The sequence below is a fragment of the Dendrobates tinctorius genome, unplaced genomic scaffold (assembly GCF_039654945.1).
Source record: "Dendrobates tinctorius isolate UK_male_01 unplaced genomic scaffold, ASM3965494v1 ptg000107l, whole genome shotgun sequence".
NCBI classification, from domain to species: Eukaryota; Metazoa; Chordata; class Amphibia; order Anura; family Dendrobatidae; genus Dendrobates; species Dendrobates tinctorius.
Window position 1 is genome coordinate 20790072 of NW_027361775.1, and position 72089 is coordinate 20862160.

At 44.0% G+C, this 72089-nt stretch overlaps 1 protein-coding gene across 1 annotated transcript; it reads left to right on the top strand.

Annotated features, from left to right (window-relative positions):
* The first annotated feature begins 1377 nt into the window (after positions 1-1377).
* CHRD (chordin) lies at positions 1378-48568 on the top strand. The gene is made up of 23 exons (XM_073589222.1): positions 1378-1884; positions 3345-3448; positions 4037-4172; positions 4348-4488; positions 7063-7180; positions 7591-7687; positions 8522-8663; positions 8802-8939; positions 9261-9337; positions 13016-13163; positions 13841-13947; positions 14079-14195; positions 17522-17678; positions 19614-19855; positions 20743-20856; positions 21502-21708; positions 33968-34061; positions 35455-35505; positions 45389-45486; positions 45567-45669; positions 45909-46063; positions 46204-46297; positions 47442-48568. Exons 1-23 carry the CDS (start codon positions 1755-1757, stop codon positions 47504-47506), a joined length of 2835 nt encoding a protein of 944 aa, XP_073445323.1. The 5' UTR covers positions 1378-1754; the 3' UTR covers positions 47507-48568.
* Positions 48569-72089: the final 23521 nt, after the last annotated feature.

Here is a 72089-nt window from a genome sequence, read left to right on the forward strand (position 1 = left end):
GCATGCTCATTCTTTGTGCGGAATCGCAAAGAATTGCCGCGATTCCGCACCCATAGGAATGCTTGAGAATCGCTTACTTCCCGCATGTGGCTATGCCCACCATGCGGGAAGTTAAGCGTCTCATGTGCGGTTGGTACCCACGGTGTGGAGGAGAGGAGACTGTCCTCCAGGCCCTGGGTACCATACCCCTGTAAAAAAAGAATAAAAAATAAAAAATCGGTGTATATTTACCTTCCGGCGTCCCGCGCTGCATTCCCGGCCTAAGCGTTCCCAGTAATGCCTTGCGGCAAGGTCCTGTGATGACGTGGTCTCGCGAGATCGCTATAGTAATGCGAGACTACCTCATCACAGGTCTCGCAAGGCATTACTGGGAAAGCTGAGGCCCGGGAATGCAGCTCGGGACGCCGGAAGGTAAATATACACCGATTTTTTTATTTTTTTTTTAGCATTTTAACATTCTATCTTTTACTATTGATGCTGCATAGGCGGCCTCAATAGTAAAAACCTGGTCACACTTGTCAAACACTTTGTTTGACGAGTGTGACCAACCTGTCAATCACTTTGCAAGTGATGCTTCAAATCGCTTGGAAACTGCTTGAATATCGCACGCGAAAATCGCTGCAAAATCGCGATCATAATCGCGGTAAAATCGCAGTGAAATCGCGCGAAAAAAACCGCGCGATTTCTGGGAAGGAGTCCGGTTTTTAGTGAGCGTTTTAAAACGCTACGTGGGCACATAGCCTTGCACTACTATAATTTAGGATTACTTAGTAATGTATTGATGGAGACTGATGTATAGTGCTACAGAAAGTGTACTATACTATATTAATAAAAAGAATGGATCGGTAACCATGAGTCTGCTGTGGAGATGTCCTGTGTATAATGTATCACGGGTCCATCATTTCAGAGCCTCTTGTCCTTCTCCCTGGCAGGTGTATAATGGGTCCATATATTACGATGACCACACTCCATATGTCTCCCCATACTTGTGGCAGGGTTGCCAACTTGACTTTTTATTTTTTCTGAACAGCTCACCAAAAAAATCACAGGCAGACGATATTTTTTACGGACACATTGGAAAACCATAATAAATGGCTACGATTATAAGTGATGCATGTCTACAGCCCATAATTCTGAAGAGAAGACATTAGCTGCATTCACTTAGAACAATGAAACTACCATCAAGATAAGGTGAATAAGTTTCTTCAACTTCTAAAAAATTCACAAACACCTTAAAAAAAACTTTTCTGGCCAGGTCCTAACAGTACAGTGGAATTTGTGGCTGGTGGGCACCCTGTGTGTCTCTCCTCTGTGGGCTCATCCTCTTCCCTCACTCCTGGGTGGGTCCAGGCTGAGTCAGGATGCTCTGTCTGAGTGTGGCGGCTTGGGGGGGAGCCTGGAGTCCCCGCTGGGCTATTCAGGGTTGTTAACAGACACTTTCCTCAGGCTGAGACCCTGCTGAGCGACTCATCAACTCTCAGAGTGAGTGCAATATACTTCAGCAAGATTGCAAAGGGGGCCGGGGCGGGCAGGGGGCTTTGTTTGCTAGCTGTGTCCTCCCCTATAAATCCAGCTCTTGACCCTCTCAGCTATCAGAAGGTACCGCAGCAGCTAGACCTAACTGTGCCCTCTGGGACGGGGGTGCTGGCACAGGGCTGGGGCACAAGTGTCCTCCACATTGGTGACAACACGGAAAAGAAAGGGAGCAGGGTACCGAACTTCTTCAAGGGGCAACTCCGCTGCCTGCTGTTATCATGGAGGTATTCTGTGCCCACCTCCTGCGGCTGCTCACTCTGTGGATACTGGCTGCTGAGGCTTCACGGCGTAAAGTTATTCTGCCCATCAAGCCTGAACAGGATCCTCTTCCTTCAAAGGCACAGCTGGGTGAGTGGCGCTGCCAATCCTTATCATGCTATTATTATTATTTATTATTTTTATAGCGCCATTTATTCCATGGCACTCTACATATGAGGTACAGTATATACAGTATATAAGCTGAGAGTGGCACAGCAGGTCCACACGGGCACTGAGACATTGATTATTCACCTCCGTGTATAGTCCAGCCTACGGGCTTACACATGCAGCAGAGCTAAGTTTGTCATCTGAAGAACTGTTCCTGTTATTGCAATGTATTAGATGTGGTTTACATAGGGCTGCAGGTGAGCCTTACGGGTACCTCCTCCGATGCACAAAGCGGACACCACAAATGAGATAAAGGACAAATTCTACTCCATTCCATGTGTTAATTAGTAATTGTGGCGAATTGTGTGCTGAGGAGAGGTTGCGGCAGGGTTGTTGCTATTAGTCTGTGTTTACACGTTCAGGATTTGGTCAGTATTTTACCTCAGTATTTATAAGCCAAAATCAGGAGTGGGTGAGAAATGCAGAAGTGCTGACGTGTTTCTATTATACTTTTCCTTCGATGGTTCAGTCTTGATTTTGGCTTCCAAATACTGAGGTAAAATACTGACCCAATGTTGAACATGTGAATGTGGCCTTATCATTATTTTACCCTTCTATGGATGCACTGAGGAGACTCGGGAATGTTGTGTCACAGTAAATGTAAGGGAATAGCATTGCTTATTAGTTGCTATGAGGGAATGTTTATGTAACTCAGCCCCATTACACAGAGCTCTTCAGCTGCCAGAACTTCATTCAGTCATGTCCCAGTCGTATATTCGGGGTCCTGCACTTTGTGTCACATTTTCCCCTTAAATTCCACATGATGTTACAGTGCTATATGACTACAGGCAGCGCCTGTATGTCTTCTGTGATCTGCATGATCCAGTTCAACGCATATCCCAGACGTTGTGGAACTACAAGTCTCACCAGAACCTCCTGGACCCAGCTTATTGGGACCTGTGCAATCCATAGACTGTGTATCTACAGGTCTGATGCTTCTAAAAATGTCTACCTGGCAGATATTGGTGGCTTTTTGGGATATTCGATCTCACTAAAGCACTGTATTCGGTCATATGCTTGTAGTTTTGAGCATCCATACTATCTGCTGTTTGTGCATGTGCACAGCGACTTTCCTGTGGCTCAGCATGGCCATGCAATGGGTAGCATAAGGTGCTTGTGGGTTTGAAGTTGGAGCTGCATTTTGTTTGGTTGCGGACCCTCAGAGGCAGCGCCTGACTCTTCTAAGACACGCGCAACCCCTGCCAGGAATCAGTGGACACACAGAGCATCCAACCAAGTAGTACGTTATATTCCAGGAGTAAGAGAAGGCAGGCTACATTCGATGTATAGTATGTAAGTAACAACCATATCTCCCCTTTGTTACTTATTGATGTAAATATTTACTCACTGTGTTCACTTCTTCATGTATTTTATCCATTTAGGCTGTCGTCTTGGAGGTAAAACGTACCCCCTCGAACATACCTGGCACCCAGACCTGGGGAAACCGTTTGGGGTAGCCCACTGTGTAGTATGCCGTTGTGAAGCGGTAAGGACTGATTTGCTGGGGAGATATCTTGGAAGGTTACAATGGCAAAAACTTTGGGAGCATGGAGACAAATAATAAAAATCAAATAACTTGCAGGTTGAAAGAAGGTGGTACATGCGGCAGATGTAATAGATGAACATATGTGTGCATGTAGCTACCGGTAGTGTAAGAATGCACAGTAAATAGTCTTTCGGTAAAGTATAAAGGCTGACTATTCAGAAGGTAGTAAAGAATGGTCCGGCCATGCAGTGATTGATGATTACTAGATGCATAATTAATTAGGAGGACAATAGGAGCGCGCAGAAATGTGTTAAGAGAAAGTCTTTGTATTGTGTAGTAGAAGGCTTCCTTTGTGGTGATTAGTGAGAGGTAATAGGAAGAGTTAGTCAGTCATTATAACCCTATTATCTCCTGGTTAAAGATGGCGTGCTGGAAGGCTTTCAACAGAGACCTGCTCTAGGGCAAGAAGACAACTCTATGTCACTTCTCTTTCTGATGGTACCCTTTGGTCTCCTCTGTATCTGGGTCTGTGTCTTGAGACTACAATAGTTCCTCCTATGAATCTCTGGCTTTTTGTTTCTTTTCAAGCATCGAAACCGTTGGACAAAAGATTATGGGAAGATCAGCTGTAAGAGCATTAAGAATCAATGCCCTACACCCACCTGTGCTAATCCCATAGAAATCCCTGGGCAGTGCTGTCGGGTTTGCCCGAAAAGTAAGACATGTAAGACTTTTCAAAAATTTATTTTGTTCTCTTTACAACTACCTAATTCTGTCACAGTCTCCTACATTCCTACATGATCCATGTTTCTCTACTGAACTATGCACTAGTCTTTTTCTTGCCAACTTATGCAACCTTTTTTTTTCAGCGTTAACTTTATTTTCCTGTTTTTATGCAGCTCTTCCGCCCTCTCCCCCTCTGAAAAAATCTGAATTTATGTTTGACGAGTTTGAGTATTTCCAAGAAAAAGAAGATGAACTATATAATGATCGTTCCTACCTAAGCTCTGATGATGTCGGTGTGGAAGACAGCCGCTCAGGTAATTACAGCATAGATAAGGAGACATATAGGAACACAAGGTCATGGCATATATATATATATATATATATATATATATATATATATATATAAATAAATAAATAAATATAACAGCCATCAAAGTGCTGTTGAATACATATTTAATACAGCTTTAGCTCATTAAGAAATGGTGTGTGGCCTCGGGACCGGAGCCAAATGTGCACAATGGTTTGTGAATAAAGCTCAGATCCCCGATATTAACTCTTTCTCTGCTTTTTTGAGCAAACAATTCTTATTTCGTGTTGTAATTTTTCTATTGGTGTTATTTTCTCTTAAAGGCATTGCCGACTAGTAGGAAAACCCCTTCTCAATCTGAATGTTTTCCCCGTTAAAATAAAAACACCTATACTCACCCGCCAAGCCGGCACCATTCCAGTGGAGATGGCACTCGCTATCTTGGGGCTGACGTGAGGTTATGTCATTTCACATGAGCGAGCCCTGTACCCAATCAGCTCTGGCATCACTGTCCCTGCCTTCTGACATTTAAGTAATCAAGAGTAAGTCAGAGCTGCGGCTGGCCGCTCACTCCCTCTTGATTACTTGTAAGTTTGAAGGCGGGATCAGTGACATTGGTGCTGATTGGGCTCAGTGCTTACGTGACGTAACAACCGCTTATGAATCCCAGGAATATGAGCGCCGACATCGCTGGATTGGTGCTGGCACGCAGTGAGTATAGGTGTTTTTATTTTAACGGGTCAAACATTCAAATTGAGAAGGGGTTTTTCTAGTAGTGGACACCCCCTTTAATACTTTGCATATTTTAATATATATGGAATTAATACTATTTTGGCAGATCAGTATGCAACACCTAAATCCACTGTCTTCTTCAGATTTCCATTTACAGTGGCATGTACAAGTTTGGCCATTGAGGTCAGAATTACTGTTATTGTGAACAGTTAAGCAAGCTGAAGATGAAATTATCTCTAAAAGATCTAAAGTTAAAGATGACACATTTACTTTGTATTTTGGGCAAAAAAATACATATATATGTTTTCATTTTTAACATTTTAAAAATTATAAAAAGTAAAATGGGTGCATGCAAAAGCTTGGGCACCCTTGGAGATTTGTGTGCTTAGATAACTTTGACCAAAGTTTCAGACCTTAATTAGCTTGTTAGGGTTATGGCTTGTTCACTATCATCGTTAGGAAAGGCCAGGAGATGCAAATTTTGTAAAAACCCCAGCCTCCTATAACCATATGCCAAAAAACTGCAGCCATGGGTTCTTCTAAGCGGCTGCCTAGCACTCTGAAAATGAAAATAGTAGAGGCCCAGAAAATAGAAGTAGACAATAAGAAGATAGTAAAGCATTTTCAAGTTGTCCTTTCCTCAGTTCAAAATGTAATTAAGAAATGGCAGTTAAAAGGAACAGTGGAGGCTAAGATAAGGTCTGGAAGACCAAGCAAAATTTCAGTGAGAGCTGATAGTAGGATTGCTAGAGAGGCAAATCAGAACCACTGCTTGGCTGCAAAAGACTTTCAGAAAGATTTAGCAGACTCTGGAGTTATGGTACATTGTCCTACTGTTCAGAGACACCTAAAGAAATATAACCTTCATAGAAGAGTAATCAGAAGAAAACCTGTTCTGGATCCTAACGGTAATATTCAGCATCAGAAGTATGCAAAAGAACATCTAAACAAGGCTGATGCGTTTTGGAAACAAGTCCTTTGGACCGATGAGGTTAAAATAGAACTCTTTGCCCACAATGATCAAAGGTATGTGTGGAGAAAAAAGGGCATAGAATTACAGGAAAAGAACATCTCACCAACCATTAAGCATAGGGGTGGATGAATCATGCTTTGGGGTTGTGTTGCAGCCAATGGCAAGGGGAACATTTCATGTGTAGAGGGAAGAATGGATGCAATGAAATATCAACAAATTCTTGATGTTAACATAACACCATCTGTAAAAATGCTGAAGTAGAAAAGAGGATGGCTTCTATAAATGTATAATGATCTTAAACACACTTTAAAATCCACAATAGACTACCTCAAAAGGCGCAAGCTGAAGGTTTTACAATGGCCCTCACAGTCCTCTGATCTGAACATTATTGAAAATCTGTGGCTAGACCTCAGAAGAGCAGTGCCTGCAAGACGACCCAGGAATATCACAGAACAGGAAGAATTTTCCAAGGAAGAATGGATGAAAATCCCTCAAACAAGAATTGAAAGACTCTTGACTGACTACGAAAAGAGTTTATAAACTGTGATACTTGCAAAAGGGGGTGTTGCTAGGTACTAACCATGCAGGGTGCTCAAACTTTTGCACCGGTCCATTTTCCTTTTTGTAATTTTTAAAATGTACAAAATGACAATATATTTTATTTCCCTAAAATACAAAGTGAATGTGTCATCTTTAACTTTAGCCCTTTTAGAGATCATTTCGTCTTCTAATTGATTAACTATTCACAATAACACTAATTTTAACCAAGGTTGCCCAAACTTTTACATACCACTGTATACAATGCTAAGCTATTTTTTCAGTTGTACTTGGCTATTACGGATAGTGTCATAGTCATGCCTGTGTTTATTTTGACAGAGTATGTGGCATTTTTGACTGCTTCCAGTCGTGTGTGGCCCCCAGTTACCAGTGGTCTTGCTAAGGCTAAATTTAACGTACAGCGTTCCAATGTACTCTTTTCTATCAACTATAAAGGGTATGTCTTGGTGTAATTATCTTACATATTCTTCTATTTTTATATTATTACTTTTCATCACTTTCATGTCAGATGTCATACTATCCAATATATTCTTGATGCGTTTTCTGCTCTTATTTTTACAAAGATTGTGTCTGTAAGCAAGAAAGCCATAATACACTGTCTGCATAATGTAAAGCTGTTTGCTGGGAAGATTCTTTCTGACAGCCCCTTTGATATGACTGTGGTTTTTGGCAGCGCTAGCACCCATACTGTAACCAGAAGTGTCAAAATTGGATTGAATCTGTGCTGACAGCAGAAAGTTTTGCTTATCTCCTGTTATATCATTTTGTTACTAATTAAAAGGTAATATAATTTAGATGAAACATCCCATTATTTTATTTTATATTTTTAAATTGCTTTGCCTGTAGGCTTGATAGTCTTTCCCGTGTTCGTTTCTCTGATTCGGATGGTAATGTGCTGTTTGAGCATCCCGTGCACAGGATAGGATACCCTCCAAGCGACACAGTAAGTAAATAAGCTTATATCTAATTTAAAGGGGCTGTCCACTACTCGGACAATCCCTTCTCAATCACTGTTTCGCCCCAAGTAAAATAATAACACCTATACGCACCTCCAGTGCCAATGCTGTTCCAGCGGTTTCGGCGTATGCCTCTCCTGGGGCTCGCGTGACATCCTTCTGGCCAATCAGCAAATTTTTCACTCTCCCTGGGACGTAACTGATATACAGAGCAAGTGAGATCAGCGATTGCTATCTCACTTCCTCCAATTGTCTGATTTGTCTGAAGGAAGGAAGAGTGGAAAGTCTGCTGATTGGCCGGAGGGATGTCACATGAGCCCCAGGAGAGGCATACACCGAAATCGCTGAAACAGCATTGGCACTGGAGGTGAGTATAAGTGTTATTATTAGTGATGAGCGAGTATGCTCGTTGCTCGGGTTGTCCCGAGCATGCTCGGGTGATTTCCGGGTATTTGGAAGTGCTCGGACTCGGAGATTTAGTTTCTGTTACGGCCGCTGTATGATTTGTGGCTACTTGACAGCCTGAATACATGTGGGAATTCCCTAACAAACAGGCAATCTCCACATGTATTCAGGCTATCAAGCAGCCGCAAATCATGCAGCAGCGGCAACAGAAACTAAATCTCCAAGCACTTCCAAATACTCGATCACCCTAGCATGCTCGGGGAAACCCGACCAACAAGTATACTCGCTCATCACTAGTTATTATTTTACTTGGGGGAAACATAGTGATGGAGAAGGGGTTGTTCGAGTAGTGAACAACTCCTTTAATTCTCTGAGCTACCTGGTTTCACTTTAGTAACAAGATTTATTTTAACCAGATCTGTGGAATATGGAGGTCAATTCCCCGTACTTCTCTGCAACTTCTGCGCTTGGGACACATCCTTGTTTCCCTAATGACAACAACGCTTTCTGAACCTGAAATTTCTGGCAAGATTATTCGTCACAGGGCTCTGTTTTCAGGTGATTAGCTATTATTCATTTTCAGAAAAACAGAAAAAGTAAAATACTGATTTTAACAGCTGAAATGGATTTTCTGGAACAAAGACGTGAAAGCGGAAAATAATAACATTTAAATTAACATGACTTTTTATCTTACAGAGTCTTTTAATGCCCTTCTGATACCGGACTCCCCAGAGGAATCAGGTGAACGAGGTCTTGCTATGCTAACACTTAGTGATGTGGATGACAATCTGCACTTTATTCTAATGCTCAGAGGTCTACAAGGAGGAGAACGAGGTAAGATCCTTAGAAATCAGCACAACTTCAAAATATTCGATTTTAGTGGAGTGAAACTATTATTTATTCTACAAGAGTCAGGAAAATGCACTCGGTGTAAAGAGTCCTCCAGTCAAAGCTGAAATTCTTCTTGTTGCTTTAGCAAAAGCTCCACAAAGATAAAGCTGTGCTGTCATAAAACTGATGGAGTTAATGATGACTTATGCTAATATTTTTCATACACGTTGGAATAGTGTGATTAAACTATTAATGTTAGGTGGGGGGGACTTTGGAAATGAGAAGATGGATTGCCATTAAGAGTCATGTTTTTTTCCATTACAGAAAATATTCCAATAACTGTGCAAATTATTCATCAGAATCATGTTATACGAGAGCTCTATGCTAATATCACAGAACAGGTGAGTCATATGCAATTTTTATGACTGATGGTGTATAATTTAAGTATATATCATATATGCATAATATAAACCACGGCTTGCAGGCTTTATACTTGGCTTGTATGATTATTATATTTCTGTTTTTATTTACTGTAGGCCGAGGTCAAACGAGCGTATGAAAAATCATCCGAATTAACATAGGAAACTGAATTTTATCATGCATGATTAAATAGTTGATGCATAACGATGGATGCCACATGGATGTCACATGGACATGAAATTTGGACACACGGATGGTACATGTATGACAGTATGGATGAAAATCATCTGACTTTTCTGGATGAAATTCGGAACGAATTTCATCCAGAAAACTCAGATGATTTTAATCCATACTGTCATACATGTACCATCCGTGTGTCCAAATTTCATGTCCATGAGACATTCATATGCGACTTCCATAGTTATGCATCAACAATTTAAACATGTATGATAAAATTCAGTTTCCTATGTTAATTATGACACTGTATCCATAAAAATCAGCTGATCCAATGAGTCCCATCCACAATGTGGAAGAGAATAGTGCATGTTGTGATTTTTTTTTTCAAATTGACACTCAGGCAGTGTGAGAAATCTCATCTGGACAACCCAATTGAATTACTGTACATTGGTCAGTGCACTGGCCTTTTTTTTTATTTGATCAGCATATGTCTATATAATACCTTTATCTAAACTTAAAGGGAATGAGTAACAATTTTTTTTTATATTTATTAGTGAATAAAATTTTTATAATTTTTTAACTGAGCTGCTGGGGGCTGACATTTTTATTTGTTGTTGTGTAAGTGTAAAAGCCCAAGACTTAAGGCCCCTTTACATTTAGCGATGCACCAGCGATCCCGACAACGATACGACCTGGTCAGGATGCTGGTGCATCGCTAAATGGTCGCTAGTGAGCTGCCAAACATGCAGATCTCACTAGCGATGCAGCAGCGGTCGGCGGTCGATACTTACCTGTCACACGCAGCGAGGGTGACGTCTTCCGCCCGTGTCCATGGAGTCGCTCATCGGCGCCAGCAGGAAGCCAACGACGAGAAATGGACCATCCCATTTTCGCGCGCGATATCCTGCGGGGACTCGGGTCGGAGGTGAGTGTCACACGTAGCGAGATCGCTACCGATATCGCTATTGCGCCACAAAATCGGTGACGCTTTAGCGATATTGCTAGCGATCTCACTATGTGTGAAGGGGGCTTTACACACAGCTCCAGGCCATAGGAGACTGTTGTCGACCTCTGACCATATCTCCTATTCTGCGACCATATCAGCAGTGAACTGGGCATGCTCTGGTTCACAGCTGTAGGTGGCGGTCGGCATTACATTCTTTTGTATCCTAGCAATACGCGCTGGCTAGTGATTGATCTGAGCATAGCCGTCATGTAATTGTAGCTGTTCTACTCAGATCACAGTAATGAGACGTGATCATGAGTCCAAGCACAAGAGCGGCCACAGTGATTTCATCTAGTGACATGTACTTACCTCTAGAGAAAGTCCCTGTTGCAGCCCTTGTGTGCGGACCCATGCTCACCAATAATTATAGTGATCTGAGTAGCGCATCTGCAAAAACATAACTGCTTCACTGAAATATCTGTAATTACCAGTGAGCAAAGTCCAGGCACCAGGGCTTGGTGCCCAGAATTGTGCTCGCCAGTATTTACTGTGATCTGAGCAGAGCAGTTATATTATTGTGGCTGCTCCCACTCAGATCACAGTAGTTGACTGCGGAGCCATGCATCTAATCCTGTCATGTGTGATACAGTCCGCTGAGCTATGTATGACTTGTGAGACAGTCTGCTTAGCCATATATCTAATTCTGTTACAGTGGGGAAAAAAGTATTTAGTCAGCCACCAATTGTGCAAGTTCTCCCACTTAAAAAGATGAGAGAGGCCTGTTATTGACATCATAGGTAGACCACAACTATGAGAGAGTCAAAATGAGAAAACAAATCCAGAAAATCACCTTGTCTGATTTGGCAAGATTTATTTTGCAAATTATGGTGGAAAATAAGTATTTGGTCATTAACAAAAGTTCATCTCAATAATTTGTTATATATCCTTTGTTGGCAATGACAGAGGTCAAACGTTTTCTGTAAGTCTTCACAAAGTTGTCCCATTCCTCCATGCAGGTCTCCTCTAAAGCAGTGATGTTTTGAGCCTGTCACTGGGCATCTCTGACTTTCAAATCCCTCCAAAGGTATTCTATGGGGTTGATATCTGGAGACTGGCTAGACCACTCCAGGACCTTCATATGCTTCTTACAAAGCCATTCCTTCATTGCCCTGGCAGTGTACTCGGGATCATTATCATGCTGAAAGACCCATCCATGTTTTATCTTCAATGCCCTTGCTGATGGAACGAGGTTTGCACTCAAAATCTCACGATACATGGCCCCATTCATTCTTTCATGTACATGGATCATAAGTCCTGGTCCCTTTGCAGAGAAACAGCCGGAAAGCATGATGTTGCCACCCTCATGCTTCACAGTAGGTATGGTGTTCTTTGGATGCAACTCAGCATTCTGTCTCCTCCAAACACGACGAGTTTTGTTTCTACCAAACAGTTCTACTTTGGTTTCATCAGACCATATGACATTCTCCCAATACTATTCTGGATAATCCAAATGCTCTCTAGCAACTTCAGACGAGCATGTACTGACTTAAGCAGGGGGACATGTTTGGCACTGCAGGATCTGAGTCTCTGGCGGCGTAGTGTGTTACTGATGGTAGCCTTTGTTACAGTGATCCTAGCTCTGTGCAGGTCATTCACTAGGTCCCCCCGTGTGGTTCTGGGATTTTCACTCATTGTTCTTGTAATAATTTTGACCCCACGGGGTGAGATCTTGCGTGGAGCCCCAGATCGAGGGAGATTATCAGTGGTCTTGTATGTCTTCCATTTTCTTATTATTGCTCCCATAGTTGATTTCATCACACCAAGCTGTTTGCCTATTGCAGATTTAGTCTTCCCAGCCTGGTGCAGGGCTACAATTTTGTTTCTGGTGTCCTTCGACAACTTTGGTCTGTACCATAGTGGAGTTTGGAGTGTGACTGTTTAAGGTTGTGGACAGGTGTCTTTTATACTGATAACAAGTTCAAACAGATGCCATTACTACAGGTAATGAGTGGAGGACAGAGGAGCGTCTTAAAGAAGAAGTTGCAGGTCTGTGAGAGCCAGAAATCTTACATGTTTTTAAGTGACCAAATACTTATTTTCCACCATAATTTGCAAAATAAAACTTGCCAAATCAGATAAGGTGATTTTCTGGATTTGGATCTCATTTTGACTCTCATAGTTGTGGTCTACCTATAATGTCAATTACAGGTCTCTCTCATCTTTTTTAGTGGGAGAACTTGCACAATTGGTGGCTGACTAAATACTTTTTTCCCTACTGTATGTGTGATACTGTATGCTGAACCATGTATCTAATCCTATCATGTGTGATACGGTGTGCTGTACATGTAATCATATATTATGTGGCTGCTCCCACTCAGATCATGATCAAAATAACAAAACTTTGATACCGTAATCATTTTTCATAGCTTAGTCCATTAAATAAAATAAAATAAAACATTAATACTTAAATACAATTGTTGAAATAAAAACGTGTTGGATGGCAAATTACCTTTAATATTTGCTTTGCCCATTTTAGGAACCAGACTTTGCCGAGGTTTTGCCAGACCTCTCCAGTCGTGAAATGCAATGGCTTGCCCAGGGAGAACTGTCAATTGCATTACAGACAGAGGGAAGACATGTGCAGCGTATTTCAGGCCCTATAACTGTCAGAAAGTCATGTGACAGTAAGTATTTATCACATATTAGGCTATGTGCACAAGTGGCGTTTTTTTTTCTGCAGCAAAACCTGCAGTAAAGAAACTGCAGGGAAAAAACAGGTTTTGCTTGGCTTTTCTTGCGTTTTTTTGGCTTCGTTTTTGTCCTGCTACATTTGTCTCTTGTGCATGCTGGTAAAGTTTAGTGAAAAAAAAATCATACTTCATAAGGTTTTGTCACAAAAACCGCACCTAAATCTGATGCCTGCGTTTTTCAGCGTTTTTTCACCACTCATTATTTTCAATAAGTCAAAAATGCTGAAAAAGGCTGAAAGAAGTGAAATGCTCCATTCTACAAAAACCAAGCACAGCACAAAATGCATGAGATTTTTGAAATCTCTGCTGGTGCTGTAAAGTGAAGCTGAAATTTTGCATTAAAAAGCAGCAAAAAATGCAGCAAACACGCAACGTGTTAACATACCCATATTGAGGTTTTTTATGTTCTCCCAAATAGAAAAAATGTATAAATATTACAGTTGTGAAAGAAATATCTGAATCTTAGCTAGGACTAATGTGTTTGGAGGAAAACCACTAAACAGGTTCATAATGTAAATTAAGAGGTTTACTTTTTTATGTATTAATATTTATATTTACATTGTTTCTAAATGTTAGCTTTAAAATCTAACACATATCATCTTATAACATAGCACTGCAGAGTGTAATGGCAGGAGGGGATGCTTTAAGCCCTACAAAGACTGGATCAGTGGGCTCAGCAACCATCACACTGCATGAAAATGGAACGCTGGAATATCAGGTATGATTTCTAGTATGTCTATGGGTATTTCAAAGACTTATAATGGAATTTGTTTCTTCACATTAATGCCAATGTCTCTGGTTTCTAATTACAAGTAGCACTTGTCATAATGCATAATTGTCTGTTTGCAGCTCCAAGTTGCTGGTATTATGAGTATAGTGACATCGGTGACCTTGGAGACTAAACCTCGAAGGAAGAGTAAGAGAAACATTTTGCATGATCTGACAAACGACTACCATGGTGGAAAGGTAAGGGCTAGATGGCGCATACATCAGAAGCAAATGATAAAAAAAGAATTTAAGAAAATGTTAATTATGAATCAAGAAGAAGGATGGTTAGTGGTCACATTGCACATTAGGGCTGATAATTAAAGGGGCCGTCCACGCAGGTCAACCACTGTCCAAATGCCCTATTTTCAACCACTGTCCAAATGCCCTATTTTGGAAGTCTCCACAAGTCGTCCTATCATCAGGTAAAAAGTGATCAGTTTTTGATCTTAGTTTGTTCCCACCGTTCCCCTGAATATTCCATTTTTTTCCAATCTACCATACTCTCAAAGAGATGTGCCTTATTATTTAGTACTAATGTTTTCTGTCTTGCCAAGGGGGCGTGGCTCACATAATTCTCTGTGGGCGTGTCTTTAGGCTGCTCTGCATTATTAGGGCAGTTTCACACGTCCAGATAATTCCGGTACCGGAAAAACCGGTACCAGAGCTATCCGTGTCCGTGTGGACACGTGGTACCTCCGTGTGGCATACGTGTGCCGCATCAGGACCACACGGACAGCACCGGGAAGAAGCGCTACTGTAAGCGCTGTTCCCAGCGGCTGGTGCTGACCATGGCTGTGATTCTGCTCTCCTGCTCTGCCGGCAGGAGAGCAGAATGAATGAAAATGCTACATGGGGTTCCCCTCATTTTCATAACCAACCAGACGAAACTTACAGCTTGGGGCTGCATCCCTCAGCTGTCAACTTCAGCCAGGTTGGTTGTGAAGCATAGAGGGGTCCCCACGCTGTTTTTTTAATTATTTAAATAAATAATTTAAAAAAACGGCGTGGGGTCCACCCTATATTTGACAACCAACCTGACTAAAGCTGACTGCTGTGGGCTGATATTCTCAGGCTCGTAAGGGGCCATTGATCTTGGCCCCCCTAGCCTAAAAACAGCAGCCCCCAGCTGCCCAGAAAAGGCGCATCTATTAGATGCGCCTAATCTGGAGCTTTGCCCGATTCTTCTCACTTGCCCTGTAGCAGTGGCAAGTGGGGTAATAAAGGGGTTAATGGCACCTTTCTATTATAAGGTGACATTAAGCCCGGATTAGTAATGGAGAGGTGTCAATAAGACACCGATCCATTACTAATCCTACAGTAAAGAAAGGGTTAAATAAACACACTCACACAATAAGAATAAATTATATTAATGAAAGAATACAACACACACATTTTTATAATCTTTATTACACTGGTAATTCCTTAGCGAAGCCCTTGTTCTTCTGAAAAAAAGTTGAAAATAATAAAACAAATCTATACATTACCTGTCCGGCACTCAGTCACATCCCACGGCATAAATCCATCTCGGGGGTTAATATATTTACAGTTGGAGCGCTGCTAATACAGCCGCTCCCGACTTTAACTGACTGCTCAGTAACTAGCGGTGACGTCACCGCTCATCACTGAGTGCGCTCTGCTCCATTCATTCCCCAGTCATTTACAGTCGGGAGCGGCTGTGTTAGCAGCGGTCCAACTGTAAATATATTAACCACTGAGATGGATTTACGCCATGGGACGTGACTGAGCGCCGGACAGGTAAGTTTCATCTGGTTGGTTAAGAAAATGAGGGGGACCCCACGTCGGGTTTTCATTCATTCTTCTCTCCTGCTGGCAAAGCAGGAGAGCAGAATGTCAGCCGCGGTCAGCACCAGAGGCCGGGAACAGCGCTTACAGTAGCAGCTTCTTCCCGGCGGCCGTCCGTGAGCACGGTGGACTGTGTGAACAGTTTTCCGTGTGCACGTGTGTGGCACATGTTGCGGGCCGAGTGTCCGTGTTAAAACGGACATGTCTCCGTGTTTGGCCAGTTTCACACATCAGTGTCTCCGGTACGTGTAGTGACAGTTTTCTCACGTACCGAAGACACTGACACACATAGACACATTCTAATGAATGTGTCTATGCAGATGTCAGCGTGTTTTCACGGACCGTGTGTCCGTGTGCAAAACACGCTGACATGTCCGTTTTTGTGCAACAGCACGGATCACACGGACACATACAAGTCAATGGGTCCATGTAAACACGTACGGCACACGGATGGCGTCCATGTGCTATCCGTGTGCCGTCCGTGTGCATTTTTAGGAGTCATAGAGTTAAAATTGAAACCATCTTTTTCAATACACGGACACATGGACAACATACGGATCACACACGGATCCACATGGACACGGATAGCTCCGGTACCGTTTTTTCTGGTACCGGAATTATCTGGACGTGTGAAACCGCCCTTTTGCACACAGATACACGGCCCGTGAAAACCTGCTGACATCTGCGTAGACCCATTCATTAGAATGGGTCTACGTGTGTCAGTGTCTCCGATACGTGAGAAAACTGTCACTACACGTACCGGAGACACTGACGTGTGAAACCGGCCTTACCTGTAAGCTCCACCCCTTTGGGCCCATATCTTTGAAACCATATGAAGAATATATAAAAAACAAAAACTGATTACTCAGGGGAGCAGTGAAAATAAAATAAGAGCAAGAAATGACCACTTGGGAACTTATCACAGGTTCTTTTTAATGGGTGCTGTGCAGAAATATATACTATTAGCGGTCCCTCATATATCTTCCTGTCCCCAGTGGGGCTCACAATTTGACTTCTCTATCTCATGCACACTTTTATAGGAAAGAAAGTCATGAGATTAAGGGTATGTGCACACATTAAGTATTTACCATAGCTGCAGAAAAAGACAAGGACCCCACATCCAAAAATCATACATCGATCTAATGCCGCTAGGCAAAAATTTACAAAACTGAACATGAAGTTCTTGGTTCAGCATTCTGATTAGATTGTATGAAGCCCACTGTCACGTCACGGTGACCATCTCGGTGGGTCTCTAACCTGTAAGGTGCGACACCGTGTGCCAACCACCACCAAAGTCCCCATTATATCTCTGTCACCATTGAGGCTTACAATTTAACTTCTCTATTGCATACACACTCCATCCACTTTCATAGGAAACAAAGTTATGAGATCAAGGGTATTTGCTGCTCCAGAAACATTCTCTTTGCAGGAAAAATGCAGCATAAAATACTCACGTTTTTGCTTGCGGTTTTCAGGTGTTTTTTTTCTCAATTCAATTGAATGGGTGAAAAACTCTGCAAAAATTCTAAAAGATTTAAACTGCTTCCAATCCGCAAGGAACAAATAAGCAACATGTGCAGGAGATTTCATTTTGCTGGGGCAGTAAAACGCTGCGTTTTTTTTCTGGCAACATATTAATAGCAAAATGATTAATAATTCTACTGTATAATGATTAATAATAGAATAATGTTTGACACAAGTTTCTTCTTTCTACAAAACAGGCTTGGGGATTTTGGACAGGTGCCAACGGCAGAGATCTGCATATGCTGCTTCAGAGCGAGCTATTCCTTAATGTAGCCACAAAGGAATTCCCAGAAGGCGAAATAAGGGGGCAGATTACACCTTTGATGTATAGTGGATTGTGGGCCAGACACGAAGGTGATATGAAAATCTAGATATACAGTATATACATTCTGTACAATCTCAGTATTATTAGGTATGGCTACAGTTGTGGCCAAAAGTATTGACACCCCTGCAATTCTGTCAGATAATACTCAGTTTCTTCCTGAAAATGATTGCAAACACAAATTCTTTGGTATTATTATCTTCATTTAATTTGTCTTAAATGAAAAAACACAAAAGAGAATGAAGCAAAAAAGCAAAACATTGATCATTTCACACAAAACTCCAAAAATGGGCCAGACAAAAGTATTGGCACCCTCAGCCTAATACTTGGTTGCACAACCTTTAGCCAAAATAACTGCGACCAACCGCTTCCGGCAACCATCAATGAGTTTCTTACAATGCTCTGCTGGAATTTTAGACCATTCTTCTTTGACAAACTGCTCCTGGTCCCTGATATTTGAAGGGTGCCTTCTCCAAACTGCCATTTTTAGATCTCTCCACAGGTGTTCTATGGGATTCAGGTCTGGACTCATTGCTGGCCACCTTAGAAGTCTCCAGTGCTTTCTCTCAAACCATTTTCTAGTGCTTTTTGAAGTGTGTTTTGGGTCATTGTCCTGCTGGAAGACCCATGACCTCTGAGGGAGACCCAGCTTCCTCACACTGGGCCCTACATTATGCTTCAAAATTTGTTGGTAGTCTTCAGACTTCATAATGCCATGCACACGGTCAAGCAGTCCAGTGCCAGAGGCAGCAAAGCAACCCCAAAACATCAGGGAACCTCTGCCATGTTTGACTGTAGGGACAGTGTTCTTTTCTTTGAATGCCTCTTTTTTTCTCCTGTAAACTCTATGTTGATGCTTTTGCCCAAAAAGCTCTGCTTTTGTCTCATCTGACCAAACAACATTCTTCCAAAACGTTTTAGACTTTTTCAGGTAAGTTTTGTCAAACTCCAGCCTGGCTTTTTTATGTCTCGGGGTAAGAAGTGGGGTCTTCCTGGGTCTCTTACCATACAGTCCCTATTCATTCAGACGCCGATGGATAGTACGGGTTGACACTGTTGTACCCTCGGACTGCAGGGCAGCTTGAACTTGTTTGGATGTTAGTTGAGGTTCTTTATCCAACATCTGCACAATCTTGCGTTGAAATCTCTTGTCAATTTTTCTTTTCCGGCCACATCTAGGAAAGTTAGCCACAGTGCCATGGGCTTTAAACTTCTTGATGACACTGCGCACGGTAGACACAGGAACATTCAGGTCTTTGGAGATGGACTTGTAGCCTTGAGATTGCTCATGCTTCCTCACAATTTGGTTTCTCAAGTCCTCAGACAGTTCTTTGGTCTTCTTTCTTTTTTCCATGCTCAATGTGGTACACACAAGGACAGAGGTTGAGTCAACTTTAATCCATGTCAACTGGCTGCAAGTGTGATTTAGTTATTGCCAACACCTGTTAGGTGCCTCAGGTAAGTTACAGGTGCTGTTAATTACACAAATTAGAGAAGCATCACATGATTTTTCGAACAGTGCCAATACTTTTGTCCACCCTCTTTTTTATGTTTGGTGTGGAATTATATCCAATTTGGCTTTAGGACAATTCTTTTTGTGTTTTTTTCATTTAAGACAAATTAAATGAAGATAATAATACCAAAGAATTTGTGTTTGCAATCATTTTCAGGAAGAAACTGAGTATTATCTGACAGAATTGCAGGGGTGTCAATACTTTTGGCCACAACTGTATACTATGCAATATATACTGCAGCTTTCTTGACTTTCCGTTTTCCCGAAGAAGGGACAGCTATTACCAGCCTCTGCAATATAAATCTCATATACTGATAGGAAGGTGGGTGATCACAAGGAATCTGCCTCTTGTAGCCCTTTGTACAACTATTGATGAAAATCGTATCATCTGTGTTCATTGTGAGACATTTAATTTCTTGGAATTTATTGTTATATCTTTTTCTTGCTACTGCAGAGCTTCCAATACCTTTGGCAGGTCAGTTTGTGTCACCACCTCTGAGGACAGGATCAGCAGGCCATGCCTGGGTATCTCTGGATGAGCACTGCCACCTGCACTATCAGATTGTAGTGACTGGCCTGGGGCGTGCGGAGGATGCCGCACTAAATGCTCATTTACATGGATTTGCTGAACTGGGCGAGGTCAGTGAGAGCTCCCACGGACATAAGAGACTTTTGAAAGGCTTCTATGGTTCAGAGGTAAGATTAATAATCTAATAATAATAATAATAATCTATTTATTTATATAGCCAACATATTCCGCAGCACTTTACAGTTTTGCACACATTATCATCGCTGTCCCCGATGGGGTTCACAATCTAAATTCCTATCAGTATGGCTTTGGCATGTGGGAGGAAACCGGAGTGCCCGGAAGCAACCCACGCAAACACGGGGAGAACATACAAACTCCTTGCAGATTATGAATATTTAGTGATACAAAGATGTTGGCCATTTGTGTATTTTTTTCTTTTTAAATGCAAACATAGGCATCAGATTACAATTTTTTCATTCTTAAATTAAATCTGTCACCAGGTTTTTAACACCTAATGTGAGAGCAGCATAATGTAGAGATGGAGACCCTGATTCCAGTGTTGTGTCACTTTCTGGGTTGCTTGCTGTAGATTTGATAAAATTACTGATTTATCAGCAGAAGATTATCAGTAGACGACTAGTTAACCTACTGCCATGTAGCCCTCCATGTTCATGGGTTCTGTATGACCCCACCCCCCACCACTGATTGGCAGTTTTCTGGCTATACACAATGTACACAGAGAGCTGCCAATCAGTGGTGTGGGCGGGGTTATACAGGGCTTGGCATTAAGAGAACTGGTAGATCTGCAACAGATAAAACCAAGATTTCATAAAATTGCAGCAAGCAGCCCAGTAAGTGATACATTGCTGTAATCAGTGTCACTATCACTACATCATGCTGCTCTCAGATGGAGTAGCAAAATCCTGGTGACAAATTATATTGAAGAGTTAACGTTATTTTTGCAGTATGTAATAAAACAAAGAGGATTCTCAGCTTACATGTTTGATTCAATCAAAAAAATTACAAAACGTATTTCAACATTTACTATTCATAGGCTCAAGGTAGTGTTAAGGACCTTGACCTAGAATTGTTTAGACACCTGAACGATGGAACAGCCTTCATTCAAGTCAGCACAAAGCTATATCCACGTGGAGAGATTCGGGGTCAGGTGAGTAGCATGCACTACTGTTAGCATGTCTTTATTTCATATGATCGTTTCCTGTTTTATAAATTGGGACAATTTTGAGCTCATCTGGTAAATGTCAATGAATTATATATATCTTCATTAGGCCACGTTCGCACATTCAGTATTTGGTCGGTATTTTACCTCAGTATCTGTAAGCCAATACCAGGAGTGGGTGATAAATCCAGAAGTGGTGACGTGTTTCTACTATACTTTTCTTCTGATTGTTCCTCTTCTGGTCTTGGCTTATAAATACTGATGTAAAAAACTGACCAAATACTGAACGCGTGAAGGTGTCCTTACTGGGAAGACAATGTATAATGTAAACTTGTAAAGGTAGCAGTAGACATAACTTAAAGCAGCACTACAAACAAAGCTTTATGGAGCATCGAAACGAGACTTAGAAGCGACTTTTGGTCCACACATAAACCCCTGTGTGATCCGGTGAGTCGGAATTGAAGTCACATGAGTCACAAGAGGATTGGACCGGCACTGGAAACTGGGAAAGATGGTGATCAGTAAGCCTTTTTGGTTTTTTTGCCCCTACGCTTATTTAGAGAGCTTTAGGGCACATTTTTTGTTGAGAACGCCTCTTTAATAATGTTTTCTCCTTTACTTTTCTTCTAACAGGTGCATATTCCAAACATTTGTGAATCAGGAGGTGCAACACAATCTCCTGGGGACATTGAGCGTGAGCCAAGTGAGAAGGAAAATGTTCATCACCTTGAAGATCTCCAGAGAGATCCAAGAGCCTGCTATTTTGAAGGAAAATTTAAAGCTCATGGAACTCGATTTGCCCCTGACTATGACAAAAAGTGCTCAGTATGCAGCTGTCAGGTGAGGATTGTCTTGGATGCTATGACATATGACTATTTACTTTGTAGTAATTTTGGTATACATCTGTTTTATACCGCTCTGATTTATAGCGTAACTGCATTACAAGCCGTATTCGGTACAGCAAAAAAGAAGGTATCCTGAGGGAAACCAGTCAGATGGATGCAAAATGGGCGCATTACAGTGTACGCCTGACTGACAGGCCAAACACGGTGTTAATCACAGTAGGGATTTCAGGACAGACATCTGGCTGTGATGTCCATAAGATAATACATTTCATCCACTTACAGTAATTTAACCACTGTAATACTGGAGCAGCTTTATATACACAGATTCTTCTTTAGCTTACAGTTACCATAACAAAGTACTGCCATAAGCTAATATATGGATTAATCATGTCTTTTTTGGAAAGGTAACTTGGTGCCTCCTTTCATTGCATACCGTTATTAGTAATGAGCCGTGTGATTTGTAACAGCTTGGCTTCTCTGTACTAAATTGTAAAAGCACGATCATTCAAGATTCAAGTCAACAGAAGCATCTGGCATACATTAAACTTGCTGTAATGCAATTACTGAATATGTCTCTATATGGGACCAGCCCAAAATGGATAGAAGAATATGAGTAATATACAGTATATCTGGTTCGAAATCTATGGCCAGGGTGGTTCTTTGCATGTGCACACAACTGTTAGCTTTGCACAACTGATTAAGCTAACTTCAACTGAAGCATCATTCTGGTCACATTTTAGTTACCCATCACAGCTTTATTAACACCTTCCCATAATTGGACAAGTGATTTACTGCAAATGGGTGTCCATTACATCTCATGGATTTCATGAGCACAGGAACCAGGTGGTAGACAACCAAGCTCTTGCTGCATGTGTTGGGGTCGGACATAGCACCAGTCTCAGCACCTTAACCCCTCAGATGATGCTGTGAATATTGACAGCAGCATGTGAGCAGTTTGAAAAAGGGAGATTGCGTCCTTTGTCATCCCATTAATCACCCCTGCAGCATGATCATGAGGATGCTAATAGATTGCAATGGCAACCGGAGGCCTGAAACTGACCTCTGTCTACCATATCACTTAGCTAATCAAATCCCACCGGGTGTAAGGCCTAACTGGCTTACTGTCAGACACTGATAGGTTAGATAATGCACTGTACAGCATAAGGGTACCGTTACACCTAGCGATGCACCAGCGATCCCAACCAGCGATATGACGCAGTCAGGATCGCTGGTGCATCGCTAGGTGGTCGCTAGTGAGCTGCCACACAGGCAGATCTCACCAGCGACATCGCTGGGGACGGGGATCGCTACTTACCTGTCAGACGAGGCGATCCTGCGTCCTCCCGCCCGGCTCCACGTGTCGCTCGTCGGCACCACAGGAAGCCCAGCAGGAAGCGCCCGACGAGGAATGGTCCAGGAGCTTCTCGCGTGATCAGCGATGAGCAGCGGGGGAGCCGGTCAGAGGTAAGTATCACATGCAGCGATATCGCTAGCAATATCACTGCTACGTCACAAAATCGGTGACTTTACAGCGATATTGCTAGCGATATCGCAGTGTGTAACGGGGGCTTTAGTTGTAAAGTGTATTATTAATGCGATCAAAGGATCAGATATTCAAGTCCCCATGTGGGACTAGTAAGGATTGCCCAAAAATATATACAGTATATTAATATTGTTATAAAAACATCTAAAAATAAATAGCAAAAAATCACAGTAATAATAATAATAAAGTTTAATTTGTACTATAAAACTATATAATTTTTCATCTAGTACGGTGAATGTCGTTAAAAAAATATGAAACACTATGCCATAAATGCCATTTTTGTTAATCTTGCATCAAAAACGATAAAAAGAGATCAAAAAGTGGAAATAAATCCAAAATACTTTGAATAAAAGCTACAGCTTATTACCCTCAAAAAAGAAGCCACCAGTCATCTCTTTAAGGCTACTTTCACATTTGTGGATGGCCGAGCTGCAGAGGGCTGCGGACTTCCTCCGTGAAGCTCCGCCCACTGCCGCACCTTCTCCGGTCAGCTCCACCTATGTCCGCATGCGGCCTGCGTACCTATCTATAGCATTGGGTACACAGGCCGTGCAGATGTATGCGGATCCCTCCACATGCGTCGTTTTGACGATGCGGCGACCGCATTAAAATTCCAAGTTGTTGTGTTCGACGCAGCCCTCCGCAGCTAGGCCATCTGCAAATGTGAACCTAGCCTTATCCAAAAAATGTAAAAGTTAGGGATCTTACAAGTAATTCTTCTTGTCAAAAAGTAGTAAAACTTGAAAAAAGGTATAAGTTGGGTATCACCGCAAATGTTTTGTTATACTGCAAGGTTAATTCTGTAAAATTCTAGATTTAATGATTTTGTTCATGCACTGTACCAAATTAAAAGAATTAAACAGTGATCAAAAAGTTTCATATACCCCAAAATTTTACCACTAAAAAACTCCAGCTCCATCGATAGAAAAATAAAAAAAAGTTATGGGTGTCAGAATATGATGACCAAAAAAGTTTGCTTTTTTTAAGTTAATTTCTGGCAGAGAAGTACGAAAACATAAAAGTAAGCTTAAAATTTGGTATAGAAACCAGGGGAAGAGTCTTGAGGAGATCATTTGCATATTCCCAGTGCCTTCATCTTTCATCGTTTTTAAGAAATCTCAAGATGGAAGAGGCCAGGAGCCATTTGGTGAGCTGCATTTCTTGCTACATGTTCACAGATTTACCAGTGGAAAAGCCAAACTTCACATGCCACAAATGCAAGCTTGTGACCCTGTTGGAGGAAAAGTTGCAAAATCTCGAAGAGAGGTTAGCTACGTTGAAGATCATTAAGGAAGGTGAAGAGTTCTTGGACAGAGCAGAATTATCTCTTCATGTTACAGAAAGAGAAGAAATTCGAAGTGCACCTGAAGAAACAGAGGAATGGAGACATGTGACCCAGAGAAGCAGGAGGATCAGGAGGCAGTCAGCACCCATACTGCTCAGAAACCAGTACCAGGCTCTCACGCAGGAAAACGATGAAGAAATACATCAGGATAAGACTTTGCCAACAAACAGCAACCTTGTACGCCTTCAGAGTCCTCCTGGATGGAGAAAGAAAAATGTTGTGAAGAAGAAACGGAGAGTGGTGGTCATGGGGGATTCCCTGTTGAGAGGAACAGAGGCCGCTATCTGCAGACCGGATATAACTTCAAGAGAAATGTGCTGTCTTCCAGGTGCAAAAATTAAAGATGTGTCTGACAGGATATCAGGACTCTTCAGACCTACAGATGACTACCCATTCCTGCTACTACATGTGGGGACAAATGACACCGCAAGAAACGACCTGGAAACCATCTGCAGAGACTTTGAAGACTTAGGCAAGAAAGTGAAAGAACTGGGAGCGCAGGTGGTCTTCTCTTCCATCCTCCCAGTGGATGGCCATGGAACAAGGAGGTGGAATAAGATTCTGCAGGTGAACAACTGGCTACGTCGATGGTGCCGTCAGCAACGATTTGGATTTCTGGATCACGGAGTGAACTACTTATACGATGGACTACTTGCTAGAGATGGGGTGCACCTTACGAAGACTGGAAAGCAGGTATTTGGAAGTCGCCTTGCTACACTTGTAAGGAGAGCTTTAAACTAGAACAACATGGGAAGGGAAGCAAAAGACCAGAAAAAGCCATACACCTGACAAATGCTATTGAGAACTCTGCTATTAGAAGTGGAAAGGAAGAACAAAGACGAAAGAATCTAATTAATAAAAATATTGGAGAAAGAGAAACCAATCACAAACTAAAATGTTTCTATACTAATGCACAAAGCATGGGCAACAAACAAGGAGAATTGGAACTACTAACACAGGAAAAGAAATATGATGTCATTGGAATCACTGAAACTTGGTGGGACAATACACATGATTGGAATACAAGACTAGAAGGATTCAACTTATTTGCAAGAAACAGACTTGGTAAACGAGGAGGGGGTGTCGCATTGTATGTTAGAAACGCGTATATCTGCACAGAGATTGAAGCTTCAGAGACTGGGAGTTCTGTGGAAACTGTTTGGGTAAGAATACAAGGACAGAACAATGGAAAGGACACCATTGTAGGCATTTACTACAGGCCGCCTGTGCAAGCTGAAGATATGGATGAACTCTTTATGCATCAAATGGCCAAGTTCTCCAAAAAATATGACATAGTTGTCATGGGAGATTTCAACTATCCAGACATTTGTTGGGAATCTCTCTCAGGCAAAACTAACAGGTCAAGGAAATTCTTATCCTCTCTTGCTGACAACTTTATCTTCCAAAAGGTAAAGGAGAAAACAAGGGGAACTGCTACCTTGGATCTAATCCTTATAAACAGGGAGGAAATGGTTGAGGAGGTAAAAGTGGCTGGGACCCTAGGAGGTAGCGACCATGCTATTTTAGAATTTTGGATAACTAGAGGCGGAAGACCTGTGAAGACTCAGACGTCAAGGTTAGATTTCAGAAAGGCAGATTTTAAGGGATTCAGAAAGAGAATTGGAGGGATCCAATGGCTGGATGTCCTTAAAGACAAAAATGTCCAGGAAGGATGGGAAATCTTGAAAAATGAAATTCTCAAAGCACAATTGTTAACAATTCCGAAAAGAGGGAAGAATAGGAAGCATTTAAGGAAACCAGGATGGATGAACACAGAACTTAAGCACATGCTAAAAAGGAAGAAAAAAATGTTTATAAAATGGAAAGAGGGAGGCATATCTAAAGAAGAATATAATGCTGTCTGCAGAACCTGCAGGGCACAAATCAGATTAGCTAAAGCTGAAAATGAATTGAGGCTTGCAAGAGATGTCAAAAGCAATAATAAAGGATTTTGGGGATATGTCAAAAGTAAAAGAAAAGTCAAAGATGCTATAGGATTTTTACAGGATGAAAATGATGAAATGGTAAGACAGGATGTTGAGAAGGCTGAACTTTTAAATTCCTATTTTGCATCTGTTTTCTCTCAGAAAGGAAATGTAACATCAACTGTTATTCACTGTCCTATTAAGGGAATAGAAGAATCAAGGATATCTATAAACAGAAAGATAGTGAGGAAACACTTAGCTAACCTAAATGAATTCAAGTCTCCAGGTCCAGATGAATTACACCCCAGAGTACTGAAGGAGATAGCAGAAGAAATTTTTGAACCCCTCTCCATAATCTTTGAAAATTCTTGGAGAACAGGAGAAGTGCCAGAAGACTGGAGAAGAGCAAATGTTGTTCCTATCTTCAAAAAGGGGAAGAAGGTGGACCCAGGCAACTATAGGCCGGTGAGTCTGACTTCTATACCAGGAAAGATCTTTGAACAAATTATTAAACAACATGTATGTCAATACCTGGATAAGAATGAAGTGATTAAACAGAGTCAGCATGGGTTTGTAACTAATAAGTCATGTCAGACTAATTTAATTTCCTTCTATGACGGTATTACTGATTGGGTGGATCAAGGAAATGCTGTAGATATAGTATATCTTGACTTCAGCAAAGCATTTGACAAAGTCTCTCATACAATCCTTATTGAAAACATGACTAAGTATGGAATGGACAAGGCAACTGTTAGGTGGATTCATAACTGGCTTAGTGATCGGACCCAAAGAGTGGTCGTAAATGGCTGCACATCCAGTTGGAAGAATGTCTCAAGTGGGGTACCACAGGGCTCTGTCCTGGGCCCTGTATTGTTCAACATCTTTATCAACGATTTAGATGAAGGAATTGAGGGTAAACTGATTAAATTTGCTGATGACACAAAGCTAGGAGGGATAGCTAATACTAGAGAAGAGAGAGAGAGGATTCAAAAAGATTTAAATAAACTGGAGAAGTGGGCAGCAACTAACAGAATGGTTTTTAACAGGGAAAAATGCAAAGTACTACATCTGGGCAATAAAAATGAAAAAAGCATATATAGAATGGGAGGAATAGGGCTAAGTGACAGCACATGTGAAAAAGACTTGGGTATACTAATAGATCACAGACTGAATATGAGTCAACAGTGTGATGCAGCAGCAAAAAAGGCAAATGCAATTCTAGGATGTATTAACAGAAGCATACAGTCTAGATCACGTGAAGTAATTATTTCCCTCTACTCCTCTTTGGTCAGACCTCATCTGGAATATTGTGTCCAATTTTGGGCACCACATTTTAAAAAAGACATCAACAAACTGGAGCAAGTTCAGAAAAGAGCGACCAGAATGGTGACCGGTCTGCAAACCCTGTCTTATGAGGAAAGGTTGCAGGATTTGGGAATGTTTAGTTTGCAAAAGAGAAGACTGAGAGGAGACTTAATAGCTGTCTACAAATATCTAAAGGGCTGTCACATTGTAGAAGGATCAACTTTATTCTCATTTGCACAAGGAAAGACTAGAAGCAATGGGATGAAGCTGAATGGGAGGAGACACAGATTAAATATTAGAAAAAACTTTTTGACAGTTAGAGTGATCAATGAGTGGAACAGGCTGCCACGAGAAGTGGTGAGTTCTCCTTCAATGGAAGTCTTCAAACAGAGGCTGGACAGACATCTAACTGGGATGATTTAGCGAATCCTGCTTTGAGCAGGGAGTTGGACCAGATGGCCCAGGAGGTCCCTTCCAACTCTACGATTCTATGATTCTATGATTCTAACCCACAAAACAAAGATAACATGACAATTATACGGTGTACACAATTATTAGTCAACTAGATGGTGGCCCGATTCTAACACATCGGGTATTCTAGATTATAGCCAGCGGGAGACCGATGTTCTAAAGATGGTCCAGGGCGATCCACCATGATCGGCGATCTCACAGCGGGGGCCTGGTCACTGCTGCATGTCACACTGAGGCTAAGTACCCACGTTGCAGAAATGCTGCTGAAATTTCCGCAGCATTTCCGCAACTCCTGCCACGGGAAAAACGCATGCGAATTCGCATGTGTTTTCCCGCGGAAAACATACGTTTTTCACACGATTTTCGCGTGCGGAATTCGAGCGCATTCCAAGCGATTTGAAGCATCGCTTGGAATGTGATTGACAGGTTGGTCACACTTGTCAAGCATAGTGTTTGACAATTGTGATAAACTTTTTACTATTGATGCTGCCTATGCAGCATCATTAGTAAAAGATAGAATGTTAAAAATAATTTAAAAAAATTAAAAAAAGGTTATTCTCACCTTCCGACGGCCCCCGATCTCCTCTCCACGCTCCCAGCATCTTCCGGTCCCAGTAATGCTTAGCGCGAAGGACCGGAGTGCAACATCATCAGCAGTCTTTCGCGCAAAGCATTACTGGGACCAGAAGATGCCGGGCGCGTGGTGAGAGGAGGGAAAAAGTCCGGGGGGCGTCGGAAGGTGAGTATATCACTATTTTTTATTTTAATTCTATTTTTTACAGGTTTATGGTACCCAGGGCCTGGAGGAGAGTCTCCTCTCCTCCAGACCCTGGGTACGATCCGCACATTGAGCGCTGTGCCGGTCATCTCCCGGCTGCGTCGCCGCTGACCTCCATGCAGCAGGAGATGACCCGCGGCAACCGTCGGGAAATCAGCGTTCAAATTCCGCTCCAATTCGCAGCCAGGCGCAACCAATCAGCGACGCGGGATTTCCGTTACAAACAGACAGAATTAGACGATTATATAGTAGATTTGTATTGTATTTTTTAAGATTCATTTTATTATTGAACATCTACAGTGCTGTTGGTCAATCCAAAAGTTTAATAAACCTGAAACCTGACTATTTAAAAAAGTAAAAGTAAGATTTTATCTTTTTTTAGGAGAATATCTATGTGAGCTTAATTATTATGGAACTAAATGGAAAACGTAAATTTTCCCATCTCTATTGTTTATTGTTATCTGTTTAGTAAGAATAATAATCAAACAACTCAAAATGTTCAAAAATACAATTCTGACATTTAAAAATATATATATGCTAGCTGAAGAGCCCGGCGCTGCCCAGGCATAGTAACTAACTACGGTTAGTTTTAACAAATTATAATGGTTATATCTATATATATAAAGCTGAGTGTAGAGCCCCACCCACTCTTCATAGCCACATTCACTATAATATCCCACATCATCCCATCAGCCAGAGCCACCGGACTACTACCCCTAATATCCCACATCATCCCATCAGCCAGAGCCACCGGACTACTACCCCTAATATCCCACATCGTCCCGTCAGCCAGAGCCACCAAACAACTACCACTAATGTCCCACATCATCCCGTCACAGACGCCGGACTTCTCCCCCTAATATCCCACATCATCCCGTCAGCCAGAGCCACCGGACTACTGCCACTAATATCCCACATCATCCCGTCAGCAAGAGCCACCGGACTACTACCACTAATATCCCACATCATCCCATCAGCCAGGGCCACCGGACTACTACCCCTAATATCCCACATCATCCCGTCAGCCTGGGTTAGAACCAGAGCGCTGAGTGGAACGGTCCTAACTTCCATACCGGGGATCCCTTTAAGAGAGGCCTGGGGTCAGAACCAGAGTGCTGAGGGGATTTGTCCTGACTTCCATACCAATGATCCCCTTAATAGAAGCCTGGGGTGAGAATCAGAGCGCTGAGGGATTTACCTTAACTTCCATACCGGAGATCCCTGTAAGAGAGGCCTGGGGTCAGTACCAAAGCGCAGAGTGGATTTGCCCTAACTTCCATACCGGGGATCCCTTTAAGGCTGAGTTCACACGTGGCGTTTTTTTCGCGTTTCCGCGGCTGTTTTAACCGCGCGATTTTGCCGCGAAAACGCGAAAAATAAGCATCCCATGCATTCCTATGGGATTCCGCAATGCTGTGCCAATGCTGCGGTTTTTACCGCGGCGGAATCGCTTCGCGGTAAAAACCGCAGCATGCTCATTAATTTGCGGAATCGCGGCGATCCCGCACCCATAGGAATGCATTGTTCCGCTTACTTCCCGCATGTGGCTGTGCCCACCATGCGGAAAGTAAGCAGAACATTTGCGGATGGTACCCACGGTCCGGAGGAGAGAAGACTGTCCTCCGGGCTTTGGGTACCATACCCCTGTAAAAAATAGAATTTAAAAATAAAAAATATTGTTATTCTCACCCTCCGACGTCCAGCGCAGTCTTCCCGCTTCTCTTCACGCTCCCGTTCCCAGTAGTCCTTTGCGAAAATGCCCGCGATGGCGTCCGTTCTCGCGGGATCGCGAAGTCTCGCGGTCATTCGCGCGACGTCATCGCGAATAACCGCGAGACGTCGCGATCCCGCGAGAACTGACGTCATCGCGGGCATTTTCGCAAAGGATTACTGGGAACGGCTGCGCGGGACGTCGGAGGGTGAGAATAACACCATTTTTTATTTTTTTTTACATTTTATCTTTTACTACTGATGCTGCATAGGCGGCCTCAGTAGTAAAAAGTTGGTCACACTCGTCAAACACTATGTTTGACGAGTGTGACCAATCTGTCAATCAGTTCTCCAAGCGATGCTCCAGATCGCTTGGAGAACGCTAGCATTTTGCAAGCTAAATACGCTTGCAAAATGCTAGTTTTTCCGCGGGAAAATCGCGGGAATTTAAATTGCGATTTTCCCGCGGACTGGAATTCTGGAATTCTCGCGGTAATTTCCGCGAGAGTTCCGGTACGTGTGCACTTAGCCTAAGAGTGACTGGGATCAGAACCAGAGCTCTGAGTGGATTTGCCGTGACTTGCATACCAATGATCCCTTTAATAAAACCCTGGGATCAGAATCAGAGCTTTGAGGGATTTGCCCTAACTTCCATACAGGAGATCCCTTTAAGAGAGCCTGGGGTGAGAACCAAAGTACTGGATGGATTTGCCCTGACTTCCATACCGGAGATCCCATTAAGAAAGGCCTGGGGTCAGTACCAAAGCGCAGAGTGGATTTGCCCTAACTTCCATACCAATGATCCCTTTAAGAGACCACTTTTATATAGATATATATATATATATCAGTGACCAATATGTCCACCTTCATTTCAATAAGTCATAAATCTTCCATCCACAGAGTCTGTCAGTTTCTTATTTTGTTGACGATCAACTTTTTGAGCAGCACCAACCACAGCCTCCCAGATACTGCTCAGAGTGGTCACTGTTTTCCTTAAATTTCCCATGTAAGAAGAGTCCACAAGTTCTCAATGGAGTTTAGGTCGGGTGAGGAAGGGGAACTTGTCATTATTCTTTCATCTTATCTGGCTCGCCAAGCAGTGGAGACTTCGATGCATGAGATGGACCATTATCCTGCATACAAATCATGGTTTTCTTGAAAGACATTTTCTGTACCACTGCTTGATGAAAATGTCTTCGAAAAATTGGAAGTAGGTGTTAGGCGTCGGTATGTTCCTGCTGCGCAGGATAGATCCCAAGCATTATCTGGTCCTGTGGTCATTCCGGTCCGGCCGCTGCTGCTCAGCACAAATGTCGGTCCCAGCATCGTGCAGCCTTGCGCTCCAGAATCTAAGTCCAGAGATCACCTTACTGAGCATGTCAGTGATGTGGCGTCTTCTCATTGGTGGTCAGATGTTAGCTGCTCTGGTGATGTGGCAGCTCCAGATTGGCCCGCGGGCGATGCCTCGACCGACTGGGCGTGACTGTCTGGGGTGGAGCCTAGCATTTAAATGGCTCTCAGTGACACACGCGGGCGCGCTAGTGTCATTTATGTTTGGTGTGTGTGGGTGGATACTCAACCACTCTGTCTGCAACTTTGTGTGTCTGTCTATGCTCTAAGGCTAGTTTCACACTAGCGCTTTTGAGCGCAGCGACGGCCTGCACACGGCCGCCGCTAAGCCCCGCCCCCTGCTGCGCCTCCGCCGGTAGCTCCGCCTACCGGCGCATGACGCTGCATGCGTCCTGCGTCCCCTATCTTTATCACTGGGGGCGCAGGCCGTGCGCAGTATGCGTTTGGCGGCGCATGCGTCCTTTTGACACTGCACCGACCTGCGCCAAATGCAACATCAAAAAGGCGCATGCGCCGCCAAACGCATTCTGCGCACGGCCTGCGCCCCCAGTGATAAAGATAGGGGACGCATGCAGCGTCATGTGCCGGTAGGCGGAGCTACCGGCGGAGGCGCGGCAGGGGCGGGGCTTAGCGGCGGCCGTGCGCAGGCCGTCGCTGCGCTCAAAAGCGCTAGTGTGAAACTAGCCTAAGACTGTACACGTTGGCAGGCAGGTAGCTCATCTATGCAGTTTCGTACCCATGGCTCTACACCTGAGTCTTTAGTCTGCTACATGCTTAGGGTCCCGGTCAGGCACAAGTTCAGTAGCGTCAGGACTGGGGTAACTAGCCGCTTGGCTCAGCAACTGTTTCGTTCTTGTGTGCGGTTAGCACAGTTCAGTTTCAGAGCAAGCTCAACCCTTTTGTTTTACTTCTCTATGAAGGCAACAGGGTATTGTACTTAGCGTCATTCGAATTCTTTCTTTTGGCTCTGCATCTGCTTCATTCATGTGTGCGGTTAGCACAGTTTCGTTGCAGAGCTAGCTCAATCCACGTGCTAACATCCCTGTGACGTTAACAGGGCATTGTACTTGGCTTTCTTGTGCAGTACCTCTCTGTGAATTAACTGAGCTAGGTACTCTGCGTTCCGTTCACACCGTGTGGCATTAACTTAGTGTGCTTAAGGTAACGCTCGCGGTTTTGTTCCGTCATTACTCTCAATTTTTATTTTATTTTGTGCAATCCGCCAACCCTAACAGTAGGTTTAGGAGTTTATTTTGAGTCCATCTTCAACCTGTTTGTTTTTCTACCCCTCTATTATTAGAAATTCATCAGAAAGTCACTAATACCACAAAATGGCACTAAAAAAGCCTTCAAACAGTTCCATTGATGGAAAATTGTAAAACTTGTGGCTCTCAGAGTATGGTGACCCGAAAACAATTTAAAAAAAAAAAAATCGTAAGAAGAGTGTACAAAAGTAAAAAAATATAATTAAATTTATATAAATTTAGTTTCACTCTAGTCATACTGACCCACAAAATAAAGTTAACACTTTATGCAGGATGGCAAATATCGTATCATTTAAAATGCAAAAAAACAGTGCCAGAATTGTTGTTTTTATTTATATTCCTTTCTATAAATAGCTAATAATTGTGATAAGTCAGGTGTATCCTAAAATTATGTCACTGACAAACACAACTCATATTGAAAAAACAATCCCTTATATTATGCAGAAAAAAATAAAAATCTTAAGGATCATAGAACATGACAATAGAAAAGTGAAAAAAATGATTTATCCTAAAGCACAAAACTGTCTGTGACACCAACAGTCTCTCATCTCCTATTTTGCAGAGACGTACAGTTATTTGTGACCCCGTTCTTTGTCCACCCTCAAACTGCAGCCAGCCTATTCGAGTGCCTGGTCAGTGCTGTCCAGTGTGTGAAGGTAAGTGATCACATTAATTTAACACCACAAAAAAATAAGGATATTTTCATGATTGGTCAATTTCAGATTTTAGAAAGCACACACCTGTAATACAGCAATAATAATTGCAGAATAACAAAAAGGTGTGAAATGAAAAGAAAGTTATAAGTATGTTCACATCCCACTGTTCTTCTCACCACAATAAGGGTATGTGCACACGTTGCGGATTCTGCTGCGGATTTTTCCGCACGGATTTTGCAAAATCCGCAGGTCAAAAGACCTGCTTTTTATCTGTGGATTAGCCTGCAGTTTGACACTTGTACAATGGAGCAGGTGTGAAACCACTGCGAATTTAAATCCGCAGCAAATTTGCACGGAAAAATCTGCAGCATGTGCACTGCGGTTTTCATTTTCCATTGAAGATAAAGGTACTGTACAACGCAGCAGTAACTGCTGCGGATCCGCATGGCCAAATCCGCTGCGGATCCGCAGCAGAATCCGCAACGTGTGCACACACCCTAAGGAAGAAGAGCTGCACTCCAACTATACTGGATTAACTGGATTTTTAAACACCCATGCTGCCTTTTGGCTTGTATAATAGACCATTTATTAATTACAGGGACTTGAATTATTCTTTTGGTTGAGTAAAGAGCCAGTTAATAGGCATTGCTGTCTACTTTGGATCTTTAAGGAGAATATTTTATAAAGACTTGCACCCTTACTTCCTCTCTTAAGGAGGTTATTCTCAAGTCATAAAAATGTTTTAGTTATGACAACATGAAAATAAGCAAGTTTGCAATTTAGTAGCTTTTTCTATCTGTTGTCATTCTCCTGCAATGAGAGTTTCTACCTTTCATAGTGTACTTGTGCTTTCCACAAGTGCCTGCCCAGTCCCTGGCTGAGAGTGCGCAGTAGCTATATTCCATTAACTTCTAACATCCCAGGCACCTCTCTAGCCCATTGATTTCTATACAGCAGTTATCTGCGCAAAACCCTCCCCCTCCCTCTCAGCTCCTAACAAGCTGCTGTTATAATTCTTACAACATCACCAGCTCTCAGCATCAGCTACTCCAACAGCAGTTCTCCTACTTAGGGCTCTCACTGAGCTGTGTGCTTGTTCAAATGCCCTGTTATCTCTATGTGGAAATATAGTGATAGCAGTGTACACCCCAGGACAAACCACCGATAGTTGAATGTGTTACAGCAGAACTTGTGCTGCGCTTACTTTTTCTACAAATACCTCAGTTCTACTTTCACCTAAGGAGAGGTGTCCACCCTACCAGAAACCAGGGAGTGAAAAAGACTGGAATGCTGTGAGCTGAAAGAGACAACATGAGAATAGCCCTTTATTTTTTTTTCCTACTTTACTTTATTTAATGATACATCAACATCATTCACATGTCATTTTTTACAGAGAAAAAAGAACACAAAGATGTCAAAAAAACTGGAAGACCTCAAAATGAAGGTGGGAATATTCTATGTCCTCTTTTTTATTTTTATTTAACACTTCTGGCTCACCTATTCATTTAAAGGGAACCTGTCAGCTAATATATGCTACCCAATCCATGAGCAACATGTATCAGGTACTCAGCCATGTATGTTTGACTCTGAAATGCTGCAGTATTTCAGAGAAAAACATTTTAAATGCCGCCGGGGACCAAGACTGGATTGTAGACTACTTGGACAGGCAGTCCCCTGTGGCTTCTCCGCTCCCACTGATCTAGAGTGAGAGGTCTCTGCCTACGTGTGCGTATAGGCAGAGACCTTTCAGTCACTGGCAGTGGGTGGGGAGAAGTCACAGGGCACCGCCTTTTCAACTAGTCTACAGCTCTTAGGCCGGTTTCACATTTGCGTTTAGGGCCGCAGCGTCGGCCTGCGCACGGCCGCTGCTAAGCCCTGCCCCCTGCCGCACCTCCGCCGGTAGCTCTGCCTCCAGGCGCATGACGCTGCATGCATCATGCGTCCCCTATCTTTATCACTGAGGATGCAGGCCGTGCGCAGTATGCGTTTTGGCGGCGCCATCGTCCTTTTGACGGTGCGCCGACCAGCGCCAAACGCAACCTGTTGCAATTTGGTTGCGCTCGGCGCACCGTCAAAAGGACGCAGGCGCCGCCAAACTCATACTGCGCACGGCCTGCATCCTCAGTGATAAAGATAGGGGACGCATGACGCATGCAGCGTCATGCGCCCGGAGGCGGAGCTACCGATGGAGGCTCGACAGGGGGCGGGGCTTAGCGGCGGCCGTGCGCAGGCCGACGCTGCTGCGGCCCTAAACACAAATGTGAAACCGGCCTTAAAGGCTAAATTAAAGCTATTAAAGGGAAACTATCAGCAGGATTTTGCTATGTAATCAGAGGAAAGCATGAGTTAGTGGTTAAAACACAGATTTCAACGATGTGTCGCTTGTGAGGTTGTGTGCTGTTGTTTACTTATAATGAAAATTTTATCATCTGATGATAATCATTGTCTGCACTACAGCAGCTACAGCAGCACATGCATACTTGTCTGTCTCTCTGTGCTCTCTTGTGATAAGCAGCTTATTGTCAATAGACTATGTTCTAAGAGAGCCTGGTGTGGGCGGTGTTATCTTTCTCATTGCTAAATCTAAAAACTCTGTTTCAAAACCTCTAAAAACTCTGATTGTGTCAGAACCACTGGACCTAGTAAACTAAATGGCACATGGTTGGATTCAGGGTCACTTTGCCTACATCATGCTGCTCTCAGATAAGGTACCAAAACCTGCTGATGGATTCACTTTAACCACTTCACAACATGCAAACCACAGTATATACACTGCGTGACGATCGCGCGGTCTGATGTTGAGCGCCGCCATGATCAAATGTGGGTTTCAGATCTATATGAAAGCTGACACCCTGCAGCAATGCCCATGATCTGTGGTAGCACCAATCATAGGCGTTTAACCCCTCTGATGCCGCTGTCAGTAGCAACAGCGACATCAATGCGCTTCGCAGAGGGAGTGAGCTACCTCTCTGCTACCATAGGCACAACGCGATTGTGTTGTGCCGATGGTCTCCATGGTGACCCTGGGCTGAAAGATGGCCATGGGGTCACCCAGGGATAGTGGCCTGTAAGCTCCTGTTTAGAGCAAGAGCTGACATGCCTCCTCCCTGCCTGTGAAACGCTGAGCTAATGCCCTGCAATGCAAAAGCATTGCAGAGTGTTACATCAGCGATCAGAGCAGGGAAAGTTGATGTCCTATTCTGGACAAGTTAAAAAAGTTACTAAAATTAAAAAATGTAATACTATCACTAAATAAAGAACAAAAAAAGAAAAAATATTAATCCAGTAAATAAATAAATAAATACAATTATGTAAAAACAAAAATAAACAACAAAAAACTATACATATTTGGTATCCCTGTGTTCGGCACGCCTGACCTATAAAACTGCTCCACTAGTTAACCCCTTCAGGAAACACCATTAAAAAAGGCAAAAAAAACTATGCTTTCTCATCATACAGCCGAACAAAAAGTAGAACAAAACGCGATCAAAAACACAAATGTAAATAAAAATGGTATCTCTGAAAACATCATCTTGTCCTTCAAAAGACAAATCACCATACAGCTCAGTCGGCAGAAAAATAAGAACGTTATAGCCCTCAGAATAAAGCGATGCAACAATAATTAGTTTGTCTATAAAACTTTTTTTATTGTGTAAAAGCGCCAAAGCATAAAAAAATATAGATGTGATATTGCTGTAGTCGTACTGACCCGAAGAATAAAGCTGTCTTATCAAATTTACCACACATACAACGGCATAAAAAATCTCTCAAAAAACAATTCCTGAATTGCTGGTTTTTGATCATTCAAAAAATGTCATGTGCCCGAAAATGGTACTAATGAAAATATCAACTTTTCCCACAAAAACAAGCCCGCACATGACTCTGTTAGCAGAATTATGGAAAAATTATAGCTATCTAAATATAAAGTTGCAAGAACATGTTTTGCAATAACAAGCATCTTTTAATGTGTGACAACTGCCACACATAAAAAAAAATCTAAATCTGGTATCACTGTAATCGCACCAACCCGAAGAATAAAGTCACCTAATCACTTACAACGCATGAGGAACTGCGTAAAAAATAAATAAAACCAATTTTTTTTGCCTGCTGTTGATTTGGTCATTCTGCCTCCCAAAGTTTCTGTGTAAATCTCTGAAACAGGTGATTCAGACAAAACCCCAGAGGAATATTCCCTATAATGAAGCGGATGGAGGCACTGTGGACGCTGTCTGGCCTGTGATCTGGCAGTGTTCCTCTTTTTAGGCTTGCATAAAAGCGCAGTCCGCCAAAGTTTTGTGCACTTCTGATCAGAAGGACAATGTTGAACAGAGGCCAGAGTTCAGAGTAATTCTGCTGCCACGTTATAGTGAGTGGCTCCCTCGGGGGTTTCATCTGAATCATGTCACTTGTAAAGGCCACGTCACACATAGCGATCTCGCTAGCGAGATCGCTGCTGAGTCACAAGTTTTGTGACACAATAGCGATCTCACCAGCGAGATCGCTGTGTGTGACAGCGATCAGCGACCGGCCCCCCTGCCGGTATCGCTGATCGCTCTTGGAAACCTCTGGACGTTTCTTCCATCGCTGGTCTCCCGCTGGCCAGCACGCATCGCTGCGTGTGACAGGCGGGAGACCAGCAATCAGCTGATAACTAACGAACACATCGGGTATCCAAGGGACGCGCGTCCTTTAGAAACCCGATGTGTACGTTAGTTACCAGCGCGCTGCTGCAGGGAGCTGGTAACTAACGCACACATCAGGTATCTAAGGGATATCCGATGTGTACGTTAGTTACCAGCTCCATGTCTCAATTCAGCAAATTCTGTGCTCCTAAATCCAAATTTTGAGCCCCACAATATGCCTAAACCACATTTGGCGTCCACGTTTGGCATTTCTATAGTGATGATAGCCTGATTAATTTACATGTGTTTGTCTCCAGAAGCATGAGTGACAACAACTTACTGGGCACTACAACGCACTGGTCACTACAGTGGCAGTGTGCAATTTTCACTCAGCAACATCCACTACGGCTTGTTTCTGAAAAACACCCATAGAGTGAAAATCGTCACTACATCTGTAGACAAATTTCCAAAGGAGTATAATTTCCAAAATTGGGTCACATGAGGGGGGATTCTACTCTTCTAGCATTTAGGGGCTCTGTATATGGAGTCCACAAACTATTTTTGGAAAACCTGTGCTCCAGGAGGCAAATAGCGCTCTGCTCCTCCGGAGTCTGGCATGTGGGCTCAAGGTGATTACCGCACAACTAGATACAACTTGAGGGGTCTGATTTCCAAAATAGTTTCCAGAGTTTGGCTTGTGGGCTCAAGGTGATTACCGCACAACTATATACAACTTGAGTGTTCTAGTTTCCAAAATAGGGCCAAATGTTTAGGCACATCAGGGGCTCTCCAAATGCAACTTGACACATGCAGAACATTCCATCAAAATCTGCGTTGCAAAACATCACTCCATCCTTTCTGAGCCCTGTTTTGCTCCCAAACAGTCGTTTTCTTCCACCTTTTGAGTATTGACGTGCTCAAGAGCAATTGCACAGCAAACTTTATGATGCATTTTCTCCTGGTAGCCTTGTGAAAATGAAAAAAATTGAGGTTAAAAGAAAATTTTTGTGGTCAAAATGTGATTTTTTTTATTTTCATGGCTCAACGTTAAACTTCTGTGAACCACTTGGGGGTTCAAGGTGCTCACCACAACTCTAGATAAATTCCCTGAGGGGCCTGGTTTCCAAAGTGGGGTCAATTGTGGGGGTTTAGGTATATCAGGGGCTCTCCAAACACGACATGGCGGCCTCTAATTATTCCAGTAAATTTTGCTTTCAAAAAGTCAAATGACGCTCCTTCCCTTCCGAGCCCTGCTATGCGCTCAAACAGTAGATTTTGTCCACATATTTGGTATTGGCATACTCAGGAGAAACAGCACTACAAATTGTATGGTGCATTTTCTCCTGATACCTTTGTGAAAATAAAAAAATTGGGGTTAAAAGAACATTTTACAATGCCACTGTCACGGTCACGTGTGTGTCTGGATCAGGGCCGGACTGGGACTAAAATTCAGCCCTGGCATTTGAAGTTACACAGGCCCACTAGTCACATGGTGACTATATAATATCTTTGTACACTTGTAGTTTACAAGAAGTGAGAGGAGATTAACACAACTATATAACATGTAGTCACAGCTGTGCCCAGTATTTCAGCTCAGTCCTATTTATTGCTTTTAGGTACAGTACTCCTCCCAAATCTCTGTCCCCTTTTGTATGCATGATTACAGAATTCCTGGCAGAACTGCTCTCTATTGGGCAACCAAACCCCCTGGTCATAGCCGCCCCTATCATACCTCCCAACTTTTGAAGAAGGGAAAGATGGACAAAGACTGCAAATTTTGGCCGCGCCCAGCCACACCCATTTCACAACTAGTCACACCCATGTCCACACCTAATCGCACCCATTTAGCACTGCTGATCACACTGACTGGTACTGAGGGCACAGTGGCTGGCATTATGAGCACACTGACTGGCACTAAGGAAGAGAGAAAACAGAGAGAGAGAGAAAAAAGAAAACAGAGAGCGAGAAAGAAAGGGGAAAGAAAGAACAGTGAGAGACAAAGAAAGAACAGTGAGAGACAGAGAAAGAACAGAGAGAGAAAGAAAGAGGGGAAAGAAAGAAAGAAAGAACAGAGAGAGACAGAGAAAGAACAGAGAGAGAAAGAAAGAAGTAAAGAAAAGAAAGAACAGAGAGAAAGAGAGGAAAGAAAAAGAAAGAAAGAGGGGAAGAACAGAGAGAGAAAAAAGAAAGAACAGAGAGAGAAAGAAAGAACAGAGAGAGAAAGAAAGAACAGAGAGAGAAAGAAAGAACAGAGAGAGAAAGAAAGAACAGAGAGAGAAAGAAAATGAGGGAAAGACAGAACAGAGAATGAAAGAACAGAGAAAGAAAGAAAAAGAGAAAAAGAAATAAAGAAAGATTCTACAAAGATACTATAGCAGCCCGGCTCCCATTGTAGTGCCCACCTGAGCCTCCCGGTGCAGGACCTATCATGATCCGCTCACATGGCCGGCATCCCCGATTCCAAGGCGATCCTGCTGTCTGCGCTGTCGGAGGAGGACACGGTGATGGATCTGAAGCATTCCTGGTTGCGTCACAATCTCCTCAAGAAATTATCTCATTTCCGGTCAGCTTCCAGCACATCACTTCAGGTGGAACGTCATGTGTGTGTTTTAAAATGCTCCTCGGGGCTCCGCCGTGTACTCCTGTGTCCATGGGAAAAGCCCGCTTTGTATACACTTGGCTCCGCTCCGTACATCCCGTACACATATGGCTCCACTCCATACACACGGCTCCACTCCGTCTACCTCGTAAACGCGTGGCTCCTCTCCGTACACCTCGTACACGCGTGGCTCCGCTCCGTACACCTCGTACACACGGCTCCTCTCCGTACACCTCGTACACACGGCTCCTCTCCGTACACCTCGTACACACGGCTCCTCTCCGTACACCTCGTACACACACACGGCTCCGCTCCGTACATCTCGTACACACGGCTCCTCTCCGTACACCTCGTACACACGGCTCCTCTCCGTACACCTCGTACACACGGCTCCTCTCTGTACACCTCGTACACGCGCGGCTCCTCTCCGTACACCTCGTACACGCGTGGCTCCGCTCCGTACACCTCGTACACACGGCTCCTCTCCGTACACCTCGTACACACGGCTCCTCTCCGTACACCTCGTACACACGGCTCCTCTCCGTACACCTCGTACACACGGCTCCTCTCCGTACACCTCGTACACACACACGGCTCCGCTCCGTACATCTCGTACACACGGCTCCTCTCCGTACACCTCGTACACACGGCTCCTCTCCGTACACCTTGTACACACGGCTCCTCTCTGTACACCTCGTACACGCGCGGCTCCTCTCCGTACACCTCGTACACATGGCTCCGCTCCGTACACACGGCTCCGCTCCGTACACACGGCTCCGCTCCGTACACACACACGGCTCCGCTCCGTACACCTCATACACACGGCTCCTCTCCGTACACCTCGTACACACACACGGCTCCGCTCCGTACATCTCGTACACACGGCTCCTCTCCGTACACCTCGTACACACGGCTCCGCTCCGTACACACGGCTCCGCTCCGTACACACGGCTCCGCTCCGTACACCTCGTACACGCGCGGCTCCTCTCTGTACACCTCGTACACGCGCGGCTCCTCTCCGTACACCTCGTACACACGGCTCCTCTCTGTACACACGGCTCCGCTCCGTACACCTCGTACACACGGCTCCTCTCCGTACACCTCGTACACACGCGGCTCCTCTCTGTACACCTCGTACACGCGCGGCTCCTCTCCGTACACCTCGTACACACGGCTCCTCTCTGTACACACGGCTCCGCTCCGTACACCTCGTACACACGGCTCCTCTCCGTACTCCTCGTACACACGGCTCCGCTCCGTACACACGGCTCCGCTCCGTACACACACACGGCTCCGCTCCGTACACCTCATACACACGGCTCCTCTCCGTACACCTCGTACACACACACGGCTCCGCTCCGTACATCTCGTACACACGGCTCCTCTCCGTACACCTCGTACACACACACGGCTCCGCTCCGTACATCTCGTACACACGGCTCCTCTCCGTACACCTCGTACACACGGCTCCTCTCTTTACACCTCGTACACGCGCGGCTCCTCTCTGTACACCTCGTACACGCGCGGCTCCTCTCCGTACACCTCGTACACACGGCTCTGCTCCGTACACCTCGTACACACGGCTCCTCTCCGTACACCTCGTACACACGCGGCTCCTCTCTGTACACCTCGTACACGCGCGGCTCCTCTCCGTACACCTCGTACACACGGCTCCTCTCTGTACACACGGCTCCGCTCCGTACACCTCGTACACACGGCTCCTCTCCGTACACCTCGTACACACGCGGCTCCTCTCCGTACACCTCGTACACACGGCTCCTCTCCGTACACCTCGTACACACGCGGCTCCTCTCCGTACACCTCGTACACACGGCTCCTCTCTGTACACCTCGTACACGCGCGGCTCCTCTCCGTACACCTCGTACACACGGCTCCTCTCTGTACACCTCGTACACGCGCGGCTCCTCTCCGTACACCTCGTACACACGGCTCCTCTCTGTACACACGGCTCCGCTCCGTACACCTCGTACACACGGCTCCTCTCCGTACACCTCGTACACACGCGGCTCCTCTCCGTACACCTCATACACACGGCTCCTCTCCGTACACCTCGTACACACGGCTCCGCTCCGTACACCTCGTACACACGGCTCCGCTCCGTACACCTCGTACACTCACGGCTCCTCTCCGTGCACCTCGTACACACACACGGCTCCGCTCCGTACACCTCGTACACACGGCTCCGCTCCGTACACCTCGTACACACGCGGCTCCTCTCCGTACACCTCGTACACGCGCGGCTCCTCTCTGTACACACGGCTCCGCTCCGTACACTCACGGCTCCGCTCCGTACACCTCGTACACACACAGCTCTGCTACATCCACACTGTAAATCCTGACCCCACACATACATACCTCAACCAGCACCATGACAACAGCAAAGCAGAGTCTTGCAGACGGTAGAGGCAAGGCTGAGCGCACAGGACCTGTGATGAGGTCACAGGAGGGGTGGAGTCAGGGGTGACATGATCGGGGGTCTGGACAAAGGCTCCTGCTGATCATGTGACCCCCTGACTCCTCCCCTCCTGTGACCTCATCACAGGTCCTGCGAACAGAGCGAGCAGGCAAGCGAGTGCGACGCTGTGAGTGGCTGGGGGGGGTCTCATGCTAAGGCGAGGATGGGGTGCGGGGGGGGCGTGGCGGCTTATCTCCCTGCAGTGCGGGAGGAACTTGAAACTATCACCGCCATGCCCGCAGAGGGCCGGCGGCAGGAGCAACAGTGGCCGCAGCAGCTGGCAAGCGGCCAGATGCCCGCGGCCCACGTGACAGCGGCCCAGCGGGAAAATGTTATATTGCCAATCCAGGCCTGGTCTGGATGCAGCGAGTACCGCAAGGCGAACCCATGTGACGCACATGACCCTGGATACACCGCCTCCAGTGGGGCAAATTTAACTAATAAACACGTGCAGCTGGATACACCGCCTCCAACTGGCGAATTTAGACATTACACGTATATACAAGTCTGGAAACCCCGCCTCAAGTAAGGCGAATTTAAACAATAAGGGAAACCTGGGAAACATTAACAATGGTGGGCCCTGCGATAGGGAATAGGGAAGTGGAGACCTCCTGAGCTCCCCTGAGCCAGTGTCCTTGCACTCCTAACGTTCCCTATGCCGGTTCCCCACCGGGCGCGCAACAGGAACCTAAAAACCCTAGCTCGTCCTGACCTAAACCCTCACTAGGGAATTGGTCGGTGCGGAAACTAATCCCACCACTGCACTAAAACACACATGAGGAAAGATGACAAAACGGGAAACACCACTTAGCTTTGCTCTGTTGCGTACGCTCCTAGCAACAGAGCCCACCACCTGTGTGCATCTTCTCCTCCACCCGGATCCATCACCATAACTGGATCCTTCAGCATAGTGCAGCCTTGGAGCAGAGTCCACCACCAATTGCAGAAGTCCAGTAACAGAGTCCCAAAGATGAGTTCAGCTCCTGCCCAAAAAGTCAAGCATGCTTGAGTCCAGCTCTCAGCAACCAAGTCCCGCATGCTGAGTGCAACTCTCTCCATAGTCGTCACTCCACCAAGCCATGCAAGCACTTCCTGCAAACACCATAAACTGAGACTCCACCACGCCATGCCAGCCCTTCTTGCAGACCACCTAGCTGCCACTCGTCCCCTCTGGCTGGGCTGCGCAGGACTCATGTTCAGCTCCTTCTTTCACCCAGGCTTCCTTGTGAATGACTAACACAATATCACCAACAGTGATTGAACACCCCTGGCTCCCTTTTCTAGAGCCTAACACCTGATTTGTAATTAAGTGCACATTAAACCAAAGAAACTACAGTGCACTACCGCTCACCACCACCGGGGCAACTTAGAATGAACGACACCACGTGTAATAATTCTAATGGCCACCGGGGGCAATCAACCCACTTTGGCACCAAGCCAATGGAAAAAAAAGTTCACTTTGTCCATTTAACTTGTCAGATCCAGCCTGCATCATGACAGCCACATCATTTAAGTGTCAAACATAACTGGCTGAGACAGTACAGGAAGAGCCTGCTACATGATGCCTATGCATTGGGCAGCATCTATTAGCTAACATGTTCCCTTTAATAACTCATGTGTTCCCTTTTAGGTTGTTATTTTAATGGCTTATGGAGGCCAGCTGGCACACGTTGGCATCCTGTCGTTGAACCTTTTGGCCTAGTATTATGTGCAACTTGTTCATGCAAAGTAAGATTCATACAATGTTCTCTCTTTTTCCAACCAATCTCTGCTATATCTTCACTGACTACTTTGCTACTTTGTTATAGAGTTCCTCACAAGACTTGCACTGTGTAAGAGAAACTTGTCCACGTCTGACTTGTGCCAACCCTATACGTGCCAACCCAATGGACTGCTGCAAAAAATGCCCAGGTAAGAATAAAATAAGAATAGATGTTTTATGTAACCACGTCCCTTGGAAATAGCAGTGCCAAGTAAAAAAAATTACAGCACCAGTACCAGAAATAGAGAAAGAAGTGTATATTAATTTTCTAATATTTCAGCATTTTCACATAAGCCATTATTCTCAGAGATGTATTTCTGTGATATGTGGAGATCACCAATGCATACATAATATAAAAATCGGAATACTATACTGTTCTCTCACATAGATGAAGAGAAAAATCCCATGGAATTGGCAGACAGAATGCAATCTGATGAACCTCGACAGTGCATAGTAAGGGGTCAACGCTATCCGAACAATAAGGAGTGGAATCCTGTACTGGCAACCCATGGTGTGGTGAAATGTGTCACCTGTGTTTGTATGGTAAGTGGGCATCAGGTGGTTAGAACATTGGTGAGAAAAGATTGAAATTTAAAAAAGCATCTAAAAGAAGAGAAATAAAACTTATGATAAGAAATATCATACAGAGTGCATAAAATCTAAACTTCTATTTATCTTTGTAGAATGGGACTCCTAAATGTGCAAAACAGAAATGGAAATGCACTGATCCTGAATGTATCGGAAAGCCAGACAACATTTGCTGCAGTGACTGCCAGAGTAAGTCTTTCTACCACTGCAATTGCCAGTACTGTAACTTACATTTACTGTATTTTTCGGACTATAAGACGCATTGGACCATAAGACGCACCCCAAATTTTCCGAAAGAAAATGAGGAAAAAAAATTAATGCGTCAAATGGGGGGTCTGTCTTACAATCCTGAATTCATCTTACCCGGTAGTGCTGGTGGCAGCAGGAGTCAGGCGATTCTTCCAGTGGTCCAACGCTGCAGGGCAATGATCGCGCTCCCATCCCAGCCTGGTGCGGCAGTTTCAGCGGTGCTCAGTGCTGGGGGGGGCTCCGACGAGATGGTGGTGTAATTTCTGTGATGCTCGGTGCTTCTGGGGGCTCTGGCAACATGGTTCGGCAGTGCACAGTGCTGCGGGGGGGCTCCGAAGACGTGGTGCGGCAGTTTTGGGGGTGCACGGTGCTGCGGGGAACTCGGGCGACATTATGTGAAAGCCCGAAGCCCCCGCAGTTCTGTTGCCTTGCCTTGATGCTGTGGCCTCTGGGAAAATGGCCGCCGCATGTGCCGCCTGCGGCGGCCATTTTCCTGTAGGCCAGATTGATTTCACAAGCACAGATTGAGATCTCGGGAGACGAGATCTCAATTTGCGCATGCGCCGCCTCTAATGGCCATTTTACCCGAGGCCACAGCATCGAGGCAATAGTCATTCGGGGGGGCTTCGGGCTTTCACATAATGTCACCGGAGCCCCTCCCTCAGCACTGAGCACCACTGAAACTGCAGCACCATGTCTACGGAGCCCCCCCTCGCAGCACCGAGCACCACTGAAACTGTTGCACCAGGCTGGAATGGAAGCGAGATCATCACCCTGCAGCGTCGGACCACTGAAAGAATCGCCCGACTCCTGCTGCCACCACGCTAACTGTAAGTACATTCCGACTATAAGATTCATCCCCATTTTCCTCCAAAATTTTGAGGGGAAAAAGTGCATCTTATAGTCTGAAAAATACGCTATTTCACCAGTATAAACAATGAGGGAGATTTCCTAAAATTAGTGAAAGGAAAAATGTTGATTTTATCTATCTGAAATAGACCGTCCATTATATATTGCAACTCTTCAAACAAACTGCCTTGATCTGAAGAGATAAAATAAATAAATCACTATGTTTCTTGTACAGGTGATAATGTTTATCAAGAAAAGAAATTAAAATCTGAAGAGCCTGTGAGTACGTGGAGCTACTAGAAGTTTCGGATGAGTACTATTGGATGAGAATATTGCTACAACAAGATGTAAATCAACATAATGGCTGGGCTTTGATACTCAACCCTGGCAAAGCGATCTAAAGTAACTGCTGCGATCTGTGATGCCATATCTACTCCACTTTTAAAGAGCTTTGAAATTATAACAAATCCATTCCATGACATATGAAGGACTTAAGTCCCTTTTGCAAGCCTCATACAATTTCCAGACTTTGGCTTCTACATGTCATGTCATCCACATGGAAGATGTGAAATAACTTATTTTGGCTCATTTTGTGACTACTGCATGGCAGATGTAATATCTTCTTGGGGCAATCTTCTTCAAATATACAAAACCCTATGAAAATATGTAGCCATCATCTCAAGAAAACTGCAGCCTTTCTGGGATTCTACAAGACTCTCTGGTTCCAAAAACTTGGTGCCAAAAAAAGACTATTCCATTTTTATACATCTGCAGGACTCTAATGTTATACTAATAACCAAGGCTTCCCATGGTAAGTATGTGTTTTCATAATTGCAAAACTAGAGGACTTTTTTACCCTCAGTACTGGGTTACATTTATTCCTCTGAGGACTACAGAAGGGATAGAATATAACATTTGACATCTCTCGAGCCATCTTTTTACATATCAGCTTTTGTGTTGTATAGAAGCATATCTACGTTCGACCACGTCTACGACCTAGACGTGTCAATTCCAAAAATGAACACTTTTGCTAGATGATCTGAATAGAGACTGCTAATGTGCAATGCATAACAAGCATAGATTCAGAGACATTAACCATTTAGCAGACTTGGATGAGACAGTTGTGTGACAAACAATACAATGGGGATGTGGGATTAACTAACTGTACATATGTACATGCATGTGGGTATATACGGTGAATGGGTGAACATATACACATCAGTTATGTTTTTACCCACAAACGCTTTTAAGGAATGTTTATTATTTATAGTGCCTATGGTGGATGCATCGATTGTGCAATTTAATTATTAATGTTGAATGTATTTATTAAATTTAAATAAACTGCTGAAAATGTTCCAACTACTTACAGGCTTCTTTTTAAGTGTATCGAAACTATGAAAGGATCAGAAAATACTTAGAGAAGTTTTCCAGGATTGCCAACATTTTTATTCTATGTAGGAACATGCAATTTTGTTGGAAATTATAACTGATACACAGTGGTTAAAAAGTGACAGTCGTGTTATTTTATTTTTTCACTTAAATTAATAGTATACGTGACAGTAGAAAACTTTTTAATATATCTTATTGGACAAATCTGCTTTTATATCATTCTGGATTGATCATTCATTCTCAAAATTCTCAATTCACAGTCTGCCATTGAATACACGTTTTAGTGTTACTGAGATAGAAGATGACAGTTGGTGCTCATAAAGTTCTATGGAACTAGCAGTAGAATGTGTATGTCTGCCTCTAGCTCCTCCCTTCTTTGTCCCCCCTCCCCTCTCCGTAGAATTTTAGAAGCACCAACTGTCATCTCCTAAGTAATGTGAAGATCTGTCTTTAATGAATACAGCTTTTACCAATGAATTGACAGTGAATGAGCAGTTCAGGATAAAAAAAAGCAAATTTCTCTTATAAAATATATTACAAAGTTGCTTTTCATGTGATTTATGAAATAAAAAACAATGGTTAAACATAGCAGGATGCAAACATGGATACTGGAGGTAATGTGTCATCTAGAGATAAGCAGATCGCTTTGCACAACCCCGGTTCACAATCCAGGTCACTGAACTCTTGCCATGGACAAGAGCTGTGCAAATTTTCTGACCTTCCAGGTTCCTTGGGGCTGTGTTTAATTTGATGCCCTTGTGTGACATCATTTGAGCGCCAGGTGGTTACATGATATACAGTAACAATGTTGCATCACTGCCGGGAGAGATAGAGCCGTGATTGGAAGAATGACATTGGTCCAAAAACTGAGTATGGTTTTTTATTTATTATTTGGGGCAATAGTGAACAACACCTATTACTGAATGAGGATCATCCAACATCTTTAGATATGGCGCCAATCCACATATAACTCTGCAGATATGTTTCTGAACCTCTGTCAATTAACAGCTGCTTGAAAATAGTGAAGCTGCAGAAGAGGATAGCTGTCAGAAACAGACACATTTTCCATGAAGGAGGTTGGTGGCACTAGAGTTCAAGTCATCTTATATGAAAAGGGTATTGGCCCATGTAGAAAGTAGGTTTGGTTTATTATAACCTTTGCATTTCCGATCATTTCATGCGCAAGACCAACTGAGCCTAGGGACAAAGTAATATGTTACTATTTGTTCTAATTGCCTGATGTTAATTTATCTTATGCCTGTAAATTGTGAGAAAGTAACCTCTAATTATAAACTTTCTGAAATTCACATAAGCGACTTGTTGACCTTGCAGCTCTTGCTTCTCGTTCTGCTCTTCTATCCCCAAACTGACTGAGTAGAAAGAGTCATTTCTCTCCGCAAGGAATTCTTCTTGGTGCCATTATTAACAAGGTGTCGTAACAACAATAAAAACAGTGAATTACACTGCAATACTCAGCCAAACAGTAATTCCACTTACTCTTCAGTCCCCGTGTGATCGTCAGCTGAAAGTTAACTGCAGGAGCTGCTAGGTATTTGCAGACCCAAATCAGTTCTGCAGTAATTGTCAGTAGGATATACAGTATGTCCCCTTGTAACTGATGATAATGTATAGTCCAAGTTGCAAGGAATATCTGCAAAAAAACATAATGATCAGGGCTCCCATAGACAATGAATGGAATGATGGTGGGCATGCTGGACCTCTTAATTCACATAGAGTACCATTCTCAGGGATCCCAAGGGTAAGGCCATAGGAAAAAGTAAGCTTTTTTATAGATAGGTATGGCAAAAATGCCAAATACTGCTGTTATATTGCAGCCTAATGTAGGTTAAATGGGGATGTGGTTGTATTGAGAATTAGCCAACCACATTTAAATTCATGTGAAAAAGTAATCAGTACACAGCTCCATCATTTACAGTGATTCTGATTAACCCCATATAAAGTTTAGCTGTTCTAGTAGGATATTCCTGATATATTCTCAGTTGCTTTTTATACCAAACTAGCTGAAGAGCCCAGCGTTGCCCGATCATGGTAACTAACTGTGGTTAGTTATAACAAATTATAATTATTATATTGCACATAAATTGTCATTGTATGTCATCTCCTCCTGTATATAATATATACCTGTATGTCATCTTATCCTGTATATAGTATATACCTATATGTAATCTCCCCTGTATATAGTATATACTTGTATGTCATCTCCCCTGTACATAGTATATGCCTGTGTGTCATCTCATGTATATAGTATATACCTGTGTGTCATCTTCCCCTGTATATAGTATATACCTGTATGTTATCTCTCCTGTATATAGTATATACCTCTTTTTCATTTCCCCTGTATATAGTATATACCTGTATGTCATTTCCCCTGTATATAGTATATACCTGTATGTCATCTCCCCCTGTATATAGCAAAATACCTGTATGTCATCTCTCCTGTATATAGTATATACCTGTATGTTATCTCTCCTGTATATAGTATATACTTGTATGTCATCTCTCCTGTATATAGTGTATACCTGTATGTAATCTCCTCTTGTATATAGTGTATACCTGTGTGTCATCTCCCCTCTATATAGTATATACTTGGGTGTCATTTCCTCCTGTATATAATATATACTTGTACAGTATGTCATCTCATCCTGTATATAGTATATACATGTATGTCATTTCCCTTGTATATAATATATACCTGTATGTTATCTCCCCTGTATATAGTATATAACTGTATATCATCTCCCCCTGTATGTAGTATATACCTGTATGTCATCTCCCCTATATATAGTATATACCTGTATGTCATCTCCTCCTGTATATAGTACTGTATATGCCTGTATGTCATCTCCCCTGAAAATAGTATATACTTGTAAGTCATCTCAACCTGTATATAGTATATACCTGTATGTCATCTCCCCTGAATATAGTATATACAGTGGGGCAAAAAAGTATTTAGTCAGTCAGCAATAGTGCAAGTTCCACCACTTAAAAAGATGAGAGGCGTCTGTAATTTACATCATAGGTAGACCTCAACTTTGGGAGACAAACTGAGAAAAAAAAATCCAGAAAATCACATTGTCTGTTTTTTTTTCCTTTTATTTGCATATTATGGTGGAAAATAAGTATTTGGTCAGAAACAAGCAATCAAGATTTCTGGCTCTCACAGACCTGTAACTTCTTCTTTAAGAGTCTCCTCTTTCCTCCACTCATTACCTGTAGTAATGGCACCTGTTTAAACTTGTTATCAGTATAAAAAGACACCTGTGCACACCCTCAAACAGTCTGACTCCAAACTCCACTATGGTGAAGACCAAAGAGCTGTCAAAGGACACCAGAAACAAAATTGTAGCCCTGCACCAGGCTGGGAAGACTGAATCTGCAATAGCCAACCAGCTTGGAGTGAAGAAATCAACTGTGGGAGCAATAATTAGAAAATGGAAGACATACAAGACCACTGATAATCTCCCTCGATCTGGTGCTCCACGCAAAATCCCACCCCGTGGGGTTAGAATGATCACAAGAACGGTGAGCAAAAATCCCAGAACCACGCGGGGGGACCTAGTGAATGAACTGCAGAGAGCTGGGACCAATGTAACAAGGCCTACCATAAGTAACACACTACGCCACCATGGACTCAGATCCTGCAGTGCCAGACGTGTCCCACTGCTTAAGCCTGTACATGTCCGGGCCCGTCTGAAGTTTGCTAGAGAGCATTTGGATGATCCAGAGGAGTTTTGGGAGAATGTCCTATGGTCTGATGAAACCAAACTGGAACTGTTTGGTAGAAACACAACTTGTCGTGTTTGGAGGAAAAAGAATACTGAGTTGCATCCATCAAACACCATACCTACTGTAAAGCATGGTGGTGGAAACATCATGCTTTGGGGCTGTTTCTCTTCAAAGGGGCCAGGACGACTGATCCGGGTACATGAAAGAATGAATGGGGCCATGTATCATGAGATTTTGAGTGCAAACCTCCTTCCATCAGCAAGGGCATTGAAGATGAAACGTGGCTGGGTCTTTCAACATGACAATGATCCAAAGCACACTGCCAGGGCAACAAAGGAGTGGCTTCGTAAGAAGCATTTCAAGGTCCTGGAGTGGCCTAGCCAGTCTCCAGATCTCAACCCTATAGAAAACCTTTGGAGGGAGTTGAAAGTCCGTGTTGCCAAGCAAAAAGCCAAAAACATCACTGCTGTAGAGGAGATCTGCATGGAGGAATGGGCCAACATACCAACAACCGTGTGTGGCAACCTTGTGAAGACTTACAGAAAACGTTTGACCTCTGTCATTGCCAACAAAGGATATATCACAAAGTATTGAGATGAAATTTTGTTTCTGACCAAATACTTATTTTCCACCATAATATGCAAATAAAATGAAAAAAAAACAGACAATGTTATTTTCTGGATTTTTTTTTCTCAGTTTGTCTCCCATAGTTGAGGTCTACCTATGATGTAAATTACAGACGCCTCTCATCTTTTTAAGTGGTGGAACTTGCACTATTGCTGACTGACTAAATACTTTTTTTCCCCACTGTACCTGTATTTCATCTCAACCTGTATATAGTATATACCTGTATGTCATCTCCCCCTGTATATAGTATATACCTGTATGTCATCTTCCGGCTCTCTCCCGTCTGTACACGGTGGAGGTGCAGTGTCCCCGCAGCACAGAGCATTTTAGTGCGGCGGCTCTGCACCCTGAGTGTAATACCATTTAGTTAGAAATTGTAAAGAAGTACTAATTTAGAATGGCATTAGTTGTAGCTGTATAAATAAGTTTAACCCCTTACTGCCATGTGACGTACTATCCCGTCCATGTGCCCTGGGACTTAACTCCCAGGGACGGGATAGTACGTCACAGCGATCAGCGGCGCCCACGTGGTGAGCGCCGCTGATCGCGGCCGGGTGTCAGCTGATTATCACAGCTGACACCCAGCACAATGTGTCAGGGGCGGTCACGGACCGCCCCCGACACGTTAACCCCTTGCACACTGCGATCAAACACGATCGTGGTGTACTGGGGGTTAAAGGGAAGCATCAACAGGGAGGGGGCTCCCTCCGTGCTTCCCTGAGCCCCCCACAGCAGCGCAATGTGCAGCGCTGCTGCGGGGGTCTCCTTCCCTGCAGGTCCCCGAATCCAAGATGGCAACGAGGACCTTCGGGGGCCTGCAGGGAGCTGGCTTCCTCAGTGCCTGCAAAGCGCAGGCAAGAGGAAGTCTTCTTCAATGCCTGTGACAGATTGCTGATCTGTCACAGTGATCTGTGATGTGACAGATCAGCTATCTGTCACAGGACAGTGATGTCCCCCCTGGGACAACCTAATAAAGTAAAAAAAAAAAAGTGTAAAAATAATTTTTAAAAAATTGCTAAATAAATAAAAAAAAAAATATTCCCTAATAAATTCATTTTTTGGAAATAAAAAAAAAACAATAAAAGTACACATATTTGGAGTCGCCACGTCCATAACGACCCGCCCTATAAAACTGTCCCATTAGTTAACCCCTTTAGCGAACCCCTTAAAAAAAAAAAAAAAAAAACGAAGCAAAAAATAATGTTTTATTGTCATACCGCCGAACAAAAAGTGCAATAACGCGCGATCAAAAAGACGCATATAAATATCCATAGTACCGCTGAAAACGTCATCTTGTCCCGCAAAAAACGAGCCGCCACGCAGCATCATCTGAGAAAAATAAAAAAGTTATAGCTCGCAGAATAAAGCAATGCAAAAATAGTTATTTTTTATATAAAATTGTTTTTATTGCATAAAAGCGCCAAAACGTAAAAAAATGACATAAGCGAGGTATTGCTGTAACCATACTGACCCGAAGAATAAAACCGCTTTATCAATTTTACTGCACGCGGAACGGTGTAAACGCACCCCCCCAAAAGAAATTCATGAAACACTGGTTTTTGTTCATTCTGCGTCCCAAATATTGGAATAAAAAGCGATCAAAAAATGTCACGTGCCCGAACATGATACCAATAAAAGCGTCAACTTGTCCTGCAAAAAATAAGACCTTACATGACTCAGTGGGTCAAAATATGGAAAAATTATAGCTCTCAATATGTGGTGATGCAAAAACTATTTTTACAATAAAAAGCGTCTTTTAGCGTGTGACAGCTGCCAAATATAAAAACCACCATAAATAGTAAATCAAAACCCCAGTTATCACCCCCTTAGTTAGGGAAAAATAATAAAATTAAAAAAAGTATTTATTTCCATTTTCCCATTAGGGTTAGGGCTAGGGTTAGGGCTAGGGCTAGGGTTAGGGCTAGGGTTAGGGCTAGGGGTGTGTTGGGGATAGGGTTGGAGTTAGAATTGGGGGGTTTCCACTGTTTGGGCACATCAGGGGGTCTCCAAACGCGACATGGTGCAACCATTGATTCCAGCCAATTTTGCATTCAAAAAGTCAAACGGTGATCCCTCCCTTCCAAGCCCCGACATGTGCCCAAACAGTGGCTCTCCAAACGCAACATGGCGTCTGATCTCAATTCCAGCCAATTCTGCGTTGAATAAGTCAAATGGTGCTCCTTCCCTTCCAAGCTCTGCCATGCTCCCAAGCAGTGTTTTACCCCCACATATGGGGTATCAGCCTACTCAGGACAAATTGCAAAACAACTTTTAGGGTCCTATTTCTCCTGTTGCCCTTAGGAAAATAAAAAATTGGGGGCAAAAATATCATTTTTGTGGAAAAAAAAATGATTTTTGTTATTTTCACGCCTGGGCGTTATAAACTTCTGTGAAGCACTTGGGGGTTCAAAGTGCTCACCACACATCTATATAAGTTCCGTGGGGGGTCTAGTTTCCAAAATGGGGTCACTTGTGGGGAGTTTCAATAGTTTAGGCACATCAGAGGCTCTCCAAACGCACATGACACCCGCAGACCATTCCATCAAAGTCTGCATTCCAAAACATCACTACTTCCCTTCCGAGCCCCGACGTGTGCCCATACAGTAGTTTTCTCCCACATATGAGGTATCAGCATACTCAGGACAAATTGGACAACAACTTTAGGGATCCAATTTCTCCTGGTACCCTTGGGAAAATAAAAAAATTGGGGACTAAATGATCATGTTTGTGGAAAACTACGATTTTTTTATTTTCAGGCCCGGGCATTATAAACTTGTGTGAAGCCCTTGGGGGTTCAAAGTGCTCACCACACATCTAGATAAGTTCCTTAGGGGGTCTAGTTTCCAAAATGGTGTCATTTGTGGGGGGTTTCCACTGTTTTGGTACATCAGGGGCTCTCCAAAGGCAACATGACACCCGCAGACCATTCCATCAAAGTCTGCATTCCAAAACATCACTACTTCCCTTCTGAGCCCCGACGTGTGCCTATACAGTAGTTTTCTTCCACATATGGGGTATCAGTGTACTCAGGACAAATTTGTCAACAACTTTTGGGGTCCATTTTCTCCTGGTACCCTTGGGAAAATAAAAAAATTGGAGACTAAATGATCATGTTTGTGGAAAAAATACGATTTTTTTATTTTCACGCCCGGACATTATAAACTTCTGTGAGAAGATGCTTCATGCAAGACAAAGAGAAGTTCCTGATTCTGGGATCCCCCCTGTAGTCTGCATCAGAGGGTGGTCTGTGTCAGCACGGTAATAAATTGTATTATTTCCAGCTTTACAGAAGGACGATAACACCATAGAAATGATAAGAATAATAAGCCTCAGTTATCACAACTGTTTACGAGGAAAACTGTTGCTCATCGAAACCAATCACAGCTCAGCTTTCATCTTTTAAACAGCTCTGGTGAAATGAAAGATGCTTAGTGATTGGTTGCTATGGGCAACACAGGCAGTGTAACCTGTTGTGGTCAAGAGGATGTGCCTATGAAATATATATATTAGATATTTATTATATATATATAGTAAGGTAGTGCTTGTCATTCAGATAGGAGATACTCGCTAGGCAGCCAAATAACCAGGTCCAGCACGGGTATCTCATATAACTCCAACAGTCCATGCGGTTTATTAAGCCTCATAAACCATGAACAGCAACAGAAAGTTCATATCAGATCAGCATAGCGTCCATGACACAGGCTCTCTAGCCTCACAGTTATCTCACCCCGTGGCCGGGTTACCTCATGGCTGTTTCACCACACTGCAGATGTCCATTCCCTCCCCTGGGAACTCTCAGGCACTTGCGGCCATTAAACACAGAGTCCTCAAGTGCTGTTAGGAAGACAGTGAAAATGAGGATGAATGAACTCATGGAGATCAACATCCAACACTAGGCATTGCTCCTACTGGCCAGATTCCTACTCCACACTGATGAGGGGCAATACCCCGAAACAGCTGTCTGTGGATGGATACCATGTTTTGGCATAGGTGGGTTCCTTCATTGGAGACTGCCCTTCCCGTGGTTGTTCCCTCCTGGAGAAAGACCTGGCTAGTCATTGCTTGCATTGAGAAACATGTGATGGTGTCTCCGCGGCTTGTGTTTTGCTGTTAGGAAGACAGACACATCTCCCTGCACGAGACCTTCCATATGGACCAATTGGGTCCAAGCATTCACCCATGTGACCTACCCTGGCCACCTTATATGGTCTGTAGCCACGCCCATCGGATCACATGGCTATGACCTCATCACAGGTCCTTCAATCATTCACACACATATATGTTACTATGGCATTCTAGATACCCTCCCCTAGGTGGGTTTGTAGCTAGCTGGTTCCACCTATCTCACCAGCTACCTGGAAAGCTCTCCCTGACACAGTGTAACGAAAACTCAGCAGTACCTCTGCTGATCATCACACAAATTCAAGCTTCCATCCCAAGGCCACCTACCTTGGGATACATAACGATCATTCAGCATCCTGCCACTCATCCTTTCTCCTGGCACACCCACACAGCACCCCCTATCGGACACAGTGGTCACTACACCATATACCTCCCCCCTCTGTTCAAACTTGTGGGGTTGAAAACAGAACATTACCCCGGGATCTCAAGACCGGGTACCCATGTCGCCTTGCCCAACAGGTCGAGAGAACCGTCTCCGTCTGGTTTGTCTGTCATATGGCCTCATCTCTAGATTAGGCCTCCCCCGCCCCCAGTGGTCAGAATATCGGCCTTGATCTTTGGCCCTCCAGTCACAGTCTGTCTGCGTCATCAGACACTGTTTAGTCATCACACTCCTCCAGTACGCTCCGTCACCTCTTTTTCTGTCTATGCATCTGGTAACAAATGGCACATCACTACGTCTAAGTTCGCTTTTCAGTGCATTAACCTCATGGTTCATTGCATCTGCTGTTTCTGTAGCATCCTCCAGTTCACGCTGTAATCTACGGTGCAATACATTGGCACATTGAGCCTCCTTCTCCGCTTCTTCCATCTGGTGCTTCAGCTGTTTCAGCCGAACATTATTTTTCTCCGCCTGGCCTTTGTACTGCTCAGAATTACGCCTTTCATCATTCATTTGCATTAGTACCTCCTTCAGTTTTTTCTCTGTACGCCATACTTGTTTGCTTGCAGATTGTCGCTCTTTAGTTTCAACATCAAGCTGTTCCTCCAGTTGTGCAACCTTTGCTTTTAACTCCTTATTCTGGCGATGTAACTGCTGACGGGCATTCGCGTTCTTCTGAACATTACTACGTTCTGCATTCAAATCAGTATTCATCTGGTCAACCTGAAGTGTGGCCTTTCTCAGCCTGTCATTGGCTAATTCAACGTTACCGTGTTCTTCCTCCACTTCTTCCAGCTGAGCAATGCAAGACACGCTTGTCATTCAGGTAGGGGATACTCGCTAGGCAGCCAAATAACCAGGTCCGGCACGGGTTTCTCATATAACTCCAACAGTCCATGCGGTTTATTAAGCATCATAAACCATGAATAGCAACAGAAAGTTCATATCAGAGCAGCATAGCATCCATGACACAGGCTCTCTAGCCTCACAGTTATCTCACCCCGTGGCCAGGTTACCTCATGTGTTGTGAACTCATTTTCTGGTCTGCCTCTGGTTTCTGGTGAGGGAGCTGGTTTTGCTGAAAGAGGAGTTGTGAGTTCTCTTTCCGGGCTCCCTCTTGTGGTGGCAGGAGGTAATGAAGCTGATCTAATTAACAGTGACCTGCCACTTGATAATGAGGATGAGGATTGGACATCTGGAGCCTCAGACTGGATTTAAGACAGCTGACTCCCTATTCCCATGCTGGTGATTTTTTCCTGCCTCCTGAGATCTTAGTTTCCAGTTCAGTTCCTGCCTTCTCAAGCTAAGTGTTCTCTGCTAATGTTCACATTTGATTTGGTTTGGTCTATTCAGTTTTTTTTGTGTTCAACCAGTCCCGGCTGGGGCTGTGCTGAATTTCCATTCTTATGTCACTGTATGTGCCAGTTTGCATTTTGTCCCTTATTAGATTGGCCTCTTTTTGCTCTGTTCTCAAAATATGCCAGAGTGCTGATATAGTGGGAGAAGTCTAGTGACTTCAGGGTTTTTTTGCTATCAGAAGTGTTGGACATTTTTGCAGGGTTTTTTGGTGTGATTGCAGACAGTATCTTTTCTTTCCTGTCCTTTCTAATTAGTGTGGGCCCCATCGTTTGCTCAGCCTATTTTCCTACCTGTGTTTGTGCTTTCATCTTGTCTCACCGTCAATACATGTGTGGGGGCTGTCTATTCCTTTGGGGTCTACTCTGGGGCAGATTAGATTTCCCCTTTTCTTGCTTTAGGCTTATTTAGTCCTCCGGCTGTGACGAGGCATCTAGAATCATCGTAGGTATGCTCCACGGCTACTGTTAGTTGTGTGGTCAGGATCAGGGGTCTGCAATCCACGTAGTTACCAACCTCTCTGGTTTTTCTGTGACTTAGCTTGCTCTTGTTTTCCTCCTCGGTGACCCTATCATAACACTCATGGCTGCTTCACCACCCTGCAGACGTCCATTCCCTCCCCTGGGAACTCTCAGGCACTTGTGGCCATTAAACACAGCGTCCACACGTGCTGTTAGGAAGACAGACACATCTCCCTGCATGAGACCTTCCATATGGACCAATCAGGTCCAAGCATTCACCCACGTGACCTACCCTGGCCATCTTATATTGTCTGTAGCCATGCCCACCGGATCACATGGCTTTGACCTCATCACAGGTCCTTCAATCATTCACACACATATACGTTACTATGGCATTCTAGATACCCACCCCTAGGTGGGTTTGTAGGTAGCTGGTTCTGCCCATCTCACCAGCTACCTGGAAAGCTCTCCCTGACACAGTGTAACAAAAGCTCAGCAGTACCTCTGCTGATCAACACACATATTCAAGCTTCCATCCCAAGGCCACCTACCTTGGGATACATAATGATCATTCAGCATCCTGCCACTCATCCCTTCTCCTGGGACACTCACACAGCGCCCCCTAGCGGACACAGTGGTCACTACACCACAATATATATATATTCGATTAGATATTTATTTTATATATATATTTATTATACAGGGCTTTGTGTGTGGTTATGTGGAGTGGGCAGGGCTATGTGGAATGGGCGTGGCATGATACACACACATACATACATACACTCAGTTTTGTATACAGAGATGCCATGAGGTGTAAACAGCTTACAACACAGCAAATGGATCTCATTGAAAATGTATCACTCAAGAGAAGAGTACAAAAATGTTTCCAAGGCATTTGATATACCATGAAACACTGTGAAGATGGTTATCAAGAAGTTGCTTAAATTTTGCAATTGCACATGGGTGACATTACCTAAAACTTGATGTCTCTCAAAAATTGAAGAGAATTGATTTGGCAGGTTATCAAGAAGCCTACGGAAATATTAAAACAGCTGCAGGAATTTCTGATAAGTACTGGTTGTGTTCTGCATGTGACAACAATCTCTCGTATTCTTCATATGTCTGGCCTGTAGAGTATGAGGTTGAAACAGAATCTTTTTATTACAAAGAAAAACATCCAATAAATTCAGTGTTACGGGGTTACTGAGACAGTGTGGAGCCAGAAGACCGCAGCGACTGATTGCTCCCACTCCAGAGCTGAGAGGAAGCACTTCTCCTTCATTTTAAATGTGTTTATTTCTTCTGGCAGAACAGGGGTTAAACGGCCATGTTGAAAATCTCTGTGCTCACAGCTGAGCTCTGTTACAAATCCTTGTCAGAGCTAGCTTTATTGCTGCATGGCTAATGGAGGAAGATTAGTTCTTATGAGAAGGAGAGTTGGAGGAGTTATCTGTGACTGTTGTTTGGTTTGTATGTGTGGTAATTCCCTATCCTTCTCTATTTTTGTACATTCATCTACCGCAATGCCCCGGTGCATTCCTCTGTTATATGTGAGTGAATATATTGTATGCCTGGAGTTTTCTGTTAACCCTTGTTTGTGTTGCCTTGTTTGTCAAGTTGGCATACTATGGTGCACCCTTCTTCCCTGGGTGGGAGAAGAGAACAGATGCAGGGCTAACTCAGGAGATAAGGTAAGGGCAGAGGCCCCAGCATCTGCACATTCAGAAGTATCCCAGGGAGTAGGGCGAGCTAGGGTTCCCCCTAGTGTTAGGCACATGGAAGGAGCCCCGGGTCACCTGTCAGCTGTCATGACACTCAGAAGCCATATGTACTGTATTTTCTCTCCACTCTCCCCTCATCTTTTAAGCTACTTGCTTCACTTATGAATTGTTTAGTGTGGTGAGAAGCATCAGCAGAAAGAGAACAAAGAGGAGAATGTGCCTAGTCACTGTGTGCGAAGACGGCTGGGCATAGGAAGTGTCAGTGCGTATGTGACCACATACTGGCAGCATTCAGACAGCTCTCACTCTGTGAAGTATCTCAGGAGCCAGTTTTCAACTTGACCATGTCAGGCTGCATATCGCTCGTGCTACCGTGAGCAGCCTGCGTGGCTTAAATTTGCTATCATGACTTGAGATGCCATTGGTCAATAATTGCAAAGGAAGCTGTCAGCAGTGGATCTAGATGATTTGCCAAAGTGTATATATATATATATATATATATATATATATATATATATATATATATATATAAACACAATATATATATACACTTCTGGCAAAAATTAGGAGACCACTGCAAAATTTTCAGTTTGTCTGATTTTTTTTCTTTATAGGTACTGCATATAAATGTAAATTTCTCCTTTATTATATAAACTACTGACAACATGTCTTCGAATTTCCAAACTCTAAATTTTGTATTTATTTTCAGAAAATGAGAAATGGTCAAAATAACAAATAAATGCAGTGCTTGCAGACCTCAAATAATGCTAAGAAAACAAGTTCATAATCATTTAGAAACAACAATACTAATGTTTTAACTCAGGAAGAGTTCAGAAATCAATATTTTGTGGAATAACCATGATTTTTAATCACAGCTTTCATGCGTCTTGGCATGCTTTCCAGCAGTCTTTCACACTGCTTTTGGGTGACTTTATGCCACTCCTGGTACAAAAATGTAAGCAGTTCTTCTTTGTTTGACGGCTTGTGACTATCCATCTGGCTCTTGATTACATTCCAGAGGTTTTCAATGGGGTTCAATTCAAGAGATTTGGCTGGCCATGACAGAGATTTCATTTGGTGGTCCTTCATCCACACATTGATTGACCTAGCATGGCACATTGTCTTGCTGGAAAAAACAGTCCTCAGAGTTGGGGAACATTGCCTGAGCAGAAGGAATCAACTGTTTTTCCAGGATAACCTTGTGTGCGGCTTGATTCATACATCCTTCACAAAGATTAACCTGCCCAATCCCTGCCTTGTTGAAGCATCCCCAGATCATCACCAATCCTCCACCAAATTTCACAGTGGGTGCAAGACACTGTGGCTTGTACGCCTCTTCAGGTCTCCGTCTAACCATTAGATGATCAGGTGCTGGGCAAAGCTGAAAATTAGACTCATCAGAGAAGATTACCTTACTCCAGTCCTCTATGGTTCAATCCTTATGGCCTTTGGCAAACTTCAGCCAGGCTCTCCATTGCTTCTCATTGATGAAAGGCTTTTTTCAGGCTTTACATGACTTAAGCCCTGCCTTTAGGAACCTGTTACGAACTGTTCTTGCCGTGCACTTCACTGCAGCTGCCATTTCCCATTCCTTTTGTAGGTCACTTGATGTCATCCTGCTATTGCTGAGTGACATTCGAATAAGGTGATGGTAATCCCAGTCAGTAGAGAGTCGTATTCGCCCTCTGCCGGTCTGTAGCTTTGTTGTCCCTAATGTCTGCTGCTTGACCTTGTTGTAATGGACTGCCGTCTTCGAACTTTTAAGGATGGAGGCAGCCTAACGCTCTCTGTTTCCCTCTGCTAGTAAAGCCAGAATTGAGCCCCTTTTTTCCTCACTCAAGACTTTTCTTGTCAACTCCTTTAGCATAGTTAAAAGTTACTTTTTCATTCCTATCACTTTTGGGATATTACTAGCACTTGTTTTGCCATCCAGCTTGTCCTATTGCAAGAGGATTGTGAACACCACAGCAGTGTTTTCATACTTTCCTTCATTAAATAAGATTTGGTTCAGGTCATCACCTAATCAGAAGCACATTTAGTAGAATGAGGTGTAGTCTGGCTGGAATTCAACTGAGCCTGGAATGGAATGGCTGTCTGACATGTAGAGAAGCTGATTTTTATAAAACTGTGCAGTGGTCTCTTAAATTTTGCCAAAGCTGTATATATATATATATATACACTCACTGGCCACTTTATTAGGTACACCATGCTAGTAAGGGGTTGGACCCCCTTTTGCCTTCAGAACTGCCTCAATTCTTCGTGGCAGAGATTCAACAAGGTGCTGGAAGCATTCCTCAGAGATTTTGGACCATATTGACATGATGGCATCACACAGTTGGCGCAGATTTGTCGGCTGCACATCCCTGATGCGAATCTCCCGTTCCACCACATCCCAAAGATGCTCTATTGGATTGAGATCTGGTGACTGAGGAGGCCATTTGAGTACAGTAAACTCATTGTCATGTTCAAGAAACCAATCTGAGATGATTCGAGCTTTATGACATGGCGCATTATCCTGCTGAAAGTAGCCATCAGATGTTGGGTACATTGTGGTCATAAAGGGATGGACATGGTCAGCAACAATACTCAGGTAGGCTGTGGCGTTGCAACGATGCTCAATTGGTACCAAGGGGCCCAAAGAATGCCCAGAAAAAATTCCCCACACCATGACACCACCACCACCAGCCTGAACCGTTGATACAAGGCAGGATGGATCCATGCTTTCATGTTGTTTACGCCAAATTCTGACCCTACCATCCGAATGTCGCAGCAGAAATCGAGACTCATCAGACCAGGCAACGTTTTTCCAATCTTCTACTGTCCAATTTCGATGAGCTTGTGCAAATTGTAGCCTCAGTTTCCTGTTCTTAGCTGAGAGGAGTGGTACCCAGTGTGGTCTTCTGCTGCTGTAGCCCATCTGCCTCAAAGTTCGACGCACTGTGCGTTCAGAGATGCTCTTCTGCCTACCTTGGTTGTAACGGGTGGCAATTTGAGTCACTGTTGCCTTTCTATCAGCTCGAACCAGTCTGCCCATTCTCCTCTGACCTCTGGCATCAACATGGCATTTCCGGCCACAGAACTGCCGCTCACTGGATTTTTTTTCTTTTTCGGACCATTCTCTGTAAACCCTAGAGATGGTTGTGCGTGAAAATCCCAGTAGATCAGCAGTTTCTGAAATTCTCAGACCAGCCCTTCTGGCACCAACAATCATGCCACGTTCAAAGGCACTCAAATCACCTTTCTTCCCCATACTGATGCTCGGTTTGAACTGCAGGAGATTGTCTTGACCATGTCTACATGCCTAAATGCACTGAGTTGCCGCCATGTGATTGGCTGATTAGAAATTAAGTCTTAACACACAGTTGGACAGGTGTACCTAATAAAGTGGCCAGTGAGTGTATATATATATATATATATATATATATATATATTGTGGTGTAATGACCACTGTGTCCACGAGGGGGCGCTGTGTGGATGTCCCAAGAGTGTGAGTGGTTGAAGAGCCATTATGTATCTCAAGGTGGGTGACCTTGAGATAGAGACATATGTATGTTTATGAATGCTATTGTAAAGTATATATGTCTGTGTGAAGGACCTGTGGTGAGGTCATAGTCATGTGACCCGGTGGGCGTGGCTATGGACCATATAATGTGGCCAGGTTAGGTCACATAGAGCGAATGCTGGGACCTGATTGGTCCAGTTTGGAAGGTCCCGTGAGGAGAAGGATCTCCTCACTAACAGCAGCCTGTGGAGCGGCTGTGTGTGTAATGGCGGCCAGTATCTGAGAGTCCCTGAGGAGTGAGTGGACTTCTGCGGCCTGGAGAAACAGCCATATGGGAACCCTGACGTGAATGAGATAACCCTGGGGCTAAATAGCCTGTATAATGGACGCTCTCCTGTAATGCTGTGTATATTGCTGCTGGAGGTTTATGAAGGATGAATAAACCTCATAGACTATGATTTGTTGGAAAATCCTGTGCCGGATGTGTTTTTCGATTGCTGCAAGCGAGAACCCCTTACTTACATGACAGCGCTACCTCACATTTGGTGGAGAAAGCTATGGGCATGGTTGTAGCCTTGTTGCTGGGAGTCAAGAAGGTGACAAGCGGCTTGATGTGGCTCAGTGGGGTCACGAAGGTGACAAGCGGCTTCTGGTAACTCTGCGGGGTTACGAAGGTGACAAGCGGCTTCCAGTGGATCGGCGGGTCCACGAAGACGGCGCAGCAGGAGCTGCAGTGAATCCAGCCGCTGTGTGTGTGTGAACAGCAGCCGGTGTTGTTGGTGATAGCAGCAGCTGTGGTGGTGCTAACAAGGACTTATGTGCTATCGTTAACACATAAACTGTGTTGTGTGAACTGTGGTCTGAGAAGACCGGTTTAACGGACATGGGGCGATCCCAAAAGGGGGCGGTGACCCAAAAGGGGGCGGTGACCCAAAAAGGGGTGGAGTCCCAAAAGGGGGTGGTGACCCAAGTTGGAGTGGTGACCCAAAAAGGGGTGGAGTTCCAAAAGGGGCGGTGACCCAAATTGGGGTGGCAACCCAAAGTGGGGTGGTGGTCCAGAAAGGGGCCAAGTTTGAAGAAGTGACAGCACTGGGTGACTCAGTGGGTATGTCTGGGAAACTGCAGTGTACGTGTATGTCGTTTCCAGAATGTGGGATATACTTTCCGGAGCATGACGGGCCGCAAGTGTGTACAGTGATGCTGCACCGGGAAGGAATCTCGGGACGGTTGGACTCCAAGAGTCAGGTGACTCTGATAGGAAGTCCTCTCACTTTCTGTCTGACCGAGAAAATGGCCCAGGTTCGCTGTAAACATGGGGTCACGGTGAACTATATGCTAGACAGAGTGGTGTTTGAGGGGCCTGGAGGCAGTGAGTGCCAAGGTGGCGGGATACCACCAGACTTGGTGTATACCTTGGAGGGCGGCCGGGACTTTGTCATGTTGGATGACCTATGGTACGAGGAGGGAGACGTTCCTATAGTTGGGCTAACAGATATTAAGACGGTGACGGTTCCTGACGGGGAGAGGTCAGAGGTGGAAGTGACTGGGAAAAGGGGTATGTCAGCCCAACGGACGGACCTGACATCTCGTGACAAAACTGACGCTGACCTGGTGGGTAAGACGGCGGAAGTAGTCACACGGTTAGTGAGTAACTGGAGGGATGACTTAATCTCTGGGGGTGACTGTGGCTCTGAGAAAGAAAGGGAGCACAGAATAGAAGGGCTAGAGAAAGAAGTCTCTGAGCTCAAAGGCCACATGGTAACGTGGCAAGGACTGAATAAGGCCCTCAGAGAGGAGGTGGATGAATGTGTCAAACAAGAAAGAGGCCTGAGACAAACAGCTGAGCACAGAGTGGATGAGCTGGAGAAGGAAGTCTCTGAGCTCAGGGGTCACCTGTCAGCATGTCAAACTATGAACAAAGCTATAGTGAAGGATATGGAGGTGCTCAGAGAGGCCCAAGAGAAGCATCAACAGGAGATTCTCAGGAGAGAGGATGAGCGTCGCTACCTGGCAGAGGAGCGAGATAAAGTTCTGCAAGAACTCAGTGGAGTAGTAAAAGGTCTTCTGTGGGAGAAGAAGTGGATGGGCGAAGACGTACAGCGGCCGTCCCCGACTGATAGCAAGGCAGAACTGACAAAGCCCATCTTGGAAAAGGGTCCTGAAGACTGTAAATTTCAGGAAGATGGTGAGCCAAGAGCTGCACAAGACAGTCATCCGGTCATGACAGATATCTTGAGGGAAGTGTCCGTGGGGAACCCAGAGCCATCTGTCCAGGATGAGAGCAAGTCCACGACCTTCAAGGTTGTAATTGATGTACCAGAAGACATGCAAGAAGCCTGTGCTGAGGAAGGTGTGCATGAGGCTTTCAAAGAGGCGGTCAAAGCGTGTAAGGTGCACTGGGCACCTGAGACTCGGCAGTTGGTGATAGTATCAGCTAGGGAAAACACATCAAACCGAGTAGCTGTCCTGAAAGAGATGCATTTGCAGTGTCTACGTGTCAAACAATTGGTTAGGCGGAGTAATATGAAGGCTGCTCGACGCCTAGAGATAGCAAGAGAGGCTATGGATCGGTTGGGTTTGAGGAAAGATGTGGTTCCGGTACCCAAAGCTCTGATTGGGAGAATCATTGGAAGGTCCGGGAAGGTGATGCAGGACCTTGTGAATGTCTCCGGTGTGGTGAGGGTGAGGATCCCTCCTGATGACGAAGACCAGGTGTCTGGTGAAGTGGGAAGGATTCCCATGATGGTGGTTGGCTCCATGGAAAGCCTGAGGAACTTTCAATTGCTCTTGGAGTATAGAGTGGGGTACCTGCAAGAGATTGAACAGTTGAAGCTGGACCGCCAGCGGATTAATAAAGAAGTGCGGAATACCAGGTGGCGGCCGCCTTCATACCAAGATGTAAGGACCCCAGGGGTACCGCCAAGAAGTGACATGGCAGATGGCCGAAGAATGTCAGCGAGTGGCAATTCGACAAACCGTACGAGGTTGAAGGGCTGTAGTTCCTGTGAGACGTTGACTGAGTCAGACTCGTGCCAGACAGCAGGATCGACTAATACTTATGACCGCACCAACCGAGAGAGACGGTCAATGAGAGAAAGATCAGGTGACAAGGGGCACTGTAACAGTGTGGTGACTAAACAGTGTCTGATGATGCAGACAGACCGTGACTGGAGGGTCAAAGACAATGACCGGTATTATGACCGCTGGGGGCGGGGGAGGCCTAATGTAGAGATGAGGCCGTATGACAAATGGAGACAGTTCTCTCGACCTGTGGGGCAAGGTGCAATACGTGCCCGGTCTCGAGACCCTGGTGTGATGTTGTGTGTTCAACCCCACAAGTTTGAACATAGGGGGGAGGTATGTGGTGTAATGACCACTGTGTCCACGAGGGGGCGCTGTGTGGATGTTCCAAGAGTGTGAGTGGTTGAAGAGTCATTATGTATCTCAAGGTGGGAGACCTTGAGATAGAGACATATGTATGTTTATGAATGCTATTGTAAAGTATATATGTCTGTGTGAAGGACCTGTGGTGAGGTCATAGTCATGTGACCCGGTGGGCGTGGCTATGGACCATATAATGTGGCCAGGTTAGGTCACATAGAGCGAATGCTGGGACCTGATTGGTCCAGTTTGGAAGGTCCCGTGAGGAGAAGGATCTCCTCACTAACAGCAGCCTGTGGAGCGGCTGTGTGTGTAATGGCGGCCAGTATCTGAGAGTCCCTGAGGAGTGAGTGGACTTCTGCGGCCTGGAGAAACAGCCATATGGGAACCCTGACGTGGGTGAGATAACCCTGGGGCTAAATAGCCTGTATAATGGACGCTCTCCTGTAATGCTGTGTATATTGCTGCTGGAGGTTTATGAAGGATGAATAAACCTCATAGACTATGATTTGTTGGAAAATCCTGTGCCGGATGTGTTTTTCGATCGCTGCAAGCGAGAACCCCTTACTTACATGACAGCGCTACCTCACAATATATACACATATATGTGTATATTAAAAAATAATATATATATGTACCAATGGCGCTAAAGCGCTAAAGCGTACAACCTCAGAACGCACTGTGGAAGGACCTGTGCATCCATCTGCTTCTTGAAGACTATTCCCGGGCTTGTCAGTCTCTAGTTCCAGTAAAGGTAACAGACCCTCTTACAAAGCATCTCCTGTTTAGTGTGGATTTTCAACCAGGACACATTTTACTAGCGCAAGATTATACAAGGTTTATTTATTAATATATTAAAAATAAATAGCGACAGCATGAATGTTATAACCCCTACAAGGTGGAAGAATGGTCTATCATTGTTTTTTTGCAGGACCTTGTATTTTAAATGATGAAAAAAATCCAAGTGGGTGAAATTGTGAAATAGCTGTAATTTCACCATTGTTTTCGTGTTTCATTTTTACAGCGTTCGTTGATTCTCCAGGAAAGTACAATTATGGTGTTAGCAATTTGTATAGTTTTGTTTATATTTTAGTAGCGAAAAAAGTTTGGACTTTTTAAAAAAAATAATTTTGTTTGTGTTGCCATTTTCTGAGACTCAAAACTTTTTTATTTTTCCATTGATGGAGCTGTTTGAGGGCATTTTTTTTTTTCCTGCTGAGCTGACATTTTTATTGACACCATTTTTGAATACATGCAGCCAGACTTGGACTGGAGCATGGGAGAATCCTCCGGTGGGCCCCTGTTCAAGAGTGGGCCACCACCCTCATATATGAGCAGTACTTCGCACTATATTTAAATCATTATGTACAGACAAAGGCAGCATCTTATTCATTTAATAATCTACCCAGTTCCTTGTTATATAAATAATGAGCCTGTAAAATAATTGAACCACACTTGGATGACATCCGTGTGCAGTCTCACTTTCACAGACTTACAGAATGGAGAAGGTGGAGAAGCCTTTTTTTCCCTCTCCACAACTGAGAAAAACTGATGCCATTATGATCAGAGTCTGATCAGAGTCTGTAACTTTATTACGCCAGTTGCTGTTACCTCAATTCTGCTCATGATCTGCTGTGGTTTCAAATAACAAGAAGCTTGGGCAATCAAATGATCTGCAACGTTTCGGCACAAGCATGCCTTTTTCAAGCAGAATCTGCATGGTGTGGGGGCAACGACAGAGAGTACAGAAACGTTGCGGAAAATAATCTTTCTTTCAATTGAGTTTTCCTTATTTTTGCCTTTTTGCATGGTGGTGGTATTTGCCTCGTTGTTCTACATTGGACGACAAATTTTCATTTGAGTGCCCAAGCTTCTTGTTATCTGATTGCTACTTATATACCTTGGAGCAACTCCTCCGAAGTTCAGTGAGCACCCCTTATAATCCCTAAAGCAACCTCTGTGGTTTCAGTTCTGGTCCTTCAGCTGCCATCACGCTACTATGTTCTCCGTTGTTTCAGGTCGGCCATCCTGCTGCGCCACCACCATCTGTCTGTGCTTGATTACTGGTGCTCATCTGAACTAGTTGAGACATAACTCCTATCATTAGAAAAAAGAGGATTACATGATAAGGAATGTAAGGAGCTGTTTTCTATGTTTTATTGAATATACTCAATATGTTGTCAAATTTTATAAATACATTTTAATTAAATTTTCTGTTTTTCAAAAGTTGTGATCACGTTAATAAGCACAACATGTAACAATGCTAAATGGCAAAGAGGTCCCCAAATAAAACTGTTAGGGACCACACCAGCAAGTGCATAGTGTAAATCACTACATTTTTTAAAATGTGCACATTCGCTGCTGACTGCTTATGTGTACAATTACCTAGCACAATATTATCAATATACAGTATAAATGGAGTTAAGCTGACATTGCTAGTAAGGAAGATTCTTGAAACATTATTGTCATGTCAAAATTTCAAAGTCCAGTATTGACTCCAGTTGGACAAATGAGTACTTTTGAAGGAAAAACAATTATTTATTCCATATTGGTTAAAATATTCCAGCAAGATCAAGGTAGGTCTTTGTAATCTGTAACTTTAGCCCCTCCTCAGACATACACTTACACACATTCCCTGGAGAAGGGGAATGCTACCATTGCAATAGATAAGCTCCGTTCTGAGCATTGTTGTCCTTGTAGCAAGAGAATCAAGCCCCCGTCACACATAGCGATCTCGCTAGCAAGATTGCTGCTGAGTCACAAGTTTTGTGACGCAACAGCGATCTCACCAGCGAGATCGCTGTGTGTGACACTTACCAGTAAACGGCCCCCCTGCCGGTTATCGCTGATCGTCCTGGAATGGCCAGGACATTTTTTTGATCGCTGGTCTCCCGCTGGCCAGCACGCATTGCTGCGTGTGACAGGCGGGAGACCAGCGATCAGCGAGCAGGAGCTGGTAACTAAGGTAAACAGAGGGTTTCTAAGCAGCGCGCAGCACTTAGAAACCCAATGTGTTCCTTAGTTACCAGCGCGCTGGTCCTGGGCGCTGGTAACCAAGGTACACATCGGGTTTCTAAGTGCCGCGCGCCGCTTAGAAACCCGATGTGTACCTTGGTTACCAGCTCCCTGCACCATCGCGCTGGTAACTAAGGTACACAGTGGGTAACTAAGCGACGTGCGTCGCTTGTTACCTGCGTGTCGCTGGTGCTGATCGCTGGTGAAGCTGCCTGTTTGGCAGCTCAACAGAGTTTAAAAGGGAAGCTGCCATCAGATTTCCATTAAACTGCTGTTAGGATCTCAATTAGGAAGAATATTATGAGCTATTGATCCATTATTTGTGTTCCTGAATACCAGTATACGGTACCCCTAAAAATGAGCTTTATTCACTGCTTTACTACTTAGTACTCGGCACCATGCGGTCCAATAGCGGTGTATAGACCAACCTCGGTGCCTGCTATGAGCTCACTGGAGATTGGTGCAGACATGCTTATCGGACACTTGCTGAGGGTAAGATAAAACTCCATCCCGAATCTCTCCTGCATCCCCTGTTGCTATACTGTGCATGCCATAGAACATGGATTGCCCAGGAACTGGCTGCTGTCAGAAGGGAGCATAGTCTCAGTGTAAGGCATAGAGTAAAGAGGTAACACAGCTGGAAATGCCATGGCGCTCACCATGCTAATAGGACACTTGGTTGTGAAGTATTCATGTATTTGCACATCAAGTGTGGAAATAATGGAGCAAGTTGTGGGAAAAAATGGGCACCAACAGAGAAAAAAGGTTCTACAAATGTGAGCCGAAATTTACTTATGGTGGCAGTTGAACTTTTATACGGACATGACAGATCTTAATACTGCTTGTTTGGCCTCATGATATTGATGATTTGTCCATTGGATAAATTGTTAATACGAGATTGATGGGGTCCTACGACCAACATACCAACCGATCAGCAGTTCTCATCTCCAGTCCAGAGAAAACAGTGTACACAGCAGGTACAGTTACTACAGAATGGCTCCATTTTTAACATATGTTAAAAATCTCCAAGTTTTTAACTGACCCATCCATCTTAGTTAGGTGAGATTTGTCCACAATTCAGACAAGAGAAGGACTTGTCTTCATCCTTTTTTTGCAGACT

Bases quoted from the DNA above. Each gene is read 5' to 3' on its own strand.
- CHRD (XM_073589222.1), top strand. From the start codon at position 1,755: ATGGAGGTATTCTGTGCCCACCTCCTGCGGCTGCTCACTCTGTGGATA. The intron at 8,940-9,260 runs GTAAGATCCTTA...TTTCCATTACAG, and splicing joins TCTACAAGGAGGAGAACGAG to AAAATATTCCAATAACTGTG. The intron at 34,062-35,454 runs GTAAGTGATCAC...CATTTTTTACAG, and splicing joins GTGCTGTCCAGTGTGTGAAG to AGAAAAAAGAACACAAAGAT.